At 36.1% G+C, this 72,089-nt stretch overlaps 3 protein-coding genes and 1 long non-coding RNA gene across 13 annotated transcripts in view; 3 read left to right on the top strand and 1 right to left on the bottom strand.

The window, feature by feature from the left end:
• Positions 1 to 6,895, top strand: part of LOC122314939 — a 12,499-nt gene extending 5,604 nt beyond the window's left edge. For 2 of the 7 annotated variants that reach the window (XR_006243909.1, XR_006243911.1), the window contains exons 4-6: positions 2,645 to 2,695; positions 3,666 to 3,808; positions 4,434 to 4,641. This is a non-coding gene — a long non-coding RNA (uncharacterized LOC122314939). The other 5 variants (XR_006243910.1, XR_006243912.1, XR_006243914.1 and 2 more) reach the window with 5 other exon arrangements.
• Positions 6,896 to 42,714: 35,819 nt separating this feature from the next.
• Positions 42,715 to 61,665, top strand: LOC122315847 (CTP synthase-like). Of its 4 annotated transcripts, none has more exons than XR_006244150.1 (23): positions 42,715 to 43,075; positions 43,534 to 43,613; positions 43,769 to 43,855; positions 43,948 to 43,998; positions 44,089 to 44,206; positions 44,307 to 44,363; positions 46,716 to 46,780; positions 46,965 to 47,048; positions 51,277 to 51,327; positions 51,407 to 51,469; positions 51,569 to 51,615; positions 52,060 to 52,129; positions 52,216 to 52,278; positions 53,176 to 53,265; positions 53,354 to 53,392; positions 58,160 to 58,309; positions 58,387 to 58,464; positions 58,559 to 58,644; positions 59,147 to 59,195; positions 59,298 to 59,378; positions 59,513 to 59,614; positions 59,688 to 59,781; positions 60,505 to 60,617. XR_006244150.1 is itself a non-coding variant. In XM_043132084.1 (23 exons), exons 1-22 carry the CDS (start codon positions 42,958 to 42,960, stop codon positions 60,567 to 60,569), a joined length of 1,686 nt encoding a protein of 561 aa, XP_042988018.1. In that variant the 5' UTR covers positions 42,718 to 42,957; the 3' UTR covers positions 60,570 to 60,616; positions 61,197 to 61,665. The 4 variants fall into 4 exon arrangements, 2 of the variants coding, with proteins under 2 accessions (XP_042988019.1, XP_042988018.1); XR_006244149.1 differs by lacking the exon at positions 59,513 to 59,614 and adding an exon at positions 61,197 to 61,665 and having other exon boundaries at positions 42,717 to 43,075; positions 60,505 to 60,648; XM_043132084.1 differs by lacking the exon at positions 59,513 to 59,614 and adding an exon at positions 61,197 to 61,665 and having other exon boundaries at positions 42,718 to 43,075; positions 60,505 to 60,616.
• A 485-nt stretch (positions 61,666 to 62,150) lies between these two features.
• Positions 62,151 to 63,119, bottom strand: LOC122315848. Its single transcript, XM_043132086.1, has one exon. It carries the CDS (start codon positions 62,903 to 62,905, stop codon positions 62,351 to 62,353), a length of 555 nt encoding a protein of 184 aa, XP_042988020.1. The 5' UTR covers positions 62,906 to 63,119; the 3' UTR covers positions 62,151 to 62,350.
• A 7,337-nt stretch (positions 63,120 to 70,456) lies between these two features.
• LOC122316316 lies at positions 70,457 to 71,008 on the top strand. Its single transcript, XM_043132848.1, has one exon. It carries the CDS (start codon positions 70,457 to 70,459, stop codon positions 71,006 to 71,008), a length of 552 nt encoding a protein of 183 aa, XP_042988782.1.
• The last annotated feature ends 1,081 nt before the right edge of the window (positions 71,009 to 72,089 follow it).

Below are 72,089 nucleotides of genomic sequence, written 5' to 3'. Positions count from 1 at the left end.
ATTCTGCAGACTTTATTAGTTGAGTTTTGGAAATCTGTGGTTTAGGGATTGAGCATACTTTAAATATGATTTTGATGGAATCTGAGGTCTAAATTTTTGTAGATTTTAAGAAATGACTTTTGAAGTTGACATAAGTTTGGCTGAAAGCCAGGTTTGAGGTTATGCAGACTATAACAAATGAAGTTTTGGATATCTGTGGATTTAGGAAGTAAGTTCAAATTTGAGGTGTAGAAATTTGAAGATGATTGTATGGATATTTAAGGTTTGAGAGCCTCCAGACCTTATTGGTTGAGTTTTGGAAATATGAGGTTTAGGGATTTTGCATACTTTAAAGATGATTTTGATGTGATCTGAGGTCTTAAATATTTGTAGATTGAGATTTATGGTTTTGAATGCTGCAAATTTTAAGAAGTATTGTCGATAAGATTTTAAGGTTTGAATGTTGTAGACATCAAGAAATATTTTCTTCGAGATTTTAAATCATGCAGAATTTAATAATGAGTTGGGTAAAATATTTAAGGCTCTAGATTTTCCAGGCCTTAAACCTAAGATTATTTTCATATTTAAGGTTATAGACTTTGCAGATTTTTGGGCAATAGATTATTATCGAATTTGAGATTCTAGCTTCAATGGATCTTAAGAAATGATTATTTTCATATTTAAGGTTATTAATTGCAGTCGAGAATGAAATAGAGAATGTGAGAGTATAAGTCAGGGTGAATGAATTTGGGAGACAAGAAGTCGGGTTGCTATCAAAGTGTGGTAAGAGTCATCCTCGTAGATATTGAAGTGTATTAGACTCCTAGTTTTAAATATTTTGGCAAAGTTGTCAAAGTGCACAACGGAAGCATGATTTTGGTTATATAAGAGTTTGCGAGTAAACTTTGTGAAGGTTCGGAAATTGATGACTTGAGAGTTGAGATCACTTAGGACTTAACTTTTAAGAATTTTATTGTATTGGAGGTTAAGACTATCTTTAAGTAATGTGGGCGAGAGATATTGGAAAGTTAGGATTTTTAAATTTTAAGTTTGACATAATAGTTGAGGTTTAAAATACATGGATGAAATCATAAGGGATAAGTATTTTAGGCTTTACTTTAGATGCAATAGATTTCGAGGACGAAAGTTTTTAAGGGGGGAAGATGTAACACCCAGGCCTAGCACCAAGGCCGCATTCTAACATTTTTGGGTTTATACGTATGAAAAGCCTACTTGACATTAATGATAGGCTATATAGGTTTAAAATTTTATTTTTTGGGATGTGTATTTTGATTGGGCTTGATAATTAGGTGAAATATTTTTGGGTGGAAAAATTTATGGAACAAGTTAGATTATTTTTAGAGTCAATTTTAGAATCCACACCCATGCAGATCTCCATGTCATGCATAGTTCTTCCTTGCCTATTTCTCCTCTAGGGTTTCGGTTTCTATTTTATACACACACTCGATACACAAAGTTACAAAACCCAATGATCCCATGGATTCACTGCATGCACAGTCCATCACTTTTGATCCCACTGCATGCACGCCTCTTCCTTCCTTGTCTTGGGTTTTATCAGTTATTCCTATATATATATTCATTACACTGTCGGGCACACATACCCCGTAAGCCATTCTCAACATAAAAAGGGCTTCCGCTTCGTGTTCCTTCTGCGTTCAACGCACTGCCGTTGCTGCCGCTTCAACACAGCCACTGCAAATGACCCTCACCAAAGCCAAGCCCTTCACGTATGTCTAGCTCCTAGCTCCTCCGCACGCAACCACCTATCTTGGTGAGCTTGAGATTTTTTCCCCTTGGCGCTAGGCATTGCCACAAACGAGACCTCCCTACCATGAGTGTAAAACTGTGGCATCTGTTTGGGTTAGTACTAACTTTTCTATTTCCGGTGCACCCCCTTTAGAAGTCAAAGTGGTTTTCTGCGTGATCTTTCCTATGTGCACACTCGGGACTCCGAGAATGAATAAGGGGAAGAGTTCATATTCTTTTTCTGCTCAATTGGCCACCAGAGTTTGCGCAATCCTACCATGGTGGTTAAACATGGAATTCTATTTCTGATGTGATATTTCAGTTATGCCATGCCAAATAGATTTTAAATAAGAATATTTTTGAACTTTTGCTCTGATATTGTTGATAACATGTTTTGATTTTGCATTTTGAACTCTATACATGCTTATGTTTTCATACTATTATAGTTCTTTGCTTACTGACTCATTAATAACTCACCCCTTATCTCCATAACGTTTTTCAGAAAATTTGTATGCCTCAACTGGGAGTGATGAATAGGAAGTGTTAACAAGATTTGATGATCGTAGATGAATAAGTATCAAAGGGTACAAAGTATTTATTAGAGAGTTCTATTAGTAGATGAATAAGTATCAACGGCAACTCTGCTTTTTGAGTAATCTTGACTCCATTTTGGACGAGTTAGGAAAGTTAATTATATGGAACAAAAAAATCTATAATTAGTTGAGGTTATTTTGCCAATTTGTTTTATTAATTGCTTTTGGAATTTAGAGGTGATGTTCTGAAAAAATACCCATTAGCACACTGTCAATTATTTTTTTAATAAATATATTTGCTCTAAATTTAGTCTAGGTTGATTTATAACATGTCCCAATGTGGTACTTTTGCATCTTTCTATCAGTTTACACAGCAGAAGCTCCCAGGTTGTAAACCAGTACAAACACCAGCTTGGGTAACTTCTCAAATACTACTATTTACTTCTGACTTTCATAATCTATTATTTGTCCTAATTTGTGTACTTGTGGTGCTGAGAATCTCTCATGCAGGTCATTTATATATTTCTATTGACCTTGTTACTCTTCATTCCTATCGACCTTGTTACGTACTCTTCATGCTTCCCAAAGTGCATGCGTTCTTTGTAGTTACTTTTAAACTTATCATGTTGCTGCCTGCATGCTTCTTTGTACCTTCACAAGTGCAATGATTATTTATTTGAAGTTTTGGACATATATGATGTTCAATGCATACCAGAAGCATTTAGACAGCTCAATCCCAAAAACTGTTCTCGCTTCTTAAAGGTGTTTTATTTTATTTTTAAAATTTTCTATTTGCCACATCTCATGAAAATTAGTAATTAGTTAATCTATGAGTTTCATAAAGCTTTTGAGGATTTCATCATCCGAACTTTGTCAATACTGCTTCTTTAATATTTGCAAACATTTCTCCTCAATATTCAGCCATCATAGAGTTAGCAGACTTCAAAGTACGGACATAGATATCTTGAAAATCCCAACCATTTTGCAAATGAAAACATTGATGCTATAATTGAGTTGTCTAGATTGTTCACTTGGGATAGTTTGTTCGCTAAAGAAGGAAAAGAAAAAGACAAAAAAAAAGACTTTGGTACCACTGAAATTGGTGGTGTAATGTGCTTCCAGTGGTCCAAGAAATTAAATTACATTGTCTAATTGGAGTGAGTGGAAGATCTGGGAGATGGACTTCTATAATTCAGCAAATCTGGGAAGATAGATTTCTTGAAGAGGAAATTTCTGACTCGCTATTAGTCTAGATTCAGTACCTCTTGAAGTCAATTCGATTTTATTGCTATTTTTCTTCTCTCTCTCTCTCTTTGGTTCTTTTTAGACATGGCCTCATGTTTCCACTCATACTAATTTTTATTGCATATTGCACTGAAAAAGTAGTTATTGAAGAAATAGGTGTCGATATGGCCGAGAGCTTCGTGGCAGAAAAGAGACGTGAACTAATAGAGGTTGTTTCTGAGGTTGATGATCAACTTGCTGAGGCATTTCTAAATGATGGGCCCGTATCGCCTACTGAACTTGAGGTTTGTCCGTATGCTTTATAATATCGATGTAAAACCTGTCTACATGTGCTTTTGGAAACTTTGGGTTTGAAGAATTTGTGAACCTAGGGTCTAGAATTTTAGAAGAGTGGTTTAAGGTTTGTAGATTGAATTATGGCAGAGATGGAATTTTGATGGATAAAAGACTAGGTTAAAATAACACCAAGACTTTTAGAAACCCTAGAATACTTATTTCATGACCTTTAAATCCATACAGTCCTTGCCAATTACACATGTCAATTCTGAAATCACTTTAAAGGAAACAATTTGACCCTCATTTCATGGCCTTCTTAGATTTGTTTTATGGAACAATAATTCCATTTGCAATCTTTGCTGGAAATAGGCCATAGAGTAAGTCTATAGCTGACTAAGATTATCACAAATGACTTATTAGTTTATCAACATTCTTCGTTATGAAAAAAAAAAAAAAAAATTAAAAAAAAAATCACATCACCTTCAAATAAATAGTTGATGGAAAGTCAGCTCCTTGTGTGGACTTAACTATGATCTGTCAAGACTCTTTAACTTGCACTGATACCTTGTTTGGAAGCTCTATTTTGTTATTCAATCAATTATGCTCATTTTGAACTTTTCCTATTTCTTGTAGTAAAAACATAATTGAAGATGAACTGATAACTGCGACATAATACATGGAAATCTCTACCTGCAGTGTACTGAAAGGAAGTAATCTTCTATGTTCTAAGCTTTTACAGTTTTAATACCAACGTCTTTATGTTCTATGTAATGAACACATTTTTTAATTAATTTGTGCTATTACCTGTTCTACAGTGAACTTTTATATTTAGGTAATTTTTTTTCTCCTTTCAATTAGGCAAATGTGCGTTGTACGTTGAGCCATTGGAATCAATAATTGCATCCAGTCTATGAAAGCTGTAGTTAGGAGGAAGCTCTATTTAGTGGAATTTATTCCATACTTATTCCAACCAAGTATGAAGAGACTGGGGCAACATAGGACTTACTATGATTTGGGTTCGTATTATATCTTCTTGTTTCTTCATTTCCTTTACTGGGCAACATAGGACTTACTATGATTTGGGTTCGTATTATATCTTCTTGTTTCTTCATTTCCTTTACTGTTTTTTCTTTGATTGTTTATTATTATTATGCGTTGAAAATGGTTGGTCAGGAACAAACCCGTGAAGGTTTTTTGTTGGAGCAATAGAGGCATGGATTTATTTGTTCTACTATGCTGGAATAATTTCCAATATTGGTACCAAACAGCGCGTTCCTTTTCTTAGTCAAACCTTCTGGTAACTTAAATCAGTAATACACACCAGTCAAAATATGATGGTACATAAAATAGAAAAACAAAGATAAATTCAACACCACAAATCCACAACCATGAACAATATTCAAAATAACAAAAATCACTACCATGGATCCATGGCATCTCCACCACCAACAATACTCAAAATCAATGCATACCATTATAGCCACACCACCACCACAATAAAAAATATTCATAGCTTCAAAATCAACAACACCACCATAAATAATATTTAAAACTACAAATATCCATAAAAACTCCACTAACCACATACAACAAATCCAACACCACTTGCTCAGCATAAGCTACAAATCTATTAAAAATTATTCTCTCGTTATGTTTCTAATGTGACAATGTCTTAATTGACATCAACTTCGCATAATGTTGCTACCTCCACTTGGATGATACAAATGAGGATTAGCATTATCTAGTAGAGTTAGTTTTTTAATATTCCTACAATTTCAGTATTCATTGAATTAGAGGTTGCAATATAATTCTTATGGAGCAGGCTATGGATTAAGTGGGTTCCCACCATTGAAAAAAACAACTTATAGTGATTATTGCCAAAAGTATGAAACTTTCTCGTTGAAGATCTTTCGGTGCAATTAAGGTATGTTATTTTTTATTACGCCATGATTTAATAATATTCTTATATTGTGTCATATAGACTATGTTAGTTGTCTTCCTATTCTTTCCTTTTTCACTCAACTATTATGATGACTCTCACTTAAGCCTAGGTATTTATTTTGGAGTAAGCAGTTTGCATTATCACTCATGCAGAATATAATACTATGATTGAGGTGAGTTCATCTATAACCTTATATATAATATGATACATATATTTAAATAGAAACAGTTGAGTCATTTAATACTTTTGATTCACGTGCTATCCTCCCCCTTTTTTTAATAGAACATATTTATCATTGATTATTTTTCCAATTTCTATTTCTCCCATTCTCACCCCTGCTCACTTCTTAACCTTCTACTTGTCTCTTCATCCTTTACACTCGTTCTTCTTCTTCCTCTTCTTCCATTTTTCTTTCAACTTCTACTTCTCCTCTATTTGTGTTGAAAGGGAGAAACAATCCTGATGAAGGTCTTTTGTTGATGCAATAGAGGTAAGAATTTATTTATTCGACTATGCTTTAATAATATTCTATTATTGGTATAAAAAACGTGTTTTTTTTGGTCAAATCTTTTGATAACTCAAATTAGCGATGCACACTAGTCAAAATATGATATCAAAATAGAAAACAAAATAAAGATACCAACACCACAAATTCAAACCATGAATAATATTCATAACAAAAAAATCCACTACCATGAATCCATAGCATCCCCACCACCCAAACAATACTCAAAATCAAACTATACCACTATTGCCACACCACCACCACAACAAATAATATTAATAGCTTCAAAATCAATACCAAAACTACAAATAATATTTAAATAACTTCACTAAAGAAGTACAATGAATTCAACACCACGTACTCAACATAACCTACAAATGTATTGAAAACTTATTCTCTCGTTATTTTTTTTAATGTGACAATGTTTTATTTGACGTTGAATTCACATAATGTTGACTACACTTGGATGACACAAATGAAGAGTAGCATAGTCTAGTAGAGTTAATGTTTTATAATATTCATACAATTTGAGTATTCAATGAATTAGAGGTTGTAATGTAATTATTATGGAACATGTTATGTATTTAGTGGGTTCTCCACCGTCAAGAAAAATACTTTGCGTGCATATTGCATGATCTTTCAGTGCAATCAAGGTGTGAGATTGTTTATTATGCCATGATTTATAATATAAGAATATTGGCAAGTTGTTTTTTTTTTTTTTTTTTTTTTTTAAATAGACTTAATTTCATTCATTGAAACTGAAGTTACATCTGTGACTAATCAATACAGGAAAATCCAGATTATCAGCCAAACTACTCAACTGTTAGGGACTCCCCTCCTAACAAATTTCTTTGTGACAAACATTGTCTAAACTTCTATATCTTCTCTCCTGACAGCAGTCAAAAGAGAAAGTGTTCTGTTAAAACAGAGTTAAATCGACATTTTTTTTTCAAAGAAGAGAGGTATACCCACGCTCCATCCTCTCAAGGAGGAGGAGTACAACCACACTCTCCTCCCAAGGAGGAAGAGTACTATCACCTACCTTCCTCCAAAAGAGAAGTAGGACAAACACCTACCTTCTTCCAAAAGAGGAGTGGGACACTAGCCTATTTTTTTTTTTTTTTTTTTTTTTTTTTTTTATGAAAGCTAAAACAAACCAACAATTGCAAATACAGAAAAAAAAAAAAAAAAAACTAGAATGGGCTGTAAAAACAAATGGGCCCAGCCTAAGCCAAAGGCCTAGCTTGTGTGCACGTGGGGGCCCAACCCGGTAGGGTTCCATCTCCTCCATCTGCCGCCACCACCCATCTTCATTACTTTTTTTCCTTTGCATCTTCTCCCACAGAGTTCCCCTCCACCATTGCACAAGTACGGGCCTCCTCACAAAGTTCATTGAAGATTCACCCCGGCCCTCGCCCTCATGCCTCCGTCTCGAGCTGCACAGGAAATCATCTAAAATATTACAATGTAAATCTATTAACCACCGTACAAAGCACTGCTCTCATCATATTAGGCTTTTAGGTCAGCCCACGCTGCATCCTCCACGCCGCACCCTAAGGTTTTTCTGCTCAATCGCACCCTGGTGTTCTGGTTAGCCCTCGCTTCCGCACCACTCATGTACCTCCCCCACATTCTTGCAGCACCAAAAGCCACTCCAGCGGCCAAACCAACCACCACGGGAGCAACCCTCTGCCCTACAAAGCCAGCCCACGCCACCCCTGTTTTAAGATCCGAAAAACAAAGCAATTGTTAACCATCTACCGTCTAGTCCTTGCTCCCTTCAAAAGAGAGCAAAACTCCGGAATGGGTTGCACGTTCGCAAGAACCACCGCCCGACCACTCACCACAAAAGACCAAAGGCCAATCATCCAACCACCAAGTCCTCTTTGCCACACGTCACCATTTACGACTGGAGAGAGGGGTTTTGGGGTGAACTGAGGGCTTGGCCTTGGCGCATGAGTCATGACGATACAGCTCCACCTTCAGACCTTCACCGAGAACTTATTCAAACACCAAAACCAAGAGTTTAAAACAAATCTAAACTAAAAGCCCTTAAAAAGAAAGAAAAAGGAGGCAGGAAGGAAGGGAGGATGGAGCCAAGGCTCCCATTCCCCCCCCCCCCCTGAATCTGTTTCTGTTTTGGCTAGGTTTTTAGAGAGAAGCCAGAGGTTCTCTCTCTCTCTCTAAACTAGGATCTTTAGACACTGAAAGAAGACAATTATGCCAGTTGTTTTGTTATTCTTTACTGTTTCACTCAACTATTATGATGACTTTCACTTGTGTTGAGGTATTTATTTTGGAGTTACCAGTTTGCTGTATCGCTCATGCAGAATATAAAACTATAATTGAGGTGAGTTTAATCTATAACTTTTTACATAGATATGATACATATTTTTAAATAGACATTGCCAGCTAGGTCGTTTAATAATTCTGATTCACATACCACCCAATCCCATTTTTTTATAGAACATATTTATCGTTGATTATTTCTCCAATTTCTATTTCTCTTATTCTCTCCATAGCTCGCTCACTTTTTCTTCTTCTTCTTCCCTTGTCTTTGCTTAAAGGGGGGACCATTAATCCTGATGAAGATCTTATGTTGGTGTAATACAGGTATGAATTTATTTATTCTACTATGCTTTAATAATATTCTATTAATGATATCAAACAACGCATTCTTTTTTTAGTCAAATCTTCTGATAAATCAAATTAGCAATACACACCAATCAAAATATGATACAAAAAAATTGTAAAAACAAAACAAAGACAAAACCAACACCACAAATCCAAACCATGAACAATATTCAAAACAACAAAATCCATTACCCTGGCTTCATGGCATCACCACCACCCAAACAATACTCAAAATCAAACTGTACCACTATGGCCACACCACCACGAAGACAAATAATATTGATAGCTTGAAAATCAACACCAACGCCACAAATAATGTTAAAGCTAGAAATATACTTAAAACCCGACTAATGAAGTATAATGAATCCAACATCACCTGCTCTACATTAGTTACAAAATCTACTAAAACTAATTATCTCATTATGTCTTTAATGTGACAACGTTTTATTTGACCGGATTCACATAATATTGACTCCACTTGAATGATACAAATTAGGATTAGCATTGTCTAGTAGAGTTAGTTTTTCATATTCCTACAATTTGAGTATACAATGAATTAGAGGTTACAGTGTAATTCTTATAAAGCTGGCTATGGATTTAGTGGGTTCTCCACCGTTGGACAAAATACTTAGAGTGGATATTGCCAAAATTGTAAAACTCTCGTTGAAGATCTTTCAGTGCAATCAAGGTATGAGATTTTTTATTACGCCAAGATTTGATAATATTCTTACATTGGTGTCATATACTCTATACCAGTTGTTTGCATACTCTTTACCTTTTCACTCAACTATTATGATGACTCACACTTGTACCTAGGTATTTATTTTGGAGTAAGCAATTTGCATTAATATCACTTATGCAGGATATAATATTATGATTGAGGTGAGTTTATCTATAAATATTTACATAAATATGATTCATATTTTAAATATACACTTCTTAGGAGGTCAAAATGGATATAGCATTGTCTTTAGCCGCAAGGGCTAGCGATCACATTACTTTTAAAGCTAACAAACTATTCCCCCTTTTTTTATAGAACATACTTATCATTGATTATTTCTCCAACTTCTATTTCTCTCATTCTCTCTATGGCTCGTTTCTTAACCTCCTACTTTTTCTCTTTGTCATTTTCACTTACTTTCTCTTCTCATCTTCCTCTTCCTCTTCATTTTCCTATTCTTCTCCCCTCCTCCTCTTTCCTCTTAGTCTTCCTCTTCCTCTTCCTCTTCTTCTATTTTTTCTTTCAACTTCTTCTTTTCATCTATTTGCTTAAAGGGTGGAACAATCCCAATGAAGATCTTATGTCAGTGCAATAGAAGTATGAATTTATTTATTCTACTATACTTTAATAATATTCTTATTTTGGTATCAAACAACGCGTTCTATTTTCTTAGTCAAATCTTTTGATAATTCAAATTAGCAATGCACACCAATCAAAATATTAAACAAATTCTGGAGAGATGTTTGGTGTGCTAGTAGGGCATTGAAAGACTTGTATCCTCTTCTATTCTAGTTGGCTAGAGATAAGGATGCTTCAGTGGAAAACGCTATGGAGTTTAAGGGGGGTCAAATTCTTTGGAATATTAATTTTAGTATGGCAGTACAAGATTGGGAATTAAGTAATTTTGCAAACTTCTATAGCCTCATATATTCCATAAGACCAAATAGGCAGCAAGATGATGTTTTGTGGTGGACTCTAACAGGCTAAGGTAATTTTTCAGTTCGATCCTTCTATAAGGCCCTCACCCATGAGCCCAATTATCTGTGTCCTTGGAGAAATAAGGCTCCTCCTAAAGTCTTATTCTTTGTTTGGACTGCCTCCCTGGGAAAGATACTTACCACAGATAATTTGAGGAAAATGAGGATCATTATTGCAGACTGGTGTTGCATGTGCAGAAGAGGGGGAGAGTCGATAGACCACCTCTTTTTACATTGTGATACGGCAAGGGCTCTCTAGAATGAGGTATTCTCGTGACTGGATATGGCTTGGGTGATGCCTAAAACTGTGGAGGCGACGTTGGCCAGCTGGTCAAATATACAGGGCAGAAAACCAATTAAAGCTATCTGGTAGATGATCCCTCTATGCATTATGTGGTGCGTATGATAGGAGCGAAATGAGCAGACCTTCGAGGACCAGGAAAGATCAATGGAGGAATTTAAATTTTTATTTTTTAGAACACTTTGTAACTGGGCTATTGCTGTGAATTTTAATGGCATGGCCCTAAATGATTTTCTTGTCTCTAATGTGCTTACCTAGTTAGGGCGTTAGAGTTGTAATACTGGCTTTGTCATTGATCAATATAATTTGTTTATTTATCAATATATATATATATATATATGAAACTTTAAAAATAGAAAACAAAAGAAAGACAAAACCAACACCATAAATCCAAATCATGAACAATATTCAAAACAACAAAATCCACTACCATGGATCCATGGCATCCCCACCACCCAAACAATATTCAAAATCAAACTATACCACTCTAGCCACACCACCACCACAACAAATAATATTGATGGATCCAAAATCAATATCAACACTACAAATAATATTTAAATGTACAAATATATTTAAAATTCCACTAATGAAGTACAACGAATTCAACACCACCTACTCAGCATTGTTATTTTTTTAACGTGACAATGTTTTATTTAATATTGAATTCACATAATGTTGACTACACTTGGATGATACAAATGAGGACTAGCATTGTCTAATAGAGTTAGTTTTTTAATATTCATACAATTTGAGTATACAATGAATTAGATGTTGTAATGTAATTCTTATGGTGTAATGTATTTAGTGGGTTCTTTGTTGTTAAAAAAAAAAAAATACTTTGCACGAATATTGCCAAAAGTGTTAAACTCTCACTCATTGAAGATCTTTCGGTATGATATTCTCTTTATTATGACATGATTTAATAATATTTTTATATTGTTATCATATACTATGCAAGTTGTTTTTGTATACTTTACTTCTTTACTCAACTATTATGATGATTCTCACTTGTACCGAGGTATTTATTTTGGAGTAACCAGTCTACTTTATCGCTCATGCAGAATATAATAGTATAATTGAGGTTAGTTTATCTATAACTTTTTACTATATATGATACATATTTTTTAATAGACACTGCTAGTTGGGTTGTTTAATAAATTTCACTGCTAGCTGGGTTGTTTAATAAATTTGATGCACATACCACCCACTCCCATTATTTTATAGAACATATTTATCATTGATTATTTCTCCAATTTCTATTTCTCTCATTCTTTCAGGGGCTTACTCACTTCTTCTTCTTCCCCCGTCTTTGTTGAAAGGGAGGACCAATCCTGATGAAAATCTTTTGTTGGTGTAATACAGGTATGAATTTATTTATTCTACTATGCTTTAATAATATTATATTATTGATATCAAACAACACGTTCTTTTTTTAGTCAAATCTTTTAATAACTCAAATTAGCAATGCACACCAGTCAAAATATGAAACAAAAAAAATTGAAAAAATAAAGCAAAGACAAAAACAACACCACAAATCCAAACCATGAACAATATTCAAAACAACAAAATCCACTAACATGGAACCATAGCATCCCCACCACCTAAACAATACTCAAAATTAAACTGTACCACTATCGCCAAGTCACCACAACAACAAATAATATTGATAGCTTCAAAATCAACACCAACACTTCAAATAATGTTAAAGCTAGAAATATACTTAAAACTCCACTAATGAAGTACAATGAATCCAACACCACTTGCTCTACATAAGCTACAAAATTAACTAAAACTAATTATCTTGTTATGTCTTTAATCTGACAAGGTTTTATTTGACCAAATTCATATAATGTTGACTCCACTTGGATGATACAAATGAGGAGTAGCTTTTTTCTCGCAGAGTTAGTTTTTAATATTCCTACAATTTGAGTATACAATGAATTAAAGATTACAGTGTAATTCTTATAGAGCAGGCTATGGATTTAGTGGGTTCTCCACTGTTGAAAAAAATACTTAAGAGTGGATATTGCAAAAAGTGTAAAACTCTAGTTGAAGATCTTTCGATGTAATCAAGGTATGAGATTCTTTATTATGCCAAGATTTGATAATATTCTTACATTGGTGTCAAATAGACTATCCTAGTTGTTTGCGTATTCTTTACTTTTTCACTCAACTATTATGATGACTTTTATTTGTGCCTAGGTATTTATTTTGGAGTAAGCAGTTTGTATTAATATTGCTCATGCAGGATATAATATTCAGATTGAGGTGAGTTTATCTATAAACATTTACGAAAATGTGGTTCACAGTTTTAAATATACACTGCTTAGGAGGTCAAAATGGCTATAGCATTTTCTTTACCCACAAGGGCTAGAGATCACATTACTTTTAAAGCTAACATACCCTTCCCCATTTTATTTTTATAGAACATACTTATCATTGATTATTTCTCCAACTTCTAGTTCTCTCATTCTCTCCATGCCTCATTTTCAAACCTTCTACTTTTCCTCTTCATCATTTTCACTTGCTTTCTCTTCTCCTCATCTTCCTCTTCCTCTTCTCCTCCCCACCTCCTCTTTCCTCTTAGTCTTCTTCTTCCTCTTACTCTTCTTCTATTTTTTTTTTTTTTCAACTTATGCTTCTCATCTATTTGCTTAAAGGGTGGAACCATCCCAATGAAGATCTTTTGTTGGTGCAATAGATGTATGAGTTTATTTATTCTACTAAACTTTAAAAATATTCTATTTTTGGTATCAAACAACAAATTCTTTTTTTTAGTCAAATCTTCTGATAACTCAATTAGCAATGCACACGGGTCAAAATATGATACAAAAATAGAAAACAAAATAAAGAAAAAACCAACACCAAAAATCCAAACCATAAACAACTATTCAAAACAACAAAATCTACTACCATGGATCCATGGCATCCCCACCACTGTAAACAATATTCAAATTCGAAGTACACCACTATGGCCGCAGCAACGACCACAAATAATATTCATAACTTCAAAATCAACACGAACACCACAAATCTCATAAAAAAACAACACAAATAATTGAAATCAGAATGTTATTTTCATGTATTTTTGTACGTGCTAGTATTCTATATTTAAGATACAAGGGAAATATCCAAGAAGGAAAAAATTTCCTAGAATAAGAGTAGGAAATCTGCCTAACAGATTGATAGGAAAACAGAAACTTACTAAACAATATCTACCATAAATTACTCCACTAATACAATATCTCGATATCTACCACACTCCATTTCCATATTTATCGGCATTTCCACAATAATATTTTAATGTACAAATATACATAAAACTCTACTAATGAAGTATAACGAATCCAACACTACCTACTCAACTTTAGCTACATATCTATTAAAAACTTATTTCTCTTGTTATGTTTTTAACGTGACAATGTTTTATTTGACATTGAATTCACATAATGTTGACTCAACCTAGATGATACAAATGGCATAGCTTTGTCTAGTAGAGTTAGTTTTTTAACCATTCATACAATTTGAGTATACAATGAATTAAAAGTTATAATGTAATTCTTATGGAGCGGGCTATGGATTTAGAGGGTTCCCCACCGTCGGGAAAAAAAAATACTTTGAGTGAATATTGCCAAAAGTGTGAAACTATATTGTTAGAGATATTTCGGTGCAATCAAGATATGAGATTCTTAATTATGCAAGATTTGATAATATTCTCATATTGGTGCCGTATATACTATGTTAGTTGTTTTCATATTCTTTACTTTTTCACTCAATTCTAATGACTCACATGTACCTAGGTATTTATTTTGGAGTAAGCAGTTTGCATTATCACTCATATAGAATATAATATTATGGTTGAGGTGAGTTTATTTATAACTTTTTATATAAGTATGGTTCATATTTTTAAATAGACACTGCTTAGGTAGTCAAAATGACGATGGGACTTTATTCACCCGCAAGGGCTAGCAATTTCACATTACTTTTAAAGGTAACAAACTAGGTCGTTTAATACTTTTGATTAACATGCCACCCTCCCCCATTTTCTTTATAGAACAGACTTATTGTTGATTATTTCTCCAATATCTAGTTCTGTCATTATCTTCAATGCTCACTTCTTAACCTCCTACTTTTTCTCTTCGTCACTTTCACTCCCTTCTTCTTCTCCTCATCTTCCTTTTATTTTTCCTCATTTTCTCCTTCTCCTCCTCCTCTTCTTCTCTTCTTTTTCTTAGTTCTCCTCTTTCTATTTCTCTTCTTCTTCCTCTTCTTTCCACTTCTACTTCCTCTTTCGTTGCTAAAATTGTGCAAGAGAGGTATGGATTTATTTATTCTACTATCCTTTCATATTATTCTAATATTGGTATCAAACAATGCGTTTTTGTTTTTAGTCAAATCTTCTGATGATTCAAATTAGCCATGCACAGTAGTCAAAATATGATACATAAAATAGAAAGAATAAAGACAAAACCAACACCACAAATCCCCAATTATGAACAATATTCAAAACAACAAAATCTACTACCATGGATCCATGGCATCTACACCAACAAAATATTTAAAATCCAGACATCGGTCTATGGCTATACCACCACTACAACAAATAATATTCATAACTTCAAAATCAACACCAACACCACAGATAATATTTAAAGCTGCAAATATAAGTAAAATTTCACTGATGAAGTACAACGAATCAAACACCACCTGCTCAACATAGGCTACAAATCTACTAAAAACTTATTCTCCTATTATTTCTTTAATGTGACAATGTTTTATTTGACATTGAATTCACATAATGTTGACTCCACTTAGATAATATAAATGAGTAGCATTTTCTAGTAGAGTTAGTTTTTTAATATTCATACAAATTGAGTATACAATGAATTAGAGCTTGTCATATAATTCTGATGGATAGAGCTATGGATTTAGTGGGTTCTCCATCGTTGGAAAAAAAAAATTAGATTGGATATTGCCAAAAGTGTGAAACTCTCTCTTGTTGAAGATCTTTCAGTGCAATCAATGTATGAGAATCTTTATTACACCATGATTTAATACTATTATTATATTGGTGTCATATAGACTATACTAGTCGTTTTTGTTAAATTACTTTTCACTCAACTATTATGATGACTCTCACTTGTGCCTACGTATTTATTTTGGAGTAAGCAGTTTGCATTATCGTTCATGCAGAATATAATATTATGATTGAGATGAATTTATCTATCACCTTTTATATAAAATATGGCAAATAAAATTAGTCTCTGCTTAGGAGGTCAAAATGGCTATAGCTTTTTATTCGCTTGCAAGTGCAAGCAATTTCACATTACTTTTAAAGGTAACAAGTTGGGTCGTTTAATGCTTTTGATTCACATGCCACCCTCCCCCATTTTCTTTATATAACATACTTATCGTTGATTATTTCTCTAACTTCTACTTATCGTTGATTATTTCTCTAATTTGTATTTCTCTCATTCTCTCCACAACTTACATCTTAACCTCTTGCTTTTTGTCTTCGTCATTTTCACTCGCTTCTTCTTTTCCTCATCTTCCACTTCGTTTTCTTTCATTCTCTCCACAACTTACATCTTAACCTCTTGCTTTTTGTCTTCGTCATTTTCAATCGCTTCTTCTTTTCCTCATCTTCCACTTCGTTTTCCTCTACTCCTCCTCCTCCTCCTCCTCTTAATTCTATTCTTTTTTAGTCCTCCTCCTCTTCCAATTCTTCCTCTTCTTTCCACTTCTACTTCTTTTTTCTTTGCTAAAAGGGTGAACAAACCCAATGAAGATCTTATGTTGGTGCGAGAGGTATGGATTTATTTATCATACTATCCTTTATAATATTCTAATATATCAAACAATGCATTCTTGTTTTTAGTCAAATCTTCTGATGACTCAAATTAGCAATGCATACCAGTCAAAATATAATACATTAAAAAAAATAAAAACAAAACTAACACCACAAATCCACAACCATGAACAATATTCAAAACAATAAAATCCACTACCATGGACCCATGGCATCCTCACCACCACAAACAATACTTAAAATCCAAGTATTGGTCTATGGCCACACCACCACAACAACAAATAATATTCATAGCTTAGGTTCAACAACCAAACACAACTAAAAAAGACCTTTCTATTCAGTTGTCATAATGAACTCCCCCACAACTACTTCTGTCGTGTCTTGCACCACCTCATGCATTCTTCCATCCTCTCTTATTCGCCAATGACCACCTTTTATGTTGTTTAAGGGGTACTCTATTTTCATTTACAATTTGTGAACTTACCAAACATTGCAGATAGAGCCTCTAACCAGAACCCACATTTTGTTGGTTCTTACAAACTGATGGGTTTCTTACGAGTCTTGGGGTTCTATTTGTTGTGGAAACGATGATAAGAAAGCAAAAGTAAACAAGAAAGTAATCTAGCAATCAATTACATGATACAAATTTATGTAGTTCAGCAACATGCCTAAGTCCACAAAGTTGCAGAGGGTTTTATTATGTTGAGGAATCACAATGTACATTTTGATGCGATTTTTCACTGTTCAAAACGGGCATACTGTACAAAAAAATCATATTTATAGGTTTACATGACGGAAACCCTAATTTTCACTTTTTTACGACATTCGCTTGAGCGACTTATCGAGCGTGCATTGAGCAAACTCTTTGTCTGGCCTTCACTCAAGTCCACTGTTGAGCGAACGTTTTGCCTAGCCTTCATTCGAGCTCATTGTCGAGCGAGACTCGAGTGAACTCTCTATCTGATTTTCGCTTGAGGTAGAAGTCAAGCAACTATTGAGCGTACTTTCTGTCTTGGCGCTTCTTGAGTCAAAACACCATAATAAATCATTGTTGGGTTGGATCATCAAGTTGGGCCACCACAATAATAAACCAGGCTCCATAAACCCAACACCATCCTACCATTCTTGAACAGACAGCCAGTCTATTTGAGGATGAATATGGGTTCTAGGGGGTCCAAGCTTTAAGCTTTCTGAATCCTTTGTCTCATACATGTGTTCTCTTCCTTAATCTCTAAACCATTCTTCTTTCGATGAAAAGTTGCTTCCAATTGTCCAAGCCACGATCATTATAACCTATGTCCAACTCCTCAAACAATCTGGGGATTGCGTTCTCAGGTAGATGACTGAGGCGGGCCCATGGAAGTTGGCCTCTTATAGTATCCCATTTTGAATCTTTTGATCTCTTTTCTTGGCTCCTCCTTTGGGGGACTACCTAAATTGTGTTGACAACTAGTGCAATGGGTGCATATATGTTTTCTTTACACTGCTTCTCATTTTGAGACTGGTTTCTATAGGAAATTGTGTTTGCTAGAAGTAAGCGATACAAACTGTTATGAACAATGTAGAAAGGAAAAGAAAGGAACACAGAATGATAGTGATCTGATTTGAGATGATTAGTCTCCTAGCAATTACTTGTAGCAAAGTTCTCTGCCATTTTCATTAACTGAACGAATATCTACAAGTGAACAAGACCAACAAATTAACAAATATTTTGGCTAATTATCAAGAATCAAAACAACCCAAACAACCTTTAAAATCAAGCCTAAAATCAAGGAAAACACAACTCAACAAAACAATAGACTCTTCACTTTGACGAGGTTAGAGACTACGACGTGTGCACTTTATTAACAACCCACTGAACTTAACAACTAAGCAACTCAACTAACGTAGCTATAAGCCAACTATCGTGGGCTATAAGCCAATTAATGTGGGCCATGGGCTAATTTGTGATAGTCAACTCATGAGGCCTTATCATTTAGAAGTCTTCTCCACTTTACCAAAATCTCAACACCTGCACGATTTTGCTGCTGCACCGCGCGACATTATAGAATCTTCTCATGCTTTGGTTTACACATTCTGTCAGCTGCAAGTGGGGGCAAGGAAGATGAGTGTATGTTGTGCTTACCCAGCTAAGGGTGTAACCAGTTCGGTTTGGTATGGTTTTATACAAATTTTGAGACCGAACCGATATACACCGGTTTTGCATTTTCAAGAACTGATTTCAGATCGGTTACCCTCCTAAACCGGTACTTCCAGTTTTACTGGTTCCGGTTTTGTTCAGTCCGGTTTTTCGGTTTTAATCAAGTGTCAATTTCATTATAAAAAAAAAAAAAAAAATCTAATGTATACTAATTAATTAAAACAAAATGTAATTAATATATTAATATATATTAGTATTACTAATGTATTATGTATTTATCAAAAAGAATATCTTGAGAATTTATTAGGCTATAAAATGTAATTAATATATATTTTATATTAATAACATATGATCAAATAAATATTCATATTTAAGATTAAAACTTTATGTTATAAATTATAATATATAATTATTTCATATATAATTATATAAAAATTATATATATAATGTTTTATATAATTTTAAAAATTAAATTATATATATATATTTTATAAACCGGTCCAGTCTCGAAAAGCCAACAACTAAAATCAGACTGGATTTAACCAGTTTATAAAATGTAAGAACTAATCTCGGACTGAACTGGTTAAAAATTAGACTAATTGGTCCGGTCCGATTTGGGCCAGTTCTTTAGTTTTCTGGTTTAAATTTTCACCCAAAGTTGGGTAGACCCTAGAATCCAGCGGAAGCTTCAATTGGTAAGCCATTAAATGCTTACTCTGAGATACCACTGAATACTGACGATAGGGTTGCAATCGAAGGTACATGAAATTGCCAATTTCAAAACTACATTTGTTCTCTTCAAATCAGCAAATTTTTTCATACGTTCTTAAGCTAGCTGAAGATTGTGTTGAAGTAAGTTGGAGAGTTCATCTCTTGTACGTTACTCATTATCAACTACCTGAACTTGTGTTGTGCCGAGGGAATGTAGCAATAATTTAGGGGGTGGATAACCGTAGACTGATTCAAACAGTGTAAGTTTGGTGGAAGAGTGTAAGTTGGATGTTGTACCACCACTCAGCCAAAGATATCCATTTAGCCTAATCACGTGGTTTGTCCATAGTAAAACTTCTCAAATACTACTCAACACTTTTGTTGACTATCTCAGTTTGGCCATCAAATTGAGGATAATAGGCTGAACTAAGCTGCAAGGAGATTCCTTGTAATTTGAATAATTCTTTGCAAAAATTGCTTGTGAATGTTTTGTTTTTTTTTTTTTTTTGTTTTTTTTAATATAAGTAATAAATTTATTGAAATGAATGAAACTAGGCGGAGCCCATGTACACAAGAAGTATAAAAGTTTAGACACCTAATTACATTCTAGAAAGCTAAAAAGTAAACAAAAACTCATGAACACTCTCTCCCTTTAATATAATGGCAGAAAATCACTGAAAAAGGAAAGACACAAAGAAATTCCAAATATCCCTTGCTGCTCTTTCGCGTTGTTAAAACATCTATCGTTCCTTTCTATCCATACACACCACAAAAACTGCTTGCAAATGTTAGGTCACGGTTAGTAACAATAGAAGTGGGCATTCCATTGAGTTTGAAAACATTATCTAAACACATGAGCAATTTTGAGACTGTATAAGGATGAGAAAGGGGAATGAAGTGGGCATATTTTGTAAGTTAATCAACCACTACCATAATGATACTAAACCCCTGAGAAATTGGAAGCCCTTCAATAAAGTCCATAAAAATGTCACTCCATACCTTAGTGGAGATAGGAAAAGGTTGAAGAAGCCCAAGAGGATGTATATTCTCATTTTTATTCCTTTGACAATTATCACATTCTTTAATGAATAATGTAATGTCTCAATGCATACCCTTCCAAAAAAAAAAAAAAAAAAATCAGATCTAGCCATGTGTAATGTTTTGTGAAACCCTGAATGTCCTTCTTGATGACTACAATGAAATGCCCAAATAAGCTGCTCATTAAGAGGTGTAGTAGACCCAACATAAATCCGACCACCCTTGTAGAAAATAATTCCATCATTCTCACTGTATTTAGACTGATCTAGTTGACCTGCTCTGAATTGTTCCTGCAAGGAAATCAGTTTTGGTGATGTGACATAATCAGTCCTCAATTGATCTAGCCAAGTTGCCACTAGTACAGTTAGAGCTGAAATTTCCCCTTCACATTTCCTTGACAAGGCATTTGCAACACAATTCTCCCTTCCTCTTTTGTACTAAACTTCAAAATCATATCCCAATAATTTTGTAAGCCACTTTTGTTGGGCAGGAGTACCCACATGCTGATCGAACAGATGTTTAAAGCTTTGTTGGTCAGTTTGTACCACGGCTTTCTATCCAAGGACATAAGCCTGCCACTTCCTCACTACTAACACAAATGCTAATAGTTCATTTTCATAGGTGGAAAGATTAAGAGCCAATCCCCTTAAAGCTTGACTCATAAATGCAATAAGCCTTCCCAGCTGCAATAAAATTGCCCCAATGCCACAATTTGATGCATCACACTAAATGGTAAAAGTTTTAATAAAGTCAGGAAGTCCTAAAACTAGAGGAGATATTACAGCTTGTTTTAGGGTCTGAAGCCAACTTAGATTCCTCGGACCAATGGAAGAAGTCTTTTCTGAGTAAAGTTGTGAGAGGAGAAGCAATTAAGCCATACTTTTTTATGGACTTTCTATGGTATCCAGTGAGTCCTAAGAACCCACGAAGGGACTTAAGAGTAGTTGGGATTGGCCACTTAAGCATGGACTCATTTTGGAAGGATCTGCCCTAACTCCTTTTTGGGAGATTAAGTGACCAAGCTAACTAATTTTTGAACAAGCAAAACTGCATTTAGATTGCCTTGCATATAATTGATGTTAGTGCAAATTTTCTAGCACTAGTTTAAGGTGATGAACATGGTCCTCTAGCAAGAATTTTATTAGGAAAGGATGGATGATATCATTCGTTAAGCTTTGAAATGTGGTTGGTGCATTTGTGAGACCAACTAGCATGGTATGACCAAAAATTCATAATGGCAGTCATGCATATGAAAGGCAGTTTTAGGAATATCACTAGGGAATACTCATATTTGATGGTATCCAGACCTAAAGTCTAGCTTAGAAAAGATTGAAGTACCATGAAATTCATCTAATAATTCATCAACAATAGGAATAGGAAATTTGGCCTTAATAGTCTCTTTATTAAGTGTTCTATAATTGACACATAAATGTCAACTTTCATCTTGTTTATGAACTAAGAGAACGGGAGATAAAAATGGACTTTGGCTAGGTTAGATAATTATCGAATTGAGCATTTCTTTAATCAATTTTTCAATTTGGTCTTTTAAAAAAAAGGGTAATTATAAGGCCTAACACAAACTGGTTTGGATCCTTCATAAAGTTCAATATGGTGGTCTTGTGTCCTAGTGGTTGGTAACCTTATGGGAGTTTCAAAAACTGATTTAAATTGATCCAGAAAGGCTTGTATTTGGGGTTGATGATCTATAGAATAAATATGAGATTCAGAATCTCCAATAAGCTGTAACACAATACCTCTTTTATCAATCTTAGCAGCCCTTCTAAATTATTCACCTTCCATTAGTGATAATGCAGTAGGGTTGAGATCTTGAAGAGTAATATTTTTGCCAATGAGTTTAAAAGCCATAGATAATCGAGAAAAGTCCCACAAAATAGGCTCAATAGTCTTCAATTATTGGACTCCTAAAACCACATCACAACCACTAATGTTAGTACATAAAATTCCGTAGAAGTGTGATGCCTTACATTTGAAATTCAACTATCTTGGTGATTCCTTCGCTGCACAATGCCTCCCCATTAGCCACCTTGATCGATAATCCTGTAGTGCGGGAGACTTGAATTTGGGCCTTGGCTATCACAAAGGGATTTACAAAATTATGTGTGCTTCCAGTGTCAATTAAAATAACAATCCTTACTCCATTGATTTGTTCGATAATTCTCATAGTGCATCTGAGATCACATGAATTGAAATTTTTGGGGCTGACCTGTTTGCGTAGACTTTGGCCTCTTCACCAGAATGCTTAGAGCTGGACCCACCTTCTTCAATAAGTGGAGGCATAGATCTGGTATCTTCCTCATCCCCTGATTCTTCACATTCCATGATGAACAACTTAGATGCATGGCATTTATATTCTAGTATCCACACAATTATAGCACAACCCTTTATCCCTTCTTTCCTTCGTCTGGGTAGGAGATAGCCTTTACACTGGTACAGTAGCCTTGGTAGTAGGAGAAGGAAGAGCTAAAGAGGTCTTTGGAGGTCCTAGACCCATTTTAACTACCCTCTTTAATGTTGCCACATTTTCCTCTTGTATTTTTGCAATGCCAAATGCACTTAATAAAGATTGGGGCTGCATCATTCGAATCATGTAACTAATATCCTCTCTTAATCCTCCCAAAAACATAGTTGAGCTTGTAAGGCTCCCTAACCCACGAAGCTAGTTGGAAAGATACTCAAACTCACATTTATATGCCTCTACCGTAGTGGTTTTCCGCAGCTTAGTTAGAGCCTCCATTGAATCCTTATAAGCTAAAGGTCCAAAACGGATGAACAATGCATAATCAAAGCTACCCTAGCTAGAGAATCCACCTAAGGATTCAAATTCTTGAAACCATGTAATAGTCTCCTTTCCATATGGAAGGAAGATAACAAAACACAGTGTTGGGGTAGAGGTTGGTGATAACTAAAGAATTGGTTAGCTCTATAGAGCCATCCATTTGGGTCTTCCCCATCAAACTTGGGAAACTCCAAATGTATAGCCTTCGTTTGAATGCTACCAAAATCTTCAAAAAGAGGGTTGCCACTAGGTAGAACATGACCACCCATAGGTTCCTTAACCTGTTTGCCCACTTGCTTGATCAAAGTCTCCAAATTGCTTGTTATGACCTATAATTGTTGAGCTAACCCACTACCACTTGCTGCAGGGAATCATGAGTTTTCTGTTGTGCTTTTTGAAACTATAGGACAACCACTACAGACTCAGCTAGCTATGAACAACGAGTGTCAATGTTTCCCTCAGCCATGGATTGACTGGCTCTGTATACCACTGTTGTGAACAATGTATAAGGGAATAGAAAGGAACACAAAATGATAGTGATCTGATTCAAGATGATTAGTCTCCTAGAAATTACTTGTAGTAAACTTCTCTGCCATTTTTATTAATTGAACGAATATTTAAAAGTAAACAAGACGAATAAACTGGCAACTTCTAAAATCAAGCAAAACACAGACTCAACAAAACAATAGACTCTTCACTTTGACAAGGTCAGAAACCATGGTGTGTGCACTTTATTAACAACCCATTATGTGAAGGAGATTACCCTCAGGGTTGGATTGAGCCCAACGAGCTCAACCTAGGAAGACCCAAAGCCCAAGAGCAAGGGACGTGTCAATCCAGGCCAGTCCAGGAAGCCCAGTAGCAGAAGCAGTTGGACAACACGTGCCAAACAAGAGTCACCTGACACCCCTACTAGCCGACGACTGGGCAAGTTTAGGAATGCTCCCTAAGATGTCAGAGGTCACCACGACCATGCCTTACCACACTGTTGCCTGACAAAAGTTGGCGGCGAGACCTAACCGAGTACTAATTGACACCCCAGGATCTCCCGTGCAGGGCTAGCCCAGACCAGCTATAAATACCCCTCCATCACTAAGGGGACACTCTCTATTCTTCTTCATACTTACACTTTATTCTCCATAGCCCACGCAGAAAACCATACACTGACCTTAGCATCATAGGTGTCTCTTACTACTCTGGAGCTCTCATTTCTTCTTAGTTGCAGGTCATTGGATTGGGCTTTCGTGAAGTTGCTCGGACTGTGAAACACGATGTCAACAATGGCGCCTGTGGGAACTTTATTTTTCCTATAGAAGCATGTCCTTTGCATGTTGGCAGTGACGTGATCCCAAACCAAGCGAAGAGAAGAAGAACAAAGCGAAGCAGTGGAGGCAAGACTCGCAGAGATGGGAGACACGATGAAGAAGCTGATAAAGGAAGTGGGAATGCTCCACCAAGAGAACACTACACTTAGGTGGATTAATGAAGAATTAGTGGAGGGACAGAGCCCAGCAGCAACAAGCATTGATTGAGCTGAAATATTGCATATTTTAGCTATTTAAAACCAATGTATTTTAAATTTTTCGTTACACTATTATTGGTTTTAGACAAAAAATGGTTAATAAGCATAAATACAAGTTGTGATTTTTAATTAATTGATATGATGTTATTCTTAATTTTATAACTATGATTTAATTGGACAATATTTTCTCACAAATATAATATATTTTTGATAATATATTTTTTATTTTAATTTATTTTTGAGTGCTATTTTTATCTACTTATTTTCAACTTAAATAAAAATCACATGGGATCCGATTGGAATCTTTACCAAAAGCGCATACTAATTGAGAGGAAAGGAAGGAAGGAAGGAAGCGGTATACTTGGGCAGCTGAAAAAAGACACAAAATGAAGATGACTTTTCATTGGTGACTTTCTTACCTTGGTTGTTCATAGACGCACGCAGTGAAGAAAATGGTTTGCGGTGAACAAACACATGTAACGTCAAAGTCTAAGAAAGGGGCTGAAACCAAGTGGAGGCACGTTGAAAAGAAAAAACAAGTGAAGGACATGGAGGTAGGTGGTCTGGACATATACAGAAAGGAAAAGAAAAAAAGAGATTGTTTGGTGGATTTTATGAAAAAAAAAGGCAAGAGATATTATATTTTTTTGGGGGGAGGGGGGGGGGGGGAAAGGAATTCAGCAAGTTAGTAGTCGTATCTAAATCGGATGCTGCAAACGTGTGATAGTCAAGTAGAATCAAATTTAAATAAATTTGATGTCCGTTGGTGCAGCTAATTTGGAGTGGAGTCTCGTATGGCGTCTTGGAACCATGAATATATATATATATTGCTTGCTCTATCATTCAAAAAGGGAGAGGGACTGAGGGAGAGGTCCCAGACCTTAGTTGGTGGGGACGAAAGTTTGAGGGACGTGGGAGTTGAGAGATCAAGTCGGTGCTTGATTTTATTTTTCTTGAAAAAAGTCGGATGGAGAGAGGGGGAGAGTTGAGGTAAGTCGGTGGGTTGTTTCATTGAAAAGAAAGGAGTGTGGACGTTTTCATCTGACAGGAGAGAGGGACGTGGAGGGAGATTTATTGGGTGGTCTGATTTCTCTCGAGTTTTCATTGAAGAGAAGTCGGTGGAGAGGAGAAAGTAAAGTGAGTGTCGGTCGAGAGGTGGAGTTAAAGGAGAGGACGGGCGCTAACGTGAGAGACGTGGAGGGAGTTTTCGTCCAAACCTGCTGGGTTTATTTCTATTTTCTGCAGTTCAGCGATGAGGTAAGTTTTATTCTCTCGGCGTCGGCTGGGTTCCAGATTTTATTGCTTCTAAGTTGTTTTCTAATATTTCTTGTATTTTATTTTAGTTTTCTAATGAAGAATATTTATGTGATTTCTATAGTAATTGTGATGAACATGGTTTGCTAAATTTTCATACTAAGATTAGATGTGAAGTTTAATAATTTAAATATTATTTTCAGATCAACGTAAAATTTGTTTTGTGAGTTTGATCAATTGAAGGATTTTATTATTGGATATTTTGATTATCTATATATTTATCTTGATTCATTGTGATTTTCGAATACAGTGAATGCTTAAGGAATCACTGTGATATTCAAATAGCTTTGTGAATGTTTTAATCATCAATTGTTCATGCTCAATCATTAGCGATTATTTTTCTTGATCTTAAATGCTAAGTCTTCCAATTAAATAGAATCATTATTCTAATTTAATTGAAGTAAATCGATCGGAAATAATATTAGAAATTATTAGACGGATCCTCAAAATCTTAATCTTTCTCCATATCAATTCATTTTATCATTTTAGTTTGATTCAGTTATTTTACAAATTTTCATCTCAGTAATTTTATTTTATATTCGATTGCACGTTTCTTTTAGTAATTTCTTTTCATTGTTTGAGTTTAGTTTATTTATCACATAAGTCAATCATTGTGGATTCGACTCTGTGAGGTACTACAACACTTGTATACTTGTAGGTAAAACTACACTAACTTTTTGGATCATTAATTTGAGTCAAAGTTTAGGCACAATAAGTTTTTGGCGCCGTTGTCGGGGATTGCAACGTCTGATAATATTTTTTTTTAGAAAAGAAAAAAATATATATTTTAGTAATCTTTTACTAATTTTCTTATATTCTTTTTGCAAGTACAATTTTTTTTATTTTGACGGAAAAGGGATAAGTAACATTGCTTCCATATTCATATCATTTGGTAATCTCGTTCCAAAATTTTTTATTTTACCTTCTTGCTTATTTTGCATTTTGTTTTTAGTCTTTGAACGTGCTTGATCCTCTATGATGAATGATCTCGTGACAACGTGATCAAACTGGTAGATTGAGGAGAGAGGAAATTGTTTTAAAAGAATTAGTTGATAAGTTGTCTAGTGATTCTAAAAATTCTCATTCTAATACCATAGCTAACAATCATAGTGTTCATGATGAACTCGAAAATGAGGAGGTACAAAATAATCTACCAATGAGAACTTTGCGCAAGTATTTGCAGCCAACAAGGACAAGTACTCCATCTTATATGATTTTTCCTACGAATATGGGGAATTTTGATTTAAAACTGGGAGTAATTCAATTACTTCCCAAGTTTCATGGTTTAGACTCAGAAAGTTCTTATTTGCATCTAAAAGAATTTGAAAAAGTTTGTGTAACTTTACAAACCCAAACTATCAATGATGATGTTGTTAGATTAAAATTGTTTCCATTCTCTTTGAAAGAAAATGCTAAAAATTAGTTGAATTTCTTGAGACCAAGATCTATTGACACATGGCAAGAAATACAAAGAGAATTTCTGAAAAGGTTTTTTCCTACTCATAGAATACTCATAGAACCAACACTCTTTGCAAAAACATTATGAATTTTTCTAAAAAAAATGAAACATTTTTTCAGTGTTGGGAGCGTTTTAAAGAATTATTACTAACTTGCCCATATCATGGCTATGAGACTTGACGCACCATTAGTTTTTTCTATGAAGGTTTAACATCTCAAATGCGTCAGTTTGTAGAAATTATTTGTAATGATGAATTTTTAAATAAAGATCCTGATGATGCTTGAGATTATTTTGATCAATTGGCTAAAAATGCCCAATCTTGGGATAACACAGATCGTTTTGATCGGTCAAATAAATCCAAACTCAATGCCATGTCTCAAGAAGGTATGTATGTTCTTAAAGAAAATGATGATGTGAATGTTAGGATAACAAGTTTGATAAGCAAAGTCGAGGCCATGGAACTTAGGAAGGTAAATTCGGCTAAGGTCATTGAAAAAGAAGAAGAGAATTGTGGCATATGTGAGATTAGTAGACACCTAACTCAGGATTGTCCAACAATCTCTGCTTTTAAAGAGGTGTTGTACGAACAAGCAAATGTCATGAATTCTTATAGGAGACTATTTTCTTCCCCTTATTTGGAAACATATAATCCTGGATAGAGAAATCACTCCAACTTTAGTTGGAGGAACGAGGCAAATTCAAATCAAAATCTTCAAGGGCCGTCTTCTTCTTCTCCTTATGTGCCTCCACATAAGAAACTCCTGATGAAACATTACAAACTTTTATGCAGGAGCAAGCCAATATCAACAGTCAGACAATGCAGGCCATTATTGAGATGAGAAATTCTATTAGCGACTTGACCTCCGCATTGCACGCTCAAGAAAAGGGTAAATTTCCTGCTCAACTTCAGCCAAATCCCAGAGGGAAATTTGAGATAAGAAATTCAAATTCTTCTTATTCAAAATTTGAACATGCCAAGTCCATCACCACTCTACGCAATGGAAAAATAATTGATAAGAGTACTTCAATAATGAAAGTTGATGAGACCAACAATTCTTTAAATTCCAAGAGTGATGGTGAGCTTGACAAGGTCAAGTTAGATATGCCTGTGAAAACCCCAATACCTGCCCCATTTCTCCAAAGGTTGCAACATTCTCACAAGTTGGTTCAAAATGCTGATATTCTTGAAATTTTTAAACAAGTAAAAATCAACATTCCTCTGTTGGATGCAATTAAACAAATTCCATTGTATGCTAAATTTTTGAAAGATCTGTACACAGTGAAGCGTACGATGAAAGTGCAAAAGAAGGCTTTCCTCACTGAACAGGTAAGCGCCATCCTTCAGAACAATTCTTCTCCAAAATACAAAGACCCGGGTTGTCTAACAATTTTCTGCGTGATTGAAAATTTTAAAATTGAAAAAACTTTACTTAACCTTGGAGCCAGTGTTAACCTCCTATCCTACTCGGTATATGAGCAGTTGGGTCTTAGTGAATTTAAACCCACCAAGGTAACACTCCAACTTGCTGACCATTCAATTAAAATACCGAGAGGGATAGTTGAGGATGTGTTAGTGCAAGTAGGCAATTTTTATTTTCTAGTGGATTTTATTATTTTGGACACAGAATCTGTCTTTGATGTTTGCACTCAAATTCCTATAATTTTGGGTAGGCCGTTCCTTGCAATCTCAAATGTTTTAATTAATTGTAGAAGTGAAATTTTGAAATTGAGTTTTGGAAACATGACATTGGAACTGAATATCTTTAATACTTGCGGACAACATCAGGATTTAGAAGAAGTTCAGGAAGTTAATTTGCTAGAAAATATCATTGATGATGATTTTCACTTGAATCTTCATTCTATTGATTTACAATTGTCATTAGAAAGTGTTCTAAGCAATGAAAATATATTTGATGAGACTTATAATGTTTCTTTTGCAGGAACTAGTCATGGGGTGCTTTGGCAACCAATGTTTGAAGAGTCGCCACCTTGGACAACACCCATTAAGCCATCTTCAGATGACGAACACCATCTCATTAGAGCATTCAGGACATTTGAAAGTCTAAATTTGAGATTAAATCATTTTTTTTATGATGACCTTTACTTGTTTAAATATCATTCTGACCAAATTTCTCGAAAATGTATACCCAACAAACACATCCAATGTAAGATTTTTGATCCGGGTAAGTTAAGGTCTCAGTGGAGTGGGCCTTATGTGGTGCAAATTGTTTTTTCATATAGAACTGTTGAAATTACCAATCCTCAAAATGGAAACACTTTCAAAGTAAATGACCAACAACTTCAACATTTTTTTGAGAAAACTTTCACCTGAGAATACTTCCATTCCTTTGGAAGATCCTACTTATTCTCATGATTCTTATTTCATTTCTGTTTTGCTTTAATTTTTTTTTCTTTTCTTTTTCTGTTCTTGTTTATTTCACTTCTATGTTTTGTTCTTTCCTTTGTTTTGTTTTTCTTTTTTTTACTTTTTGTGTCTTCTAACTTTGACAGAAATTTACTCCTTATGTGCACTCGAGTATCTCAGTTGACTTCTTTCCTCTCTGTTTAATCATCTTCGTCTCAATATATGTTCTGCAGTGTTTATCTTGCTTCAATTCATGCCTGTATAGCATACATCATCAAACATTCATTTGCTGAACATTGAGGATAATGTCACATATAGTTGGGGGAAGAGTTTTCTGTTGAAAATGTGTTAGTACTAAAAAAAAATAATAAATAATAATTTATTGTGAGGTGCATTGATAATTAACACACACTCTTGGCATTTTTGTGAGATTTGAGTATCTTGGTGAAATAGTTGAGCGGAATTATTTTGTGAAATTTTATTTTCAACTCTAAGCATAAAGCATGACTTATGATGCATCATATTTTGTTGAAGAGTGACTTGAAACACCGGGATGCGATATTTACAGAAATGAGAATTAGTATATTTTATATAGAATGAATGGCAAGTTTTGAAAGAATATTTTGCACATGCTTATACTTGTAGTGTTCCTCATTAATGTTCATTGATTTAAAATAGGAGAAGTAAATTGCAGAACTACCGAGCCTTAAAAAAAATAGAAGATGAAATCGTGTAAGTTTTCCTAAATAAAGGGCTAGAAATAGTTACCCAAAATTTTAGGGGTTGAGTGTTCAACCTCTAAATAGAGTTGGCGTGAAAACTGCTAGTCCCTTAGGCTTTGAGGTAGTTAGAATCAATAATGATTAATTTTAAAGTTGAAAAATCATATGATAAATCATGCTTATTAATGAGAAACACACATAGGTTTAGCCACACACACATATCCGAGTTCTAAGACATTTGCCCCAATTCTATGTGAACAATTGTTGAGACTTTCCTTGTGGATACAACTCCTGGTGTTGAGTAGTCATGAATCAATTTTTTGTGAGAATTCAAAATTATGTTTAATTGCTTTTATTTGAATTTCGAGCTTTATGCAATATTCATCTCAATTAATTTTCACTATTTTATTCAAGGATTAGGAAAAAGCTAGTTGGGAGTGTGATTGAGTTGAAATATTGCGTATTTTAGCTATTTAAAACCAATGTATTTTAAATTCTTCGTGACACTATTATTGGTTTTAGATAGAAAAATAGTTAATAAGCATAAATACGAGTTGTGATTTTTAATTGATTGATATCATATTTATGCTTAATTTTATAACTATGATTTAATTGGACAATATTTCCTCACAAATATAATATATTTTTTATAATCTATTTTTCATTTTAATTTATTTTTGACTGCTATTTTTATCTACTTATTTTCAACTTAAATAAAAATCACATGGGATCCGGTTGGAATCTTGACCAAAAGTCATACTAATTGAGAGGAATGAAGAGAAGGAAGTGGTGTACTTGGGCAGCTGAAAAAAGACACAAAATGAAGATGACTTTTCGGTCATGACTTTCTTACCTTGGTTGTTCATAGGCACACGCAGTGAAGACTATGGTTTGCGGTGGATAAACACGTGCAACGTCAAAGTCGAAGAAATGGGCTGAAACCAAGTGAAGGCACGTTAAAAAGAAAAAACAAGTGAAGAACATAGAGGTGGGTGGTCTGGACGTATACGGAAAGGAAAAGAAAAAAGAGGTTGTTCGGTGGATTTTATGAAAAAAAAAGGCAAGAGATATTATTATTATTTTTTTTTTTGGGACAAGGAATTCAGCAAGTTAGTAGTCGTATATAAATCTGGTGCTGCAAATGTGTGATAGTCAAGCAGAATCAAATTTAAATAAATTTGATGTCGGTTGGTGCATCTAATTTGGAGTGGAGTGGAGTCTGGCGTCTTGGAACCATGAATATATATATATATATATATTGCTTGCTCTATCATTCAAAAAGGGAGAGGGATGTGAGGGAGAGGTCCCAAACCTTAGTCGGTGGGGACGAAAGTTTGAGGGACGTTTTGTTCAAGAAGGATGTGGGAGTTGAGAGATCTGACTCACTCAAAAATGAGTAGCACTAATGCTATCCCAAGTGCAGGAGGATGTCGTGTAATAATTATAAATAAATTCCTAGATCGTCTCCTCAGGAAAAGTTGCTTAAAATTAAACTCGTTGAAAAAATGTGAAAAACTTCACAAAGAGAAAATAAAATGATGGTATGTGCAATGGATGGAAAAGGGTACTAGTCATGGACTAGATTCATGTCTTTTGATTTTGATTGTCGGATTGGAATGTAAAGGACTAATAGATTAAACTCAGAAATTAATAAAATTAAATTAAGCATTAAACTAAATTAGAAAGTAATTGACAAAACATGAATTGAAAATTGAAAATGCCCAAAACCAAGATTCTAGAATTCATCTTTGTAATTAAATCACAAATCCTCAAAATAACACATAACAATTGTAATCACTATTAAATGAAAACTTAAAGATGTGCGAAAAATAAATAACACGAAATAAGTAAACAGAAAATAAATTACCCTAACTTCTAAGTAAAAAAATATCTCAAAAGTATTCTATAAACTTTAAACTGAAGTTAAATAAAATAGGAAATGAAAAGTCTAAACGAAAACTTCCTTTCACTATTCAATTGAAATTTAAAAGTAAAAAGGAACAATTTCTCACGTATCACTCTTGAAAATTAATCTCTAAACCTTTAATAAAAACTCTAGAACAATTCCTCTACTCCCCATGTATGATGTTTCAGAAAAATCAAAAACAAAAAAACAAAAGCTTAAAACCAAACCTTTCTTGCAATAAATTAAGGTAACACAATTAATTAAAACTTCTAAAACAATTTATTTTATTGCATGAAACAAAATAGCACACTTAATTAAAACTTCTAAAACAATTTCTTTTATTGTATGAAACAAACTAGTAATGAAACAAACTAGCACACTTAATGGAAATTAAGGTATTACACTTAATGAAATACAATTCTAGAACAAATCTTAATACACTAAAAAAAAAATGCTAAAACAACAAAGCTTTGAAACTAAAAGGAGAAACAAAATTTTCGAAAACAATAAGGAGCTAATTCTTTCAAGTACATAGCAGAAAATTGTGTGTATTGAGTTGTGTTTGTCTAAGTTTTTAGTTGTGGCTTGTAAGCTTCGGACTGCACCCATTTTATAGCCGAACATCTTGGCTAGTTGCATCTCCATTCAATTGGTTTCACACTTCAATCTTGCATTCACACCTTAATTCAGCCGCCTTTTGCATTCACACCTTAATTGGTTTCACAATTCATTCTTGCATTCACACTTAATTTCGGCTATTGCATTCCTCTTTAATTGTCGTGTCTTGCATTCCTCCTCTCTTATTTTATTCAATTTGTTTCTTAATTCAAACCAAACAACTAAGTCCAACACGGTTTCTTCATGCCTAACTTCATGCCTAACTTGTTGCCTAACTTGTTGAAAATTCATACCAGCCGACTTCTCCTATCTCTTCTCTTCAATCTGTTTTTTTTTTTTTTTTTTTTTTTTTTTTTTTTTTTTTTTTTTTTTTTTCCAGCACACATCACTCACCTACTTTAAGAATAATTCCAGCCAATTCCTTTCAACCCCTAGAAAAAGCATGCACCGAATGCTTATTACTTCCAGAAAAATAATTTGCACCTATACAACACAAGCACCCACCGATTGCTCCTCTTTTTCTTTTCTTTATTTTCCTCACCTCACGTCTTTTACTCACCCTCGTTATATTTCTGAAAACTCCCCTTTGACTTGAAGAATGCCTCTCACCGACACTAATCAATCAAGCTCCCTATTTCAGCTAATCACCTCCCACCAATTTAGACTTCTCACTCAAACCTTACTCAAACCAAATCAAATACGGCAGTGCATGCACTTTCTTCAATTTATTTTTTTCAATTCTGCCGTCCAGCCACTCTCACATACATATATATATATATATATATATCTTTAGATGGTTGCTGCCCTTCCTCCAATCAATTTCATTTCAGCCGAAATCTATCTTCAATTCATCACATATTCTCTTTCTATCTTCCTTCATTTCGGTGGACAGTAGTTGGTGGACAGCAGCAGCCTTTGATTGCACCAACTTCTTCCTTCATTTCGGTGGACAGCAGTAGCCTTTGATGACTTCATTTCATCACATGTTCCTCAACTTAATTTAGCTTTACCAACCGATGTAAGTTAAGCCAAACAAGCAGCCTTCCAATTAATGTATAATTTAGGTGGGTTGGAAATGAGTTGGTGGATTTATTTGAGTGTGAAAAGGGGATCCGTGAGTTTTTGAGGGAAATGAGGAATGGGTTGGACGGCAAGTGGGGGTTAGGCTTTGGAAGTTTGGTGGATTTATTGGAGGGCAATGGTGGGTCATGGTTTAAGTGAGCATGATGTGGGGTGATTGGTGTAGCCGTGTATGAGGTTAGATGGAGTTGGGAGTGTTTGAATGGTGGGAAAGCTCAAGACAAAGTATGAACAAGGCATGAATATAATGAACCATGGTATGCACAAAAAATGGAGATGGAGATTAAAAAGAAAACACTCAACAACAAAATAACATAAATGAAAAATTAGCTTGAGCAACTTCCATTCAAAGATGGCAAGAAGTGCTTCTATCTTTTGAGGTTCATGGATTGAACCCAAAAGATGGAAAGATAGCTCAAGAAACTTTATGAACATGAAGAACAAGAAAAACAATGGTACAAACGCAAATGATAATGGAAAGCAAGAAAAATTATGAACTAGAATGCATAGTAATCAATAGTTGGTAGAATTCAAGCAGAAATTCATGTTTTTAATCAATTAAAATCACAACTTTGATTTATTCATTTTAACCATTTTTTCATTTAAAACCAATAATAATGTCATGATGAATTTAAAATACATTGGTTTTAAATAGCTAAAATGTGCAATATTTCAGCTCAATCAAGATCAAGTCGGTGCTTGATTTTATTTTTCTTGGAAAAAGTCGGTTGGAGAGAGAGGGAGAGTTGAGGTAAGTCGGTGGGTTGATTCATTGAAAAGAAGGGAGTGTGGAAGTTTTTGTCTGATAGGAGAGAGGGACGTGGAGGGAGATTTATTGGGTGGTCTGATTTCTCTTAAGTTTTCATTGAAGAGAAGTCGGTGGAGAGGAGAAAATAAAGTGAGTGTCGGTCGAGAGGTGGAGTTAAAGGAGAGGACGGGCGCTAACGTGAGAGACGTGGAGGGGGTTTTTGTCCAAATTTGCTGGGTTTATTTCTATTTTCTACAGTTCAGCAACGGCGTGGGTTTTATTCTCTCGACGTCGGCTAGGTTCCAGATTTTATTGCTTCTAAGTTGTTTTCTAGTATTTCTTGTATTTTATTTTAGTTTTCTAATGAAGAATATTTATGTGATTTCTATAGTAATTGTGATGAACATGGTTGGCTAAATTTTCATACTAAGATTAGACATGAAGTTTAATGATTTAAACATTGTTTTCGGATCAACGTAAATTTGTTTTGTGAGTTTGATCGATTGAAGGATTTTATTATTGGATATTTTGATTATCTATATATTTATCCTGATTCATTGTGATTTCTGAATATAGTGAATGCTTGAGGAATCCCTGTGATATTCAAATAGTTTTGTGAATGTTTTAATCATCAATCATTCATGCTCAATCATTAGCGATTATTTTTCTTGATCTTAAATGCTAAGTCTTCCAATTAAACGGAATCATTATTCTAGTTTAATTGAAGTAAATCGATCGGAAACAATATTATAAATTATTAGACGGATCCTCAAAACCTTAACCTTTCTCCATATCAATTCATTTTATCATTTTAGTTTAATTCAGTTATTTTACAAATCTTCATCTCAGTAATTTTATTTTATATTTGATTGCACGTTTCTTTTAGTAATTTCTTTTCATTGTTTGAGTTTATTTTATTTATCACATAAGTCAATCCCTGTAGATTCGACCATGTGAGGTACTACAACACCTGTATACTTGTAGGTAAAACTGTACTAATATTTTGGATCATTAATTTGAGTCAAAATTTAGGCGCAACAAGCATGTCTAGTCGCGGTGTCCTCTTGGGAACGTCACGGTTGAGGAGGAAAGGCATAAGATGCACCTTGAGCTCCGAGAGCTCGAGAACAAGTACGCAGAGATGGCCAAGTGGATGGATGCGTCGTCCACCGTGGATCAATTGCTTGTTAGCACCGACCTGTTGTACGGTGCTGCAGTTATGGTTTTTCCTCTCCCGCTTAAATTGAAAGTCCCATAGATGGAGGTGTACGACAGATCTAAGGACCCACTGAAGCACTTGGAGATGTTCAAGGCCCACATGACCTTACATGGGTTCCTAGGAGAGGTTGCATGCCAAGCCTTCCCCTTGACCTTGAAAGGAGTGGCACGAGGTTGGTTCGGATCCCTACCATCAAGATTAGTGGATAGCTTCGGCAAGCTAGCTCATCTCTTCTTGACATAGTTCATGACAAGTTGGAAGAGAACCCTTTCGACCACCTACCTCCTAATAGTGAAGCAGCGGGATGACAAGAACTTGAAGCCATATCTCTCTCGGTTCAGTCGAGAGTGTATGACCACAAACGACTAAGATAAGAAGATCACCTTGGTGGCCCTGTCAGGATGAGTCAAGCCCTGGAACTCGTTAATGGTCGAGATAGCCTAGAGAACCCTCACAACACTAAAGGAGCAAGCAGATAGCTTCATCAATACTAAGGACACCCTCAAGGCCCTAATGGCTCCATGGAGGATCCAACTAGAGCAAGCAGACAAGAAGGTCGTTGGACAGAAAGTTAGGCCAAACCGTTGAGGAGGCAAGAAGAGGGGCCCAAAAGCTAAGAGAATGGGAGAAGCACAGGCTCGAGTGCACAGTGGGCCCCATGCACACATGAGCATGGCTGTAGAAGGAGAGCACACCTAAAGCCCACAAAAGAACCGCACCGGAGCCAGGAGGACCGCCAGTATTGCGCCTATCACCTGATGAACTGGCATAGTATTGAAGACTGCTATTCTTTGAAATGGAGGAGGGAAGCATTGGAGGGCTTGCTTGGCTAGTAGCAATGGTCGAAGGACTGACAGGAATGGCGTGAGGGCGGCCGTCTAAGGACTTGATAAAGTGAGAGACCGAGGAGACAAAAGGCTAAGAGAGAGGCCTGGAGGAACCCAGTAAGGGCAAACAACCCGGTGGGTGAGATCCGCACAATTGGTTGAGGATATGCGGGAGGAGGAACCACCTCATCGACTTGGAAGGCACACGCCTGAAGGGCACAGTATGAGGAAGTGTTGACAATTGGAAGGGTCGCTACCTGCACAAGAAGGTATTCGGAGGGTACCATAATAACCTTCAGCGAGAAGGGCGAAGAGGGCATTCCCCTACCCCACGAAGATGCGTTGGTGGTAACTATGCAGATCATCAACTTTACCACCCGGAAAGTCTTAGGCCCCGTTTGGTTACACATATGAGATGAGATGAGATGTTTTGAACAATAATGAATAAAATATTGTTATAATAAAATTTTTTTAATATTAATTTTGTATTGGATGTGAAAAAGTTAAATTGTTTATTATATTTTGTATGAAGATCTGAAAAAAGTTGTAATAATAAGTTGATATGAGATGAGATGATATTTTTTATTTTGGTTAACCAAGCAGAGCCTTAATCAACAATGGTAGTTCGGCAGACATCCTATTATGGGAGGCTTTCGTCAAGACGGGGATCAGTCATGACCAACTGTGCCTAGCCCCCATGCTGCTCAAAGGTTTAATGGGCGACATTGTCCAACCGATGGGAGCCATCACTCTGTCCAGCTTGGCCAGGAAGGCCGCCAGGACTTCAACCACAATGGCCGATTTCCTAGTGGTCAAGGCTCCCTCTTCATACAACGCGATACTGGGATGCTCGACCCTGAACAACCTGAGAGCAGTAACTTCCACCTACCACCTTAAAATGAAGTTCCCCACAGACTTGGGAGTGGGGGAGGTTTGCGGTGAACAGGTGCTGGCCCAAGAGTGCTATGCACTGGAGTAGAGGCATGAAGTCAAGGAAGTCAAGATGATTTGTTAAGCGGGTGAGGCTGTTGGGCTACCTTCGCCAGCAGTCCTTGGCTAGTGGGTGAGGAGGTTTGAGACAAGCAGGCACTTTGGGAGACGGTCCACCACCTAGGCTATGCTCTGGGCAGAGCTTTCGTGGAGTTGCTTGGGTAGTGGGAAGCTGTCCCACCCTCGAAGTTGTGATTCAAAAGCAAAAATCCCGAGCAATACCTATTAGATCTTCGAAAAGCCTTCTTGGTGTTCCAACATTACCAAATGAAGCTCAACCCGCTAAAGTGCACCTTCAGAGTGGAGTCAGGCAAGTTCCTGGGTTCATGGTCTCCGAACGCGAGGTTAAAGCCAACCTGAAGAAAGTCGAGACGATAGTAGGAATGCCCTCCCCCCCAACCTTCATGAGGTCCAAAGGCTCGCCGGTCAGGTGGTGGCCTTAAACCACTTCATCGTCCGGTCAATCAATCAATACCTCCTATTCTTCAAGGTCTTGAGGAAGGCCTGGGAATATGAAGCTACATGTGACGAGGCATTCACTGAACTGACAAAGTACCTAGCCCATCCCCTACTCCTCAACTAGACAAAGCCAACGAGAGTCACATCGTGTATCTGGTCGTGTCGCCACATGATGTGTCTATAGTGTTGATCGGTGAAGCAAAAGAAGGACAACTGTTGGTCTATTACATGGGCTAGGCATTCCATAGGGCCAAGGCTAGATACTCGCTTAAGGAGATGTTAGTGTTTGCACTAGTAGTTGTTGCAACAAGGCTAAGACCATACTTCCAAGCCCATCCAATGAAAGTGCTCATCGATGTCACTCTTAAGAAAGTCCTGCAGAAGCTCGATACTTCTAGCTGGCTCGCCAAGTGGGCTATCGAGCTAAGTGAATTTGATATAGAGTACCAGCCCTGCACGACAATTAAAAGGTGGGTTCTGGCGGACTTCATGGCCAAGTTCACAAGCTTCCCGTAAGAGATACAGGTTGCACCCCAGGCAAAAGCCCTGGCACGTCTACATAGACAGATAGTCCTGTCGGGCTGGTGAGGGTGTAGGGGTGCACATAGTCACCGAACGTGGAGAAGAGCACAATTATGAAATAAAAGGTCACCTTCAAAGCAACCAAACGAGGCTGAGTATGAAGTGCTACTGATATGGATGTCAATTACCAAATTATTGCAAGCTACAGAAGTCGAGGTGAAGGTCGACTCCCAAGTAGTCGTTAGTCAAGTGTTGTGGCAATTTGACACAAGGGGAGAAAAGTTGAAAAAGTACCTCCAATTGGTTTGCGAAAAGCGTGACCTCTTCCACTACTTCCACATACATACGTACCAGAAAGCAAACCGTTTGGCGAAAGCCGCTTCAGGGCAAGAGAAGCTGCCCCTCCCTGAGCACACCATAGTTAGAATGGTCGATGCCCTGACCATCAAGGCTGAGGTATCAGTTGCCGCCTCAGCATCCCTCGAGTGGGTTACATACATTATGAAGTTTTTGCAGGAAGGCAAGCTACCAAGCGACCAAGAGGAGGCACACAAAGTTAGGAACAGAAAATCATAGCCCATACAGAAAACCATACATTGACTTTAGCATCGGATGTGTCCCTCACCACCCCTGAGCTCTCATTTCTTCTTAGTTACAGGTCATCAGGTTGGATTTCTATGGAGTTGCTCGAGCTGTGAAACACGACATCAACACACTGAACTAAACAACTAATCAACTCAACTAGCGTAGCTATAAGCCAACTAACATGGGCCATGGGTTGTGGCCCATAACACAAACAACAATAGTACCAGATGGGTTTTCAAATTTGACAATTTAGACCCATAACAAAACCTATAGACGGTAGAAACATATATCTCCCTACATATGTATTGAAATAACAAAATCTTGAACCATGTAATGGAAATTTCAGAGTTACATATTTTAAGATCCTGCCATGAAGTTACTTCAAAATTTAAGTTTTGCTTCTGATGCGCCCCAGCTTGGGCCTTTTCTTCTTCCTTCTCTACTTCATCTGTCCATGACGGTACAGAGACATGCTTGCTCTCTCTTCCCATCTTCATCTCCTCCGTCTTTGGTAATGGCTACATAGCAGTTTGAATTTCAAACTTTTCACTGCATATTCAAACCGCTAAGCTTGAATCATTAAAAATAAGAGGTGGTTTGTGGTCTTGTGGCTGTGACAGAATCTTTATGAAGTATGAATATGAAGCTGCCACCTGTACCACAAAATCTCAGTTGAGCTTTTTTTTTTTTTTTTTTTTTTTTTTTTTTTTTCTCTCGGCAAGCAAACTATTTCATAAATAAACTATGTGGTTACAATGACACAAGATTCAGTGGGGTGGAAGTCCCAAATAGTCTTCCCAAAACAAACATAAGCAGTGCTAAAAAGAAAAATAACAAAGCTAGTTATCTCGCCAAAAGATTGGCTCCAATCCAATCCCACACAGGGATGCCTCATAAAAGCGGTTATAACATAATCTGATAAACAAACTATAAACCTATGACTAAAAGCTGCAGTCGAGAGAGGTGCGTTGCATTTTGCTAATTCGGTCCAACTGTAGGAGACTATCACGAACACGTTGTCTTGATCACTGGTTAGTAAAAGTAGAAACATAAGAGAATAGTAGCCCGAAGATGACCCGATACATCGGTGAAGGACCACGGCCGTCTGTGGTGGCACGTGAGAGACATGCGCTACACTAAAGAACAAAAAAGCACATGGATATGAAAGATCTGAAGTCCCTGGTCCCGAGGGTGCCGAGCATGACACCTGGAAACACCCAAAAGCGCGGCGGCGCCTGAGACCCAAACGCATTGTACGCCATGCGTGAGCTATACGCGTCACTCAGATTGAAAGTCTTATGCCACCGACCGGCAGATCAGCGACTGGGGAGTTCAATGGAGGAGAGCGTGGTTGTTGAAGACGGTCGGAGAACATCAGATCGGAACATCTAAGTACAATCACCGGAAAAATAAAAACAACTGGAAAAAAAGCCTTATATTTAACGGCTGGACAGGCTGAGGGAGGGAGGATCAACCCTCCCCTGGGTGAGGACGCTCTGATAGCTAGCTATTGGAGAGAGACAATAGAGACGAAGCTCTAGAGAGAAAACACCACACACCTATCTAGTTGAGGTGCTTATTTACCAAGAAAAATTATAGATATGAGTTTCTATACAGCGATGGAGATTTTTATATAATAATTTATAAAAAAAAAACATTACTTTACATAAATACCTTTATTGCAAAACATGATTATATGTTATAAAAAGATTATATATGTATTATTACTCATTCGTGAATAGGCTCAATGATGTAGCTAAATCCATGGCCCATTTTTTAAGTAGAAAATCACTATTAATATGGTTTTTATCTATGAGTTATTCTATTTTTAAATTTATGTGTAGAGTATATCACACACATTATTTAAATAATAATATTTAATTTATAAAATTTAAAATTAATCTTTTAAATTAAATTATATTATGTAAGTACTTTACTATAAATAAAATTGAAAATAGCATTTTGCATGAGAAAGATAAAAGCCAATTGCTTGGTCAATGCAGGTGAAACGGGGCCAAGAGAGAAAAAACACATTTTGGACCGAGAACCATCGTTGAAAGTTGAAACTTTGAAGATTTGGAATAAAACAGGGAGTGAGCTACTGTCCTGTTATTGTAGCATCGCTCTAAAGTTATTATTATTTTTATATTTTTTTAATATATTTAAATATTTTTAAAAAATAAAAAATATATTAATATACTTAAAATTATTTATTTAATCATTAAATAAAAAATTAAAAATAAAAATAAAATTTTGTAGAAAGTAAACTTGAGCGGTACACACTGAAAGGCACACTAGCTTTTTTTCATAAAAAATATACCTTTTCCTTCAGCACGTTAACCAAAGTTAAAATTGGCGGACAAAAGGAACTTGATCCCAAAAATGGACCATTCATATGACAGAACCATCTCCTGCAAAAGGAAAAATCAGATCAACATGGTGGAGGTATATCATATCGTATTTGTGTGGGCCAAACGCGTGTCTTCCTCGAACAAGTGGTATTGTTCTTAGTTTCAACAGGAAAAAATTTAATTATAAATATAATTATGTATTAATATGTGTATTAATCTATTATAATTAGTTAAAAAATAAATTTTATTAAAAATAATATTAATTTAAATTTTAAATATGAAAGAATCAATATTAATATACAGATTAGTACGTGACTTTACTTTTATATATAACAAAACTTTTTCAACAAAAAAGAAAGCATAATTCTATGCATAATATATCTTTGAAACCCAGGACAAGCTATTGCTTTAACAAGAGGATGCTTTTTGCTTGCTTTGTGCTTTAATTGAAACCCCGGATACAACTGGCAATGAAACGCATGGCAGATTGATGGCAATGTTAATTCATTAAAGCTGTTGTTGACTTTAATATTCTTAATTACTAAGTATTGTTTAATGGATAAAATTTGTCGTTATGTATTTTATTGGTATGAGATCATATTAAATTGATTCTACCAAAAGATGAAAAAACACTCCTTGGGGAAAGAGACGGTGGCAACAATAAATAAGGCAGGTAGGTTAGTTGAAACCATACAAACCACAGTACTTTAGATCTCTTCCTAGACCACGTTTACTGTGCAAAATACGAGAGCGACTCCACCACCAAAAAGCTACAAGTCGTGGCTCGAGCGTTCTCCGCTTTCTCCAAAGTCCACACCTTTCCCGCTCGGCCATTGACATAAACAATACAACTTCAGTTACAAACCCGCACACCCGTAGAAAGAGAGAGAAAATGAAGTACGTATTGGTGACGGGAGGAGTGGTGAGTGGGCTGGGCAAAGGCGTCACTGCCAGCAGCATAGGCGTCGTCCTCAAAGCCTGCGGACTTCGCGTTACCTCCATCAAAATTGGTATTTTTTATTTACCCATCGCTTCTATATTTCTTTTGGTTTTCTTGGGTTAAACGTTTATTTTGGTTTAAACAATGTTTGGCAATGTATTTATGAATTTTGGAGTCGTTGGTTTTATGACTTTCATATTTTCTTTCAAGTGGGATATGCTGGGATTCAACTTGGTCAAGCTGATTTTTTCTATTTTGTCTCTGCGTTTCTTATAGCAACTTCATAGTTTACTCTGGTTAAATGCTTTTAATCTCAAATGAGTAGCTTTTTATGCTGGAACTTGGTTTTTCTTTATGGGTCTGCATGTGGATAGCTTTTCTATTTATAAACGTACTCACATAAACGTCTGTGTTTGTGCCCCTTGTTGTAAGTTGTAACGGAGAATGTAGGATAAAAAAGTTTGAAAATTTTAGGAGCAATTCTATGTTTTCTTTTGCATCTAAGTTTCGGCAATTGATTGGTTGCAGATCCTTACTTGAACACTGATGCTGGTACAATGTCTCCCTTTGAACATGGGGAGGTTTTTGTTCTTGACGATGGTGGAGAGGTTTGTTTCCTTTTTTATTTATTTAATAAGATCTAATTTAATGCCTATTAGTTCATAAAGTATGAAATATAATTACTGGTTATATTCAGGGAGTATTATTATTTATGTGGGAGATAAATAATTAATCAGTCCATTATTTGGTTCTCTCTCAAAAGGTTGATTTGGACCTGGGAAATTATGAGCGATTCCTAGATGTAACGCTTACAAGAGATAACAACATTACTACGGGAAAGATATATCAGGTCCTAATTTATTTGATGTCATGCCAGATCTTTTAACTTTATTTTAAGTTCAACGAGCATCTTAAAATGGCTCTGTTTCTCCATTCAACCAGTCTGTCCTTGAGAAGGAACGGCGAGGTGATTACCTTGGGAAGACTGTTCAGGTGGGATACGTCAACTCAGTAGGCCTTTTATTACACTTGCATGGGGAGATCACTGTCCACTGAACTTTACCATGTTTGGGTGGATTCCAGGTGGTACCACACATCACAGATGCCATTAAGAATTGGATTGAAGCGGTTGCTGTCATTCCTGTTGATGGACAAGAAGGTCCAGCAGATGTTTGTGTGATAGAGTTGGGAGGGACTGTAGGTATGAGCTATTCAAAACAAGCAGGCATCTAGTGTGTTGAGAATTATCTCTATGTTTTACTTTACTTGCAAGAGGTAATGGTAGTTTATCTTTTGAATAGGTGACATCGAATCAATGCCATTCATCGAGGCTCTTCGACAATTGTCCTTTTCAGTTGGTAAGGTTGGTCTTGTTTTGGGTTCCACCAAAGAAAAACATGCCTTACAGGGTCAATCTAAGGGCGGGTCCCCATCTCCCCCCCAATTTTTTTAAATCACGTTCCTACCAATTTGTCCCTCTTAAAAGGTTATAAAAATATATTTTGGCCCCCAAAAAATTTAAAATAGCCTCTTTAATCAACAATCTATCATAGTAAAAAAAAAGAAATAAATATATTTAGGTGTATGCTAAACTTTAAAATCTAATTTCTACGTTGCTTTTTCTAGTTCTTAGCTTGTAATTAGGTGTTTTCTCTTGTATACTCTATGTGTACTTGGTTTATGCCTAATTACGTGGATTAATAAATTTCTTTTTACCCATAAAAGGACTTTAAAATCTAACATAAAATCTTGTAAATCTTCAAAAAACTCAGAAATTTGGCTGTTGAATTGAAGTAAATATATATACAGTAGAGTTGAATACTAAAATAGTTTGTATGGTTTCCTTAGGTAGATTGATCCATGACTATAAAATCAAAATTTTTTACTCTAGATTTCACCACTAGTCAAATCAGTCACCGCACCACTATTTCATCAGTAAACAATTAGAAACATCAATTTAACCCCAATAATTGTTTGAAAGTGTTATTGGCGTGTTACATGTAAAGCAAAAAACAAAAAAACATCTTTAAAATAAAAATGTACTTTGGAAAAAAATAAAAAATAAAAAAAATGCAAAAAAAGGGGAGGCCCACAAGATTTTTTTTTTTTTTTTATTAGTGAATAGGATTTTATTGATCATAAGAGTAGGCAAGAGTCAAATACATAGGCTCCTGAGATGGCCATGCTAACACCCACCCACTGGTGGGGAAGAGATCGTAGCTGGGGTGGAGGGGGAGTCTCACCCATCCTCCTAGACTATTCCACCTCCTCCTCCCCCTTAGTTTTTTTTTTTTAATTAATTTGAAATTAAATTTTTGGTTTTTGTGTTTTTATTGTTTTAAAAAGTACTTTTAAAAAATTAAAAAATATTTTTTTAAGCTTTTACCTGAGACGCATAGGTGGCCTCTTAAATGAGAAGCATTGAAAATCAATGGTGCTGACATGTTTTTTCTAACTATTATACTAATGAAGTACGGATGGACTGATTTGATCAATGTTGAGAATTGGTGTAGCAAAACGTTCAACTTTAGAGATTAGAGACCACAAAGCATACCACAAGGACTACTTTACTATTCAACCACATTTTTGGAAACCCCCCATAGCGTGTATTTAACCCTCTTTTCTTTTTATTTTTTATTTTATTGTTTTTTGGTTTGGTAAGTAATGGATCATGATTCTTATATGTTATAATAAAAAGAATTCTTCATTGAAAATTGCAATAGGCACTACCCATTGAGTACACAGGAAGTATACAAAAGAGAAGCCTATCTAGAAGAAGATACATATACAAGAAAGTCATGTTGATCTAACCCATTAAAGTCCATGAAAATTATCCGAGATAAAAAGAGTAATGATAAAAAAATGTTTTGAGCTCCTCCCATGTCCTTTTGTGATTCTTAAAGTTATGTCATTCATATCCTTCCAAATGCACCAAGTGTGGCAAGTAGGAATCATCTTCCACATAGCTGCAATTTAAGGATAGTCACCTAATCCTCTCCAGGGATAAAATAGATACACAACTCGTGGGCATGACCCAACCAATTTAATTGGACTAAAAAAGTTACTCCACGTTGCACTTGTAGTCTCACAATGAAGTAGTAGATGATCAATTGATTCCCCACGCCTCTTGCACATACAACACCAACTGATGACCAAGATGTCTTTTAAAATTTCCATGGTTAAGAATCTTCCCTACAGATGTCCAAGCATAACCATATTTTCCATGCATTGCTTTCTCTATTTTCTCTTAAATTCCTTTAAAGCCGTTCCCTGTAAACATTGAACACATTAAATCTTTTGGTTAAAAGGGGAAATCCTTATCTATAATTTATGTTATTTTACTACTATAAAAGTGAGCCATATATCCGTAAACTGATGATGCTCTTTTTTTTTTAAAAAAAAAAATCTTGAATTAGGTTTATAATAATTTTTTATATGATATATATATTTATATATATATATGGCACAAATACATTATGAAAAATATATTAAAAAAACATTGAATTATTAACACCATGATGCCTTGATACATTATGAGCATTATAGTCTAGTCAAATACAATTAGTTTGGACTTAAAAACAACATTGCATCCAATTGGTTCTCAAAATTGGTATAACAAATTTTTCCCAGTATTCACCTTATTGTGCTCTTGGGTTGTGAATTTTCATCATGTTCAGAAAGAATCATGCTAATTTTATTTCCTTTATCAGGTCACAATAACTTCTGTCTTGTTCATGTGAGCTTGATACCAGTACTGGGTGTTGTTGGAGAACAAGTAATACTCCATAATCCCTTTATGAGACTTGCAAAGTTTTAGTTGTGCCATGTATTGATTGTAAATGTGGACATCAAAGCTGAGTATATTTGCTGAAATTAGGATATTACGTTTTTTGAATTGTAGTTCCCCCCATCTCTTTACTGTGAGTAAAATATGACTGTATCTGTGTTTTGTTGTGCAGAAAACGAAACCGACGCAACATAGTGTCCGGGAACTTAGAGCACTAGGTTTGACTCCTCACCTTTTAGCATGTCGCTCTGCTCAGGTATATCTTTTTAACCACTTGGAAACTCCATGCTCATGAGGGAATAAATTACTGGGACAAATCTAGCCCTAAAATCATCTGACAAGAGAGAAGGAAAAAGGAACTTTAGCTTGAAAACATTTTCAGTCGATCGATATAAAGCTTGCTTGCAAACTTCATCTTAGTGGGGTGGGTTTATCATGACAGTTTTTGGAAGGCTTAGTGCAAGCCTAAGTTATATATTCCATTTTTTGGTTGTGATTTTCTTGATAGTTATTTTGTTTTTATCAGTTTTCCATGTGACCAATGTTGCTATTAATCTGGATCTTTTAAATTCTGATTTTTTTATATGTAGTATTCTAAGATTTTATTAATAAATGCAAAGGGTGCAGTCCAAATACACAAGAACTACATAAGAGGGGCACCTAACTAGAAACCATCTTTCATATTGCTGCAATTTTTGGGTCACCATGTGGGATGGGACGACCAATTTTTGGGTCACCAAGAGGAGATTCGGGATTTGAATGCAGGAGATGATGGGAGGAAATTATGGGTTTGTCATTGGTGCCTTGTGAGAAGGAATGTTTAGGACTGGGAGTGTAGTTGGGAGCTATGTCTGAGGAAAATGTTGTTCCCCTTGTATCTCTTTCTCCAATAAACAATATAGCGAGTTCATCATCGGATTGGGTTTTGCATAAGGTTAACGAGATTGAGCATGTCAACATACAAACAGTCGATCTCTTATTTGTAGTAGTTCAGATTATATATATAGGTAGGCTAGTCAACGCTGCTAAATAGAGGGAGGCTACATACGGCGCTGCTCTTCCCGCTCAAACTAGATAGTACATAGACATGTAAATATGTTCTATATTTATCCCCCTTATATAGAACATATTTTTTTTTTTTTCTTTATTCATCAAAAAAAAAAATATGTTCTATATAAGGGGGATAAATCCTCTGAAAGATGTATTGAATTGAATCCATTTTGACATGGTATCAGAGCTTTCTTGAATTTTTTTCGATCTATTTTGTTTCGGCTTATCTCTAGTATTGTGGTCCTTTGAGGCTGTCGACAGTTCTCTGCATCTTGGACCGTGACCTGCAGCTCGGGAATTTCCCCAGCAAATCAAGCCCGTGCTCTGCAGTATTAGAAAACCTACAAAACGGTCCCCACCTCGGCCTGATTCAAGCCCTCCATTCCTCTTTCTAATACCTTCATCGCTTAGGATCGAAGTTTATCTCCAGTTTCTTTGACGAATCTGAGCTCCTCGGCAGATACCGGCAAGGTCATACTCGTGGCAAAGGGTTAAGATCTCGGAGTGGAAATCCATCCGGTCAGGATCGATCCACACGGTGCTCTGCAGTAACTGAGTTTCAGATCTTCATCCAGTCAGCTCCCGTTTTAAACCAGGTATTGTGTATACAAGACGCTCCCACTCACAGTCTCTTCCGGTGGCTCAACCAATATCTGATCCTACCATGCTCCAGGATCAATCAGTTGCAGCACCTTTAGAGCACTTGGTACGTCGCTCTTCTCGAGTATCAGTACCTCCGGATAGGTATGGGTGGTTTGCTTCTGCTCTTACTACTACATTATCCAATTTTGATATTCCCACCTGCTACTCACAAGCTGTCAAGCATAATTGTTGGCGACAAGCTATGCAGGAAGAAATTGACGCTTTAGAGGCCAACCACACCTGGGACATTGAGCCATGTCCTTCCACCATTGTTCCTCTGGGTTGCAAATGGGTTTATTCAGTCAAAATCCAATATGATGGAAGTTTAGATCGTTACAAAGCTCGGCTTGTTGCACTCGGGAATAATCAAGAATATGGTGTCAATTATGAAGAGACCTTTGCTCCTGTGGCTAAAATGACTACTGTTCGTATGATTCTAGCTCTTGCTGCTTCCAGTGATTGGCCACTACATCAGATGGATGTTAAGAATGCTTTCCTTCACGGGGATCTTAAAGAGTGTATTTATATGAAGCCACCCCCGGGATTGTTCAGCTCTCCAACTTCACATGTGTGTAAGGTTCGTCGCTCTCTTTATGGTCTCAAACAGGCTCCGAGGGCTTGGTTTGATAAATTCCGCACAACTTGATTACAATTTTCATTCAAGCTGAGCAAGTATGATACTTCATTGTTTCTTCGGAAATCAGACATGGGTATTGTTGTTCTTTTAGTCTATGTTGATGATATTGTGATCACTGGTTCCGATTCTGTCTTACTTGGTCAGCTCAAGACTCATCTCTTAGAGTCCTTTCATATGAAGGATCTTGGATCTCTTACATATTTTCTTGGTCTTGAGGTGCATCGTAGTCCCTCTGGTATTTCACTCAATCAACATAAGTATGCTAGTGACTTGGTGGCTACAGCTGGTCTACAGGAGGCTCCTTCTGTGGATACTCCTATGGAATTAAATGTCAAGCTTCGCAAAGAGGAGGGTGACTTACTTTCTGGTCCCAGTTTATATCGAAAGTTGGTGGGTAGCCTTGTTTATCTCACTATTACTCGACCCGACATTTCGTTTGCTGTACAGCAAGTCAGTCAGTTTCTTCAGACTCGTCATCTTCATTTGGCTGCTGTTCGTAGGATCATACAATATGTTAATGGCACTTCTGCTCGTGGTTTATTCTTCCCAGCCGGCAACTCGACTCGTCTGGCTGCTTATAGCGATGCTGATTGGGCTGGTTGTGCGGATACACGCCGCTCCATAACTGGTTGGTGTGTGTTCTTAGGTAATGCATTGGTCTCTTGGAAGAGTAAGAAGCAAGATCGAGTTTCTAAGTCATCTACAGAATCTGAATACCAAGCGATGTCTTTAGCTTGTTCTGAAATTATTTGGCTTCGAGGTATGCTTGCTGAGCTAGATTTTTCTGAGATCGATCCCACACCTTTACATGCCGATAATACGAGTGCTATTCAGATCACGGCCAATCCTGTCTATCATGAGCGCACGAAGCATATTGAAGTCGATTGTCACTCTATCCGTGAAGCATTTGAAGCTCGTATTATCACTCTTCCACATGTTTCTACTGAACTACAAATTGCTGATATTTTCACCAAGGCTCTCACTCGTCATCGACATTGCTTTCTAAGTAGCAAATTGATGCTTGTTGATCTACGGGCATCAATTTGAGGGGGGTTGTCAACATACAAACAGTCGATCTCTTATTTGTAGTAGTTCAGATTATATATATAGGTAGGCTAGTCAACGCTGCTAAATAGAGGGAGGCTACATACGGCGCCGCATACGGCGCCGCATACGGCGCTGCTCTTCCCGCTCAAACTAGATAGTACATAGACATGTAAATATGTTCTATATAAGGGGGATAAATCCTCTGAAAGATGTATTGAATTGAATCCATTTTGACAGAGCAGTGTGTGGGGATTTCATATGAAGGATGTGACAACCAATTTACAGCACTACTCACTTCGATTGAGGTAGGCCACTCACTTGAAACCAAATCAAGATTTAAGAAAAGCAGGGAGTTAAAGCATCTTTCTTGGGCAATCAACTACGACACTAAGGGAGGTAGTTCAAGTCGAGGGAAGACTAAAGGGAGAGCATTACGAAGCCGTCCTCATAGAGGGAGTTTCTAGTGGAGTAGTAGTCTTAAGGGAAACAAGGGGTTGGGGTTGGGGAGATGTGTTCTGTCCCTATTCGGGCTTGGTGTATTTTGGATAGATTTCTAATTTTCACGAGCTTATTGGCCATTAGGGGCTCTCTAGTATGGGCTAGGTGTTTCTTGTATACGCCCAGTGTACTTGGTTACTCCTATCGATATATATATAATATTTTTACTTAGAAAAAAAATATATATATATTGCTCACCATGTAACCCTCTCTAATTAGCAAAGAGGTTTGCTAACCTTTTGGACATAATCCAAGCCAATCCAAATCAACTGGAAACTCATTCCACAAGGCTGTCAATCTCGCAATGGAGTAAAAAAATGGTCTACAGATTTCCCTGCTTGCATGTAATGTATAATTGAAGCTGTTCTTAAAACATTAAAATCGTCTCAGTAACAGGTGTTTTGAATTTCCTTAGTCATTTTTTAATTCGTACTTGAGCAGTCATTGATGTAAATTGTGGTTTGACATTGAAATAGTCTCAGAAACTGGTGGTTTGAATGCCCTCATTTATTTTTTTGTTTGTACTTGAGCAGCCATTGATCTGAATTGTGATTTAAGTGCTTAGTTGTCATCATCGTATTCTTTAAATGTAAGGTTGACTATGTTGCAGCCTTTGTTGGAGAGTACGAAGGAGAAACTTTCACAGTTTTGCCATGTTCCTGTAAGTTGCTGAATTTTGCAAAGTGGATCTTTCAAAAGAACTCTATTTTTGTTTGCATTGTCCTTATGGTCTCTTGCAGGCTGGTAATATTCTCAATATCCATGATGTTCCAAACATTTGGCATGTCCCTCTCTTACTTAAGGTGGGTTCAATACAGTTCTTTAATTCCTCTTAGTCATTGCTGGTTCTAGTATATACCATCTAACGCTGTTGTATAATTAGTCATTTATTGCTTTTTCAGAACCAAAATGCTCATCACTCAATTCTAAAGCAGTTAAACTTACTCGAGTAAGTTTTTATTTTCTCTTTCCCCACCACCTAAGCCTCCTCTCCTCCTACTGTCAAAAGTTTTTCAAATGTGTAATGAAATCATGGGAAACTATATGTTTGATTGTGACCAACTTAGACTTTTAGGCGTTGTTTGGTTATACAATTCAGATGAGATGTTATAATATAATTTTTTAATATTAGTTTTGTTTTGAGATTTGAAAAAGTTGAATTGTTTATTATATTTTGTGTGGGGATTTGAAAAAGTTGTAATGATGAGTTGTGATAGTTTAGGTTTGGGTAAACAAACGAGACCTAGTTGATTCGCTGAGACATATTATATCTATGAACTTTTAACAGTAGAACTTTTCAACTCTGCAAACTAAATGCACCATCAATTTAGAAGCAATATACTTAATGCTTGAAGATTGATTACTATAACTTGTTATTAAAATTCTGTTTCAGCCTGGCTGCACCTCCTGCTTTACAAGACTGGACCAGGATGGCTGAGACATTTGACAATCTCACTGAATCTGTTAGTATTATCACGATTAGATGTAATGCTTTCTTTGAATACTTCTGTCTTGTCCATGGCAAATTATAACCTTCTGATGCTTGCAGGTGAGGATTGCATTGGTTGGGAAATATGTTGACCTAGCAGATTCATATCTTTCTGTTGTGAAGGTGTGATGCTAAAATTTCTTCCATACTTGATTTGAGTTGGAGGGTGGACGTATCATATGCAGAGCTTGCAATTTTATTGATAATGATGTATTACAGCAATAAGATATTTTTCTGAATATTCATATCCTAGTAGCTCATACAACCTGGTTTGGTTTCACAAACCTTTCAAACTATCTGATCTCATCTCAACAACATCCAAACACCATTCAAACATAACCATTTTTTAATTTCAAATTTTCAACTTTTTCATCTAATCATTACAACTCTCCCAAACTTCCAAACAAAACAATTCAACTTTTTCAAATCCCAAAACAAAAATAATATATTCTAACCCTATTTTAACTTTTATTCAACTTTTTCTCTCCTTTCCCAAAATCCCGTAAAAATCTTAACTCAAACCATTTTACTATTTCACAAATTATCTCACTACTATTCACAGATCTCTCATCTTATCTGTGTAACCAAACAAGGCCTTAGTCTAATTGATTTGTTTTTACCCACAAAATATGCACTGCTTGTTACCAATAATGTGGATTCAATCATAGCACAGGAATGGTGCATCATCCACATATTAATTGCTTTATGGTTAATCTGATCAAATAATTACTGAATCATGTCAATGCTTTTTTTTTTTTTTTTTTTTAATTTTTTAATTTTGGTTCCTGTCTTTGATATAATTATAGCTCTATACTGGTTCCTCTACATGTTTTTTTTTATTAACCATGATGTTCTGGGGAATGAAAACCATATTGTTTTCTTGTAATTGCATATGATGATCAAGCTGATTGAAAAAATTGGATGTGTGATTTTATTGACTTCCCAGTTTAAATCTCTAAAGTCTATAAATATTATTTCCATCATGTCGACTACCCTTATTTTTTGCCTAATTTCTTGCAGGCCCTTTTGCATGCTTGCATCGCGTGTTCTTTGAAGCCGTCAATTGATTGGATTGCGGCTTCTGACCTTGAAGAGGATAGTGCTAAATTGGTACTCATCCCTTAGAAGTTGCATTTATAGAGGCTTTTGTTTGATGTAAAAATTCGGTATTACTTAAAAATTTGTGTTCCTCTTACAGACACCAGGAGCACATGCTACTGCATGGGAGACTTTGAGGGTAAGCTCTGCTTTGAATGGTTGTTGTTATTTTTAACGTTCTCAGTTTTCCTTTTAGCATGCAACACCTCTTTCGCTAATTCAAGATTGTGGTTTTGTTCATTATCCTTAAAATAGTAAGATTGAAATATGCAAATACAGCTACAGATTGCCCTGTCCTGGTTTAGATATTTCCAAATCATCCCTGTTAGGGGTAGGTGGGTCTTGGTCCGGATTTCAGGTGAAGTTGCTCTCCATGGCATGGGGTTTGATGGCAGAACCTTGTTCCATCTGTCATCATTAGCCAGTCTAGAAAGATGCATTAGAAGAGCAATGGGGCTTCTAGAATATCTCATCCCAGTGATCCCACATTGTAGATTGGCTTCACTGAGGTTCTTGACTAAGGAAGGTTGATTCAGATTGTCAAAAATGGTATAGGACAAGTAGATTCCACAATGTGATCTAGGCTGACATGATAGTAACATAATACTTTTTTGATAAGAAAGATAACATTTTATTAATAGAAGTAAATAGGGAGAGGTATACAAACAACATACACCCAGTTACACAAAAAGGAGCTAGAAAGGGATACAAGATTGAAGCAAGCTCCATTAAGTACACAAGGATGCCCAAAGAAATAAAGTATGGAAGAAGAAACTTCTTAGCTCATCTGGAGAACGCTCCTTGTTTTCAAAACTTTGATCATTCATTTCAATCCATAAGCACCACATGATACATAGAGGGATCATCCTCCATACATCCTCAATATGTGAATTGGCCATGCATCTTTGCCGACATGCAAGTAAATCAACCATCCTCTTGGGCATTACCCAAGCAATGCCCGTTCTATGAAAGATTTCTGCTCATAACATTCATGCCACCTCACAATGAAGTAAAAGATGGTCCACCAATTCTTCATTCTTCTTACCCATATAACACCATTCCATAATGACTAAACCCCTCTTTCTCAAATTATCCAATGTCAAAACTTTCCCAAGACCTGCTGTCCACCCAAAGAAGGCACCTTAGTTTTCCAAATAGGTCTTCAAGGGAACGAAGTATGATTTTGGCTTGACAAAGCCTTATACAATGACTGAACAGGAAACTTCCGATTCCCAGTCTTCATCCACAACAATCTTAAGTGGTTCCTGCCCCTTTTTTTTTTTTTTTTAAAGTGGTTACTTCTCTTTTTCCTTTTAAAACGATCACGTCCTGTACCTAGGGGTGAATCTTTTAACCTGAAATCTACAAAATATATAAAACTCAGATACAATAAAATCAAATATCTCGAAAATCCTTCAAAGAAAGTAAACTCGGCACTGCTACATATTCGCTAAAATCTCACAAATCCACTTATGCCACCTGGCATATATCTCACATTTCTCTTATAATCTTGTGACGTGCTATCTATTCCAACTGTCACAATCATCAAGGTCATCTGAAAAAAATGGTGGAGATAAATGGGTGAGTCCACAAACTCAGTAAGTAGCGAACTTATACTAGTATATAAACATGAGCCAGTTACAAAATGCAGAATAAAACAGTCTAAAAAAAAATAAAAATGGTATTTCAGAAGCATTTCATTACAAGAATAATATAGGCAAAAGACCTTAGGCATAAACATGTTGAAACAACATCAGAAACAGAAACAAAGGCCATGTTCACTCCTGTGGGAAGGTTGTGCATATTAGTGGTTAGCCAAGTAGAACAGAAACCACTTTGTCTCCAAAGTGAGTGCACTCAAAACAAAGGCCATGTTTACCCCCATGGCAAGGTTGTGCACATTTGCAATTAGCCAAGTAGAACATAAATCACTTTTCACCAAAGTAAATGCACTTAGAACAAAGGCCATGTTTACCCCTGTGGCAGGGCTGTGCATATCTGTGGTTAGCCAAACATAAAATAAATCACTTTGTCACCAAAGTGAGTGCACTTAGAACAGAGGACACAATTTTTCACTTGTGGCAAGGTCAAAACAAAGGCCATCATTTTACATCCATTGCAAGGTCAAAATAGAGGGCACATAATATATTTATGCAAGGCCATTAGAGACCACAATTATTACCCATGGCAGGGTCTATAACCAAAGCAAAACAAAATCTTATGCCTCATGGTTTTCAGATACATTGCAATATCAAAACAATATACTGAACATATAATATCATATAATTAGATAAAAAATTTCAGACTTCATAATCACATTTTATGCAATAGAGAAATGGAGTATAAAAATTGTTCATGTATACACCAGTCATGATAAAAAGTCGCATTTTATTTCTCGGATAAAAAGTGGTGCAGAAAATAATTAAGGTTGTTTTCATAACAAAAATATGCATTTTTTTTTTTTCACAAAATCAACCTGTTAGTTTTTGGCAAAGTCTATCATAGGAGCACCGTTTATTTGACTTCTGCAGTGTACTGTCTAATATTTGAACTCAAACAGTAGCAGTATCACAACCTAATCCAGAAAAATATCACTCCATATTAATTTTTTTTTTTTATTGGTACTGGGTGTTTAGGAACAACGTCCCGACTAATCCCAAAGGTGCACAGGCTCTCGGTAAGGAATTTTTCACAAATGAATCTCAGGTAATTCAAGGAGAAAATCCCCTAGTCTAATGGCCCCTAAAGATTGTCTGCACCTAAGGGAATTTGAACCTTAGACCTGGGGGGAGCATGCCCCCAAGCCCAAAGACTTTACCACTTGAGCCAACCCCTAGGGATTCACTCCATATTAATAACTCATATCAGTACAGACCTAACATATCTAACAAAATTCTATAACCCAAACCATAGCTCAATAAGTGCCAAAATCCATGAGCCCATAAACAAATAGTCCATCATGGCACCTCAGTTTTTTATGACCCAAGCACAATGTCTGAAAATACTACTACACCAATAGCTTAGAAGCCCAACCTCATTGGATTTGCTTAAATCTCATTCCAACACACACCACATTTACATTCATACTGTTGACACGTCAAAACACCAACTCACATTTTACAGTCATTCCTTTCTCCGACCATGATATTACCATCAAGGAACCTTCCAAACTAGGTTGCTACCAGCATGGTGTAGGGCAGGGGGAACCCTTCCCTGCACTCCGCTCGGCGCTCCACACCATGCAAGGGAAGGGTTTTCAACCCCTCCCCTTGCCCCCGGGTGGCAGGGGCAGGGTCAAAAACCTCATCTGTCCCGCCCCCCACCTAGGCCAACCCATTGGGTATTAAAAACTATTTTTTGGTCCGAAAAGATATTTTTGGACCCAAATTATAATATAATTAAAATTTATAAATACAAATAGAATTTAAACTCATTAGAGTTATATTTTGGATTGATTTGGCCTCCTAGGCCAACCTTTATATAAGAGGCCAAGGCAATACAATAGTTATACTAAAGCAATGTGAGACTTACTTACCAAGCAATCCAATAACTTGAATACAACTTCAAGTCTTCAATAAATTGTATATATCTATATACAATATATTTATTTATATAAATATATAAAAAAATATTTTTTTCCATATGGTGGAGCCTGTGGAGGGCGGGGCGGGGCCCTACTGGGAATTCTCCCTGTGGGGCGGGGTAGCGGGGGCACCCCTATTCCAAACATCAACCAAGCTATGACATCACCCAATTCCAAAAAATTACACAATTCTTACTCCAGTTTCTAGTAGAACAACAACCATTTGAGCCACAAAAATATAGGGTAAATATATGGGTAAAGCAAGAAAGTCTTACCCAACTCAAAGGGGTGTTCTCTTGGATTTCGGGAGTAAGGTGGCATTGCAAAGAGGGTTGGACAATGAAACATAAGTAAGTTGGGTTCAAGAGAGAAACCGTGTGAGGGAGAGAGAGGAGCTGTAACACTTACTTTGATGTAGCAAGGCGGTGTGGCTTGACATGGCACTAGTCACTGTGATTAGCTTAAGCATGGGGAGAGAGGGAGGGAGAGAGAGAGAGAGAGAGAGAGAGAGGCTCACAAGCAGTTTCATGCGACATCGTGAGTTACAAACGTGGTGTGGAGGTGCAACTGAGAGATTGCAAGGCGCATAATAGAGGGTCAGGCGCATTAGTGGATATGGCTGCTACGATGCGATAAAGCCAAGCCGAGAGAGAGAGAGAGAGAGAGAGAGAGAGAGAGAGAGAGCAATCAGAGTGGGGGAAAGAGTGTGTGCATCTGAAAGATGAAACAGAGGGATAGAAAGGACGAGGGGCTTATCGGTTTGGCCTCAGGGTCAGATGGCAAGGAGGATGGTTGCGGCAACACTGCCATAGATGTGAGTTGAAATCATAGAAAGGGAGAGGGTGAACGTGGGTGCCTGGTGCTGGGGGGAGAGGGAGGGAGAAAGAAAGTTTTAGGGCTTACTCAAAAAAACACAATTTTAGGGTCCTTTTTTTTAATAAATATTACAGCCACAAGATTTTACAAAAGTAAACTCATAAACTGACATAACTTCATGTGATATATTAGATCTACTTTACAATCTGACTTACCATATAAGGTCACGTCAATTTGTGGATTTACTTTTGTAAAAATCTTTTATGGCCAAAGCATTTATTGTTTTTTTTAGACCGAACGGTCTAGGCTTGGGCTTTAGAAATGGGTGGGCTTCTCAAACAGGCTTGGGGCTTATCTGGTTATGACAAAAACATCATTTGCTTGTAAGCATTTTGTGGTTGTAGCACTGCAACCAAATTTTCATAGTGTATTGCATGTGGAAAAATGAGGAAAGGAGGGTTTGTTACATTTAAATGGAACCGGTTTTGACAAAGCTTACTCTTTCAGAATGCTGCATGTGTCTTGGTTCCTGGTGGATTTGGAGATCGTGGTGTTAGAGGTATGATATTGGCTGCAAAGTATGCTAGAGAGAATAGTGTTCCCTTTCTTGGGATTTGCTTGGGCATGCAGATTTCTGTCATTGAGTTTGCTAGATCTGTAAGTGGCCTTTCTTTCGTTATATTCCCTATCATTTTACGGTTTGTATGATCCCTACTTTAATTAATTGGTTCTAGGTTTTGGGTTTGGAAAGTGCAAACAGCACAGAGTTCGATGATCAGACACCAAATCCAGTTGTAATTTTCATGCCTGAGGTATGTAGCATTTATTATGAAGTTGTTTAATTGCCTTTAATGATGCATACCCTGCATTTATTCTGCAATTATTATCATTTCATTTCTGCTCTAGGGTTCAAGAACTCATATGGGAAGCACAATGAGACTTGGATCTCGAAGAACACTATTCCAGACCCCTGATTGTATTACTTCAAAACTGTAAGTAATTTTTATAACCGATCATTTCTGAAAATACCAAAAAGTAGCTGTAACATACTTGCACTAATTGATAGCTATATGAGCTTTTTGAAAATGCCCATTGTTTTCCTTATGTGTCAATCCCTTGACTATGATTTTATGTACCCATCAGGTAGTCTGCAAGGACAAATAATTAAAGGCTGGCCTGTCCAGTAGTCATAGACAAGTGTTAGTGATAGAATGGTATCAATTTATGAACTAGTAAACTTACTGGCGGTTTAGTTGACAAGTATGGATTTTAATGAAAATAATGATCAACTTATCTGGAACAGCGTTAGTCCATTGCTGCACTAATAAGTCCTTAAAGTCTGGTACCCCTTTTTCTGCTGCTTTTCAACCAATAAGTCTGCTATTTTTGGAAATAGTACTGCCTGTATATTCTAAGAGTACTTTGTTGTTAGCATTAACAAGTTAGCATTAACTGTCATGTGCATGTATGTAAATATTTCTTCGTAATTGCTAGGTACCACAATTCAGAGTCTGTGGAGGAACGGCATAGGCACAGATATGAGGTTAATTTTCAAATCGATTGCAGTGGGAAAACATGATGCTAGGCTTTATTTTCCTCTAAATATAGTGGCATGGTATAATATTTTAGCAATTGCCTGGTGCAGGTGAATCCTGAAGTTATTGGAACTCTAGAAGAAGCTGGCCTCAAATTTGTTGGGAAAGATTATAGTGGAAGACGGATGGAGGTGGGTTTTACTGCTAAGTGATAACTAGATGGGCTTGAACTCGCATGAAACAGGGATTCCTCATTATTGATTTAATTATGACTGCCTTAGTCTGACTATTTATCCTATTTTAAGAGAGTTTTTTTCTTTGGTAGTGGTCATTTACTTCTGTCATGGATTGGAGCTCATTGGCTTGCTTCCCCCTCCCCCGATTAAGCTTGAGCTTATCTAATTGACTGTTTCTGCAAAGAAGTCAAGTAATTTTTTATTCTTATTTGTGCTTCCAAATTATATTGAATTTTAAACTTCCATTTTTCCCGTGTCATGCAGATTTTAGAGCTTCCAAATCATCCCTTCTATGTAGGAGTACAATTTCATCCAGAATTCAAATCACGGCCTGGGAGGCCCTCGCCTCTATTTTTAGGTATTCAATGGTCAACAAATGGGCCTTGCATATCTTATTAGCTACTCTTCTGAGGGCCATGTATATAACCTGATATGTTGGATCGCCTTATCAATATCCATCCAAGTCCACTAGGAAAGAACATGATGATCTGGGACTTAAGAAAAGACATGGTCCTAAATTGAGCAGAACAGCCACAAAGAGTTTGGATGAGACTGCCACTTACTATTTGGCTAAGGTTTTGTTGGCTTGTAAATTAGCATATTGGTACAAGTTTATTCCCTAGCCAGTTGCCCATGGATGTATATAAATATAAATTTGTTTCATGAAAAGATCCATTCTGGTTTAATGTGTCCAGCATTGATTGCTTGTAGTGGATATTCTTGGTTCTACACCCACACTTATGGTGCTATTACCCACACTTATGGTGCTATTCTTTTATTGGCTCATTTGGTTATACATTTATCATTGTAAGTGAACTCACAGTTGGTGGTGCAATATGGAGACTCACCCCCTTTCGAACAAAATAGAGTAGAACTGCAATTATTCCTTCATAGGAAACGGGTAGAATTTTACTTATCGAAAAAGAAAGCTGATGGAATTATATAGATGCTATCTTCCATTGCAGTCCTTGCATTTTTCTTGTACCATGAATACATGTTCTCCATCTAGAGTCCAATCTGTTAAAAATTCCTATGGAGTTTTCAGATATCTTCAATTTAACTTTTTGCCTTTTCAATGTAGGTCTCGTATTGGCCGCAAGAGGACAGTTAGAAGCATATCTTGACAGGCATCAAAATGGAACTTGATTAGCAGCTTGTCTCACTCTTCTTATCTTCCAGATCATTCTTTCAAGGTGGTCTAGTTTTCAAGATGCAGAAATTTTAGGAAAGTATATGTTTGCAACTTGCCCTGTTTTTTCGCTGCATTGTGCCCCCTGCTTCTTTTGGGATGGGTGGTAAATTTATTGCTACTGTTGGACCCAAACCCATGTTGCATAAGTAGCACGTTGGGTTAGGACATTTTTCTCTGGCTTTTTTGGCACTACATGCACATGCTTTTATGCATGCGAACTTGTGAGATTGTGCAGGATATAAACATGTACTAGAAGTTGGGGTCAGTCATATTATCATGACTGGTCTGTATATTGGAATCTGATTGGAGATGGATTTCACATACATTTTCCTATAAACATGCTTAGCCATCTTGAGCTCAGGTTGGGACCTAGCCATCCTAAACTGTGCTCAATTGCATTTTGGGTATGCCATGTTATGGGACAAATTCTTGGTATGGTTCCACAACGCACATTCAACGGCTATGATTTGTGGGTGTGCGAGTTGTCTTGCCTCTGGGTGTAACTAGTGTGTAATGCCACCTGATTTTAGGCATGATTTGATTTCTGAACTTACAGAAATGTGTCTAACCTCCTAATGCAGGAAAAGAATTGATACTTTCTGGCGGATTATCATGAAGTTTCCCAAACTGGACGCCCGATATGATTTCCTGCTGCATTTTGAAGTTTTGTTTCCTTCAGTTCAAGGCATTACGTATCAACAAATATGCAAAGCCATTTGCTGTACCATGGCAATGATAATTGATTGTCAACATTGAGTTTTTAGGAAAGCCAAACATAGTTATCGTGTTACTTTTCGGTTTTAGACTACTCTCACTGTTTAATGGCCAGTAACAGGCCCTTTTGATTGGAAAGACCAAGTAGGACTCAGATGTTTAATTCAAAACTTTTTCCGTAGGAGCTCTTATATCTCATTGTGCAATGTATGATCTTCCAGGATTTGGAAACTGTTGCCAATAGAGATATCTGGATGTATGAAATTATATCTATAATGTGACTTTGTAGCATATTATGAGGAACATGAGTTTATGCAATTGTATTTCAGAGCCAAATTGATGTACTATATTCCAATCTTTGAGACTACATCTAAATTTCCAATTTTACAAGGTGCAGCTTATTCTTCATTCTTCAATAAAACTTGCAATGAATTACTCTGCCTTTATTTTTAATAAAATGCCATCTGAATGATGGTAACTACAGTCCAGCTTTTAACCTTTGGAATTCCCCAGGAACTACATTAGTTAAATACTCGGCTCAAGGACTGAGAGACTTGTTCAACCTACTAGGTGCACTAACGAAAGGGCAGATTGATGTCTAAACATTTGAATGCATAGCTTGTAAGCTTTATGAGTTGTAAAAGCACCTGACTTTGTTTTATTTTTTGGACGAGCTTTCCAAGATTTTTGTTTCATTCGTCTTTGTTTGATTGTTTCTAATCATATTTCTGCGACACTTTGGCCTCTGATTTTTCACTCAGTACTACTCAACGAGAAGAACAAAGAAATCCATATTCACATAGAAAAGCAAGTTCGTTCTATGAATCAAGAACTGAATTTCCTTATTTTATTACTTTGTAAACAATCAAACCCTGTTGCAAGCCTTCTCGTAATTACAAAAGTGCCGGAATGTCTATCTCTTTCAATGAATATCATAAGAACTGCGAAAAAAAAAAAAAGCCGGTACCAAGAAAGAGAAGTGAAACTTGATGAAGCAAAATTCTTCACGAACGACGATCGATTAACCTGTTTCTCTGTTTTGCGTCTTACTGTACTGCAGATATGAGATCTGTCTCTGCAGTTTCATTTGCGCATAGAATTTAGCAATGAACTCTTCGGCTCTCAAATCAATCCCATCTTCCTCGCACGTAACCATTTCTTCACAACCCCCACAGCCATCTTCTTGAACTTCTTCTTCTTCTTCATCTCCACCATTTAGGAAACTCTTCCTCCCACCATCATAGCCATTTACATCATCATCAATATCATCATCAAAATCATAATCGAAATCAACTTGTGGGGTAATGCACGGAATGTTAGGCAGGTGGAACCGTATGGAGGCCGGGCGGTGCATTTTGACATGGAAAATGGGGGTCTTGTCGAAGGAGAGCTCGCGCTCTCCATAATGTATTTGATCGTGGCGAGCACTCTGACCAATGCTCCGAATATATTTGGGCAGAAGGCGCAGTTCTATCATGAGACGGCGTTTGAACACACCGCCCTTTCGTGCCCATAACAATGCCAAACGCAAGATGTTCCATGCTCTGCGAGCAACATCACTCTTCTTCTTCGGCATTTTCAGCTTGCTAGCTATATAGCTGTTATGTATATATTGCTTCCAGCCCAAAGCCGAAAGAGCAGCAGCCGTATAAGTTATATAGTAATACTATTGTATGGAAATAAAAGGAGATCAAGTACTTTGAGAGAGTTCCTAGCTTTTTGCTTGTTGAAAGATTTGGGAAGAGGAAAGCTTTTGTGTTTTGAGCTGGTTGTTATCAGATGATGATTAATGAGAGGATGTAGTGTTATTTATATGTGTGTTTGAAATCATTGTACGCGGTGCGTTAGAGAGAGAGAGAAAGATAGGGGTGGGGTGGGGTAGGGTTGTTTGGTGTGGAAATGTGAACTGTAGGCGGTGGAACCTCGAGGAGGATGCGGGGGAGTCAAGCTGGAGAATGGAGATCATGCAATGTGTTTCCAAATGTACCCCTTGCTTTATAGAATTGTTACTGATAGGAGCCACAGAAAGTCATTTCTGCCTCTAGGATCGACCCAACCAAAGAGTAAAATATTAGTGTTGTGTCAAATGATTTTGGCAATGTGGTCATGAGTATTTGGATGTTCACTTTTTGCATGCTTTCTTAGCTGTAATAGTATATATTATATGATCAGCAAATTAACTTGCCAGATCATGATTTAGGGAATTACCTTTTTAGGAGATGTTATGTAGATAAGATGTGACTACAATTAGTTGGAAATTAAACATCAAGATTCATGAAAAATGGAAACAGATGTATTATGATCAAGAAAAATGAAATAGAGATTAGTAAATCTAGGAATAAAAAATAATTTAGTCAAGGGATTCACACGTGAAGCTTCCTCTGATCTAAGTTGTAAATTGTGGGTAAAGTTCTAAGAAAGCATCAGTACAGAATCTCAACCCTCTTTTCACACCTTTTCTTTGGCTTGCCAGAAAGTGACACACATAAAAGCAAGCTGTTTTGTTGTTACTTTCAAGAAACTCGATCGTTGACAGAATTATTTTAGGCCTAACCCCTCATGATCTGTCCGTTAGAATATTAAACGAGGACTGTACATATATGCTGCATTACCTTGTGGGAACTTTGAAATTGTTCTGTTTTTCTCACTAATTCATCCTAGCTAGCCAGGGGGTTTTTAGGACTGCACACATCAATGGAATGCACAATAAATACGTAAAAATAACTATATGTAGCAAAACTCATCCAAACTTCCCTGAATTGTTTATAGAAAGGAAACATATATAAATTGAACAGCTATATTATTATTTAATTAATAATTACAAGATATAGAAATATATGCATATATGAAAGCTAGCCGTTAGAAAAGTCATTCTAGTTATACATAAAAATTAATGAGGAAAAAGATGGGAGAAAGGGGCCGCACCTACATGAAATCAACACAACGTTAGTTAGGTTTTAGTTGGAGTATATTTAAATGGGTCTTTGCTTATTGTTTTAGATATAAAAAAATATATATAGCATAAGCATGCAAAAGACAAAGTTGCAATAAATAATATAATGGGAATTGGGAGGAGATCGTGTTGATTTTTTCTTTTGAAAGGGACTTGCAGTACTCGCATATGGTTGGTTGCCTGGATGTCTCCTAAACCGTGTCTGTGGAGAGCGAGAGAGGTATAAAAGTAACATGATTTGTTTCTTATTCTTTTTTTCTTTTTCTTTTTTTATGTTTAAAAATCATATGCGAATAAATATATATGTATAAATATAATAAGGTTGACGAAATATTTTCTTAGCTAATAAGTTTTAAATAAATAATGTATTGGGCAATAATTAGACAGAGAAGTTGACGAGCTAAGGTCAAGGAGTCTCTCAACAGAGCCATTGTGTTTGCATGAACTGACTCGGATACCACTCAGACTTGCTACTCTCTTGTTGATCTGAGTTGATCAGAATAATGATATATATGTTGATTGCTGGCCCAATTCCTTGTTCTAGCTTTCGAAGCTTAATTCATGATTTTAAGACGTTCTAACGACACGACATTGGTCTAGCAGTAGCACCCTGTATATTACTTGAGTTGATTTGAATTCACGCTAGGAGATCATGAAGATCATTGAGATAATTAGAAATTTAGAAGTAATAACTAAGATACAGCATTCAATTTTCAAAATGTTCCAGCTCTCCTGCTTTTCACTATTCAAAGGTATGATCAAAATGATGTTGGAGTACTTGTCGTCGTCAGCTAGAGATTGTTATAATTTTTTGTGTTTTCTTAGAAGTTAAAGCTTAATTCATTTCTACTTGAAAAACAATTTCAGGGATACCATGTGAAAAACGATGGGTCTGTCATATAGATTCATATCAGCAATTTGGAGTGAACTGGCTGTACAGCTCGTCCATTGGGGATATTGGACCGTTTCTTCATGGGGCCGAAGACAACTCATCGATCCTCGCAGGGGTAAAAAATAAGAGTTGAGGCGGGGATTTTGTTTTGGTTTTTGAGTAATCTACTACAAAGCAAAAGGGAACCATTTGGTACAAGCTAGGGCTTAAGGGACTCAGAAATTAATGGTTAGGAATGAGATGAATGGAATTAATGTCTTCCAATGACATTTTTGGGAGCGACCCATTAATTTGGCTGCATTGTACACATTAAAATTGGCACTTTTTATGGACTTTAGGAGGCTACATCTTTTAACATCCAAAGAATGTCTTTGTTATGGGAGCAATCTTTCAGTCTGATATAAGACTCTCCTTTTGAATGGCAGTGATGATTTTAAGAGAATCATCGCCTTCAATGATTAGATCATTTAAACCTAATTTATTTGCTTCATTCACTGTCATATGAGTCATGTCGTTTTAGCTTCTGATCGATCCTCTCTGCAGGTTATAAGGATCATTTGGGTGGCTCATGGAGGAGTCTACCCACCCTCCCTAATTACTACATCGAAGTTGACTTTTATTTGCTTTTACGGGGACACGATCCATGCATGCATGGTTCTATATATTTTCTTGCATTTGAGACTTGACTGCCAAGCATCCTTAATTTGTGTTCTGTGTTGGAAGAGGACTTGTATGGTTGTTGTACGTGCTACCTTTAATTTCAATACTTGCGTGGCCCCCACATTACAACTTGATCATGTTCTTCATGCCAGAAGTAACGCTGATTTTGAAACAAGAAAGTTCCAAAATTTAAAAACCTACCAGCTAATGAAGGTCAAACAAAGCCGAAGTAGCTGGCAGCCAACGCTCCTCTGATAGCTACCCGCGGGGGGGAACTTCCTTTTTGTTCCCACATAAACAAAGGATTAACCATATGAACAAATTAAATTAAACTGATATGGGGTGACTTTTTGTTGCAGGTTGTGTCAAGACAATTGATATGAATATGTTCATTTGTAATAAGCCAAGGTCGAGACTTTGTTTTGGGAGTCTAGGGTTGCTACGGTAACAGGAAGGAAGGCGTGAGGCTTCGAGAAGGGGGATTTGAACCCAGGGCACACCTGAAGTACTTTAGTTTTTATTCGAAGTCTTTACTTAACTTTTATACTCCTGCGATGGAGTTTCTTTAGTTTATTTGTTTTAGTTGGGTCTCTGTTGTTCGGCCACTGTGTTCGGCCCAAGGCCTCATGTAGGAAGGGACACAATAGTGATATTTGTACCAAAGAACATTGTAGGAATCATCTAGTATATATCTAATATAAAAAACCATAACATTTTTCTCTAGCATATGGAGGCGCTCCCTCGAAGAGAGCAAGCTATTTTCTGTAATTTCTTTCTTAATAACCTAGTGTGTTACAAAGTGATATTAAAAAGACACTGATTTCTGTGCTATCAACATACATACCATGAACTGGGAATCTAGATTGAGGCACATGCATCCCTGCGGGAGATTATAGAGTTGTATATATTATATATGTATCAGTTTCAAGGTTGCCCTGCGCAAGCTTTCAACACAAAATGGATCATGGTGCTGAACTAGAAGGTTTATGGTTTTTTTTTTTTTTTAAATAATACGAGTAAAGGAGATATTTTTAAAAAGATTTGGAAGAGGTGACGACTAGTTGAAGTTGGACTCAGTTAAAAAGTTTTATAGTGAAGATGACTAAGTTGTATCCCTATTAGAATAGGATGTCAAGAAGTTCGAGTTCAAGTTTGACTCGGTCACAATCATTTAAGAAGAGAGTTTGAATTTAAAAATATGATCTAGTAGTTTATTTAATATAGGATTGACAGTGAGTGAGAGACTACATAGGGGACAATAGTGATTTTAAATTGAAATATATTTCTAATGTCCCAATTTTTAAATTTTTAAATGAGTCCAACTTATTCAATAAATAATAAATTAGATTTAATCTAGTTATTGAACTTAATTAAAAATCAATCTCAATAATTTATCGCTAGTAGGTTTATCCAATATGGCCCATTAAATATAATTTAGACCTAATAAAAATTAGTAATATCTCGACTTTACAATTATTGAGCCAAGTCGTTACATACGTATAGATAGTGACGGACTTATGTTATTCCCCCTCCCCCCCCAAAAAGAAATTAAAATCTAAAATATCTCATAGATTTTATAAATATAGGAAACAGCCCCCAAAAATTTATAATCATTAAAATTTTAATATACCTAAAAATGCTTCTCTCCAATTTTTTTCTCTATAGTCTTAAAATTTTGTATAATTTTTATATACTATCTATTTTTAACGATGTGACCTCACTAAAATTAAATTAAAACTATATGAGAAATAATAAATTTATTAATATAGATCCAAATTAAGTTTTCTATTACAATATTAGGTTTCTTAATATGGAATCCAAAATGAAAATACAAGAAGAATTATTTAGGATCAATGATCTATATGAAAAATAATTAAAAAATTTTATTCTCTAGATTTCATTGAGTAAAAAATAATTTATTTAAAATCTAAATTAAAGCATTGTATACTTAATGTGACATGAAAATATCTAGATTTTATAAGAAACTTGATAAACTAACTTATATGTTAGAATGAAATATGACATTCTAAAAGATCATTTGATAATTTTTATAAAAAAATAAATTCTAAATATTTCATTATAAAACTAATAATGAATGATGAATATTATTCTATAAAATATTATCGTCAAAAATTTAAAATATATATCAAAATGTGTTTTTATAATTTTATTTCTAAGTATATATAACAAATCATTGACATCTAATTTTATATATATTTATATACGTTTTTACCTAAACGTATCATTATGTAGAAAAATTAGCTCTCAAAAAAATTGTTAATTCTGTCAATATACGGACGCCATGCCTTAAACCGTCATCGCACGCTTTAGATCATATCATCGAGGCCCGTGCCATTTTGAATCTTTGATGACCGGGGATGAATCTCTCTCTCCTTCCTGATGATTTTTGTCTCATCATAGCGTTTGGCCCAAAATGTGCTTTCATCTATTTTCTGTAGTGATTACAGAGTACTTTGTCTTCCAACTAGCTAGGTTTGAAGCCTACAAACTTGGTGACTTCCGAGGAAGAAGAAGAAGAAGACCATGAATACGTAGATGCCATTGTTAGACGAATTGATCTGTAAAAAATATTAATGAAGCTGTTACTTAATTGACAATACTTATGCGTATACAAGAGTACGGATCGTTGTCATCGATCGATCATATATAATGATCTACAAATATATACATGCATGGGACCTGCAGTACTCATCATGGTCAAACAAATCGCAATATGGAGCTAATTATTAGAAGGCCGCGTAAATTGGTGGCGGACCCTAACTCCAAATATAGGATGGCAATGATGTACATGATGGTCATGCAGGTTGCATGGACGCATGTCTCGGGGCCATTCCCATGTGTGTCCTTATTTTAATTCCTTTTCAATTCAATTCCAAATTATAGATCTAAAAGTTGTCGGCAAAAATGTTAGGTAGATACTAGAGAGAGAGAGAGAGGACTAGTTCAAACGAGTTTAATTATGGCACAGAAATAAATGGGAGAGAGTTTAATTATGGCACAGAAATGAATGGCAGAGAGAGAGAGGACCAACACTTAAATTCATGAGAAATGTATGTGGCACAGAAATGAAGGATGTAAATTGCGTACATGTACTCCCCGAAGCAAGACCCTTGTACCCTATTTCTTTGCCTGAAACACCGCCCAATAATTAATTTGGTTCTTAATATATAGTAACGTACAATGCTGCCAACCCATAATTGAAACTTAATTTCAAGAATATTCCCTTATTACTAACGTAATTTTGTTACATATAAATAATATCGCATATTAATCTGTATATTAATATTAATTTTTTTATATTTAAAATTTAAATTAACATTATTTTTAGTAAAATTTACTTTTTAATTAATCATATTATATTGATACACATATTAATATACAGTTGTACTTACAACTAAATTTTTCCTTACATATATACCCGTTTCCTTCTAATTATAAGCTTCTAATTCTAGTCTAATTAATATTCATGATTCACTAGTCTTTGCTACATCGATATTAACCCTTTAAAATGTTGCAGTTGTACTATTTTTAAGATGGTTCCTTTGATTTCAGTTCATGATGATCAGTGCATTAATATGTACATGATCATTGTCCTTTTCAAGGTAATATTTGAGGTAAATAACAACCAACATGAATAAACTCGTTAGTTCTTGGCATACACAAGATTAACTTCGTTATAATTTCTTACATGAGATCAACTCGATCGGTTGGGTTGCGTATATACCTCGTGATCTTGACTCACGATGCGTGGATTGCTAGTCTTTAAGCATGGTAACTCTTAACATTCATGATTTATACGTTGCTACAGAAAGTAATTGACCCTTAAAGACGTACTTCAATTAAATTCTAAGATGAGTACTCCTTCGATTTCATTTTTATGATCACATCATCAACACCCTGTCAAGCGAAGAAAAACAAACCAACAGGCCGATATACATATATATATATATATATATATATGTATGCATGGCGCGGCCGGCTAGCTGGCTTGATCATCAAGGTATAAAATCACAATAAACTTGTCAGTGCTTGGGCTCATGGTGGAGGCCTTGTGAATTAAGCAATTTCCAAAGCCCTATGATACCACTTTTAAGTCTGAATTCTTGGTGCAGATGCAGATATTTTGATTGACCGATTGAGTTCTGATCACCAATTGGCTTTTGTTTCTCCTACTCTGAATCACTTAGTCAGCCTCTTCTATTTTTTTATAATGCTGAACATATTTTTGTTATTCCGCCAAATATATACATGCCAGACTGTAATTTTTTCATTTTTTATTTTTGGGTTATCGGCCCATTTAATCTATGGCATCTAGTTAACGTCCGTCGCTCTCAAGCTTCTACACATGCAGTTTTTCCACTCAAACAATAATGTAAGAGCCTAAACCTTATACAATTTATCATGCCTATTATATGTTGCAATTCCTATCAAAAAAATTAATATTACGCTATTTGTCTATGTCTTGATATAATAGCAATTGCTTCTGAGTTTCCCACAACGGTTCTCTCCGCGTCTACCCCTGCTTTGCGCAGGGTAGCGACCCTAACAAATATTATTCACAGCGAAGAGTACCCTTTCTCTTCACCCTTTTCCTAATGGAAATGAATCCTGCAGACACCATCCTCGGCGTCGAGAATGATACTAAAGACCAGGATCCTATCCCTGATCAGAACTGCATCAAGAAGGCTCCCGGTTGTGCGGGTCAGAAAAAGAAGCGCGGTGCAGTGCAGCTTCTTAAAGCAGCATCGTTTATACTGCGCAGGCCTAAGAAGACGAAATCCTTTCGCACCAGCCCGCACGATCGCATCAACCAGGTCCAGGCGGGCAGGTCATCCATGCCATCGTCCCCAATGGCGCCCGAACAATCAGATCAGGATGTCCGGTCCCCCGTATCTCGTTCTGGCTATAGCTCCTCTTCGTGTTCTGAAGTCAGTGCGAGCCGGTACGCGTCCGCCGTTAACCTCCAGGAGCTCGATCGGATCGAGGATAATGACGATGGTGATGATGAGGCTTACGCCGACTGTGGCGGGGACGAGATGATCGACGCGAAGGCCGACGAGTTCATAGCTCAGTTCTACAGACAGATAAGGCTCCAACGCATGAACTCGGCTGATCGTCGTTACCATGATATGAAGCAGAGGTCAATTGGTTAATTGAGGGGTGGAGAGAGAGAATTAACGTGTGTGGTTATATATAATGCATGAAAGTCTGCCTACTTCTCAAAGTTCTTGTGCATGCATGCATCATTTTTCCCCCCGTCCAAGTCAATTTTCATATTTTTACGTTCCGTTTTTCATGGTGAAATTGGACCAAAAGTTGGCCAAAGAGTTCGGTTTGTTTGAACGGGTGAAGATATGGAAGTAGATGCAGATAATACAACGACGAGAATTTGAAGAAAGGAATGGAGCTGTTGGATGAACAAGAAATTGAAGGAAATAAAATTAAGTTGTTTCTATTCTCTTAGTGATGTCCTTTTTGTACTTGTAGGCCGTGTTAATTCCATCGATGTCTAGGTTGATATTGGATTAATTAATTCATGACTTGTATATATATGCAGGTCTTATGTCCATTAATTTTATATATAGATTTGCTTAGTTTGTGAGTTTCTGGGGGAAGTTATTGTTTTTTATGTTCTTTTCTTTCTCCAGCATTCTTTTAAATTGGCAATTCGGAGGCGGCATGCATGCATCAGAGAAGGATGCACCGTGCACGGAGGGGCCGCGGATGATATTGCTTCTAGCTGATTTTTCTTGTATATTCTATATATATGTAATAATATATATATATATATATATATATATATATATATAATATATTAGCCCTCACGCATAGAGAAATTGCGCGCCATGCTGCATCCATTGATGATGTAACATTACGACCGAGTAATTAAATGCAATACATGTCTTATGTTTTCCTCTCTTTTCTGGGGTCTTGACAATCGAATTCATAACCTTCTCTAGCTGGTTCCTCGATCGAGATGATCAGCATATCAGAAAGGAGGCAAAGCGATGATCAGAATGCTATATTATATATATATAAGTAAGAAATGAAAATTATTATTATGAATAGTTTGAAATATATATTTATATATAATCAAGCCAATATATATATATATCTTATAGTTTGAAAAATAACACTCGATCCGCACGTCTTTTCATGACATATAGATCATTATATACTCAGTACATGATCTCAAGCAAAATTCCCATAAATCTGAAGGATGACCGTCAATTG

Source organism: Carya illinoinensis, chromosome 7, assembly GCF_018687715.1.
Source record: "Carya illinoinensis cultivar Pawnee chromosome 7, C.illinoinensisPawnee_v1, whole genome shotgun sequence".
NCBI classification, from domain to species: Eukaryota; Viridiplantae; Streptophyta; class Magnoliopsida; order Fagales; family Juglandaceae; genus Carya; species Carya illinoinensis.
The sequence above is the reverse complement of the archived record's forward strand: the minus strand, read 5'-3'. Positions and strand labels throughout refer to the sequence as shown.

Excerpts from the sequence above, each read along its gene's own strand:
- LOC122315847 (XM_043132084.1), top strand. The coding sequence starts at position 42,958 with ATGAAGTACGTATTGGTGACGGGAGGAGTGGTGAGTGGGCTGGGCAAA. Across the intron at positions 51,328-51,406 it reads CACAGTTTTGCCATGTTCCT|GCTGGTAATATTCTCAATAT; the intron begins GTAAGTTGCTGA and ends GGTCTCTTGCAG. Across the intron at positions 53,266-53,353 it reads AAGAGGATAGTGCTAAATTG|ACACCAGGAGCACATGCTAC; the intron begins GTACTCATCCCT and ends TTCCTCTTACAG.
- LOC122316316 (XM_043132848.1), top strand. The coding sequence starts at position 70,457 with ATGAATCCTGCAGACACCATCCTCGGCGTCGAGAATGATACTAAAGAC.
- LOC122315848 (XM_043132086.1), bottom strand. The coding sequence starts at position 62,905 with ATGCCGAAGAAGAAGAGTGATGTTGCTCGCAGAGCATGGAACATCTTG.